The sequence below is a fragment of the Archocentrus centrarchus genome, chromosome 23 (assembly GCF_007364275.1).
Source record: "Archocentrus centrarchus isolate MPI-CPG fArcCen1 chromosome 23, fArcCen1, whole genome shotgun sequence".
Lineage (NCBI taxonomy): Eukaryota > Metazoa > Chordata > Actinopteri > Cichliformes > Cichlidae > Archocentrus > Archocentrus centrarchus.
Window position 1 is genome coordinate 19930824 of NC_044368.1, and position 71954 is coordinate 20002777.

Here is a 71954-nt window from a genome sequence, read left to right on the forward strand (position 1 = left end):
TTCCTATTTGTTCCGAGAGAGCTTGGAGGACGTCCCCCTTGCTGCGTTTTAAGTAAGGCTGACTCACCAGAAGGAGTTGGTTTTCTCCAGCAGTTACCGCTCTGCTCTCTGGGCTCAAACTAACCTCTGGGCCGTGGGAGGGGCAGGTCTGCTCGGGCTGGAAAGACGGGTTTTCCCCAGCGGTCTGCTCGGGCTGGGAAGACAGGTTTTCCCCAGCAGTTACCGCTGTGTCCTCGTGTTTCAAATTAATTTCTGGGCCGGGGAAGCACAGGTCTGCTCGGGCTGGGAAGACGGTACCGTAGGTGCTCTCTCGCTGTAAAAAGAGGGTTAAAATAGGTGCCATAAATACGCTTACGTGTGTGTGGATGTGAGTGACTCAAGAGAGTGAAAGCCGCCATTGAAGTGGAAGCAGCAGCACAAAGAACCTTGTGGTCTTGTGGTCTGTTGAAGTACACAGTGAAGGGTGGATTTGGCATTAGGTCCCAATAAGGGGAATAAAATGGGAAGCACGGATATTAAAGAGAGTAAGCCTACCCTAGAAGGGGATTTAAAATATATGGAGAGATACTCTCCGGGCAACACAACATTTTGTGATAAATGGAAGCAAAAGTATGGGTTTAGTGGAAAGCTAGAGTTAAAAGTATGTGAAGATTTGGTGGAAAAATTAAAAATAAGTGTGGCAACAAAGAAAGGGAAGAGGAAAGTTGAAAAAGAAAGACTAGAGGTAGAAAGAAGGGGGCTTAGGAGCCAAGATAAAAGTAAGCAGACAGGGAATGTGATTGCCCTGGTACAAGGAGGATATCCAGACTTAGATCCCCTTCTATGTAAATTTGGTCTAAAGCACCGCCCGGGGACTGGGAGTTGTGATTGTTGTGTGGGACCCCTAGACTCTCTACGGCCGCCAGTGAACACATTTCCTATGGTGGAAGTAGCTAATCCACATAGGGGTGTTGGCGGTGATAATGCACCAACAATTTTAGTTTTTAGACTATGGACAAATGCAGAAATGCTAGAAGCAGTTAAAGGTCTGACATCTCACAAAGTCAATGTAGACCTGTGGGCAACAGAGGTTGCAGGGTTACAAGCCTCATTCAATTTAAATGGGGATGAAATGGTTTCAGTATTTAGAAACCATTTTAAACATGACTGGGGAAGAGTGAGAGGAGATTTCACTGGGAAAGATGCGGGGGGAGCAACACTGCCTCATGATTCAGCTGATTTAAGGCAGGGAGTTGAGGGAGTGGTGCTGCAGACAAGACAAACACTAATTCCACCCCCAAACTATGACAAAATCCATCAGTATAAACAGAAAGATGGAGAGGGTGTTTTTGAATTCAGGGAAAGACTAGAGGAAGTGTTTAAAGCACAGAGTGGCATACCAGAGGACCCGGACCCAAATGGCCCTTATCAAAGGCAGCTTAAACAAGCTTTGACTACAGAAATAATTCTGCCTTTACCAGATTATTTTAAATTTACTTACAGGATAAATCCCTGTAAATTAAGCATAGACGGCCGTAAAAGAAAGCGTTACCATTCTTTTTTGGCATGCCTCGGTGATGGCATATTTGTAATCACTGACTGACAGTAACAAGCTTATGTATTACAAGTTGAAGGCCTTGTAATTGATGAAAGACTTAAAAACAATGACTTGCTTGTTTGATAGACTGATGGCTGTTTTTTTTTAGATAAAATTGAACATAACCAATATTTCAGGCGATCTTTTCATGGTATACGTTGGCAGAAAATAAAAATTGTAACAAAAGTGTTGTGTGAATAAATAGAGACTAATAAATTGGCATGAAATTGTTAGTAAAAGTTGCAACTAAAAGTGTGAATGAGGAGGCCTCTGTGTGTGTGTGTGTATATGTGTGTTTGTGTGTGTGTATCTGTGTGTGGGGGAACAAGTGGGCTGATACTGCAATGGGAAAAAAAAGGGATGAAATCCTAAAAAAACAGGTAAAACAAAATTAAGGATGAATAAAGTCCAGAGGACAAATATCAAGGTTGTGGTAAATATAAACAATAAAGAGGGAGACATCCCTCGCTCAGTTATTAGATAAAGCAAAAGCTTGGTTAAATTCTTTGTTTTAAATTATGCACCTGAAAAAAAAAAGGTCAGGAATCTGGGAAACTCTAAAGCTGAATCACATAGGAAAAGGAAACATGTCTCTGTTACTATCTGTGTGTGTGTATCTGAGTCAGTGTGTGTGTGTATGTGTGGCTCAGAGACAGACAGAGAGAAAGAGAAAAAGGAAAAATGGTTGTAATGTTTAGCAACTGGAGTGTGTGTGTGCGTCTCTCTGAGCAGTGCGGTATGTGTGCAGTATGTGTGTGTCACTTACAGCGTTGCTGTGTGTGTGTGCGTGTGAATCTAAGCGAGTGTCAGAGAGACACAGAGCTTGTTTGCGTGTGAGTGGGAGACAAATGAGTTACGAGTGCTATAAGGTGTTTTGTTCTTTTCCCTTTTTTGTTTTTGGTATGGATGGTACAGTTAGGGAGTGGGGGTCAAGAGCACTCAGGGATAAGGTTTACCCCTGATACAAAGTGAGTATTGCCTACCACTGGAGGACATAAAAGTGCAAAAGTCTTTAAAAAAAAAGGGGGGGGGGCAGTCAGCAATTCAGTTTTGTTCAAGAATATCATATACTTGGTCTAGGACTTTGCTTAGTTCTTTTGTTCCCCTGGGGAGCAAAATATTTTTATTTCACCCCCATTCTTTTTATTTATTTTTTGCACATTCTTAACAGAGTGGTTTGATAAATAATCCTGAATATCTTGGGGAAAATTTGGGGGTGGGAATATACAGTGTATAACAAAAGTGAGTACACCACTCACATTTCTGCAGATATTTAAGTATATCTTTCCATGGGACAACACTGACAAAATGACACTTTGACACAATGAAAAGTAGTCTGTGTGCAGCTTATATAACAGTGTAAATTTATTCTTCCCTCAAAATAACTCAATATACAGCCATTACTGTCTAAACCAGCGGCAACAAAAGTGAGTACACCCCTAAGAGACTACACCCGTAAATGTCCAAACTGAGCACTGCTTGTTATTTCCCCTCCAAAATGGCATGTGACTCGTTAGTGTTACTAGGTGTCAGGTGTGCATAGGGAGCAGGTGTGTTCAATTTTGTAGTACAGCTCTCACACTCTCTCATACTGGTCACTTAAAGTTCCAACATGGCACCTCATGGCAAAGAACTCTCTGAGGATCTTAAAAGACGAATTGTTGCACTACATGAAGACTGTTGTGTTATATAACTACTTCCACATACTTTCAGCTACAGACATCACTCCAACTTTAAAACAAAGTAAAGACATTAAACTATTAATCTTGTATTTATCTTTTCAATATCTTTTATAGTTCCAGTTTAAGTTTGATGCACTTTTACAACCTTTGCAAAAATTTATAATGGGTATGTATTCCATTGGCTAGACTGGGAGCCTAATTAGTAGAGCGGGAGACTTCAAATTTTTCATCTGACATTTTTCTCCTTAAACTGCCGCTGTGTCCACAGTTTGCTACACAGTCATCATTCATCATTTTATCATCAAAATGTAGAGCCACTCCTCTACTTTTAAATCATGTGTAATCTACAACCCTGACAGATGTAAACTTTTGAAACTGTGGGGATTCAAGTACAGGGAGTTCCTTCCAACTCCTCCATTAAACTCCATAGTAATTTTAGGAAGATTTTCTCAAAACCTGAAAAGAGCCCCCTTTTAAGACCAAATTTTTGACCCCAGGGGAAAAAAAAAAACAACAAAACTTTGGATTTGGAAGAGAGAGACACCCTACACACTTTTGAAATAAGGCCTCAACCTTCTCTTTTCCCCTTGGATGCTTATTCGAGTTGTTGTCAAATATTGCCTTTATGTGGGAAAGAATTAAAGATAGGATCATGTGAACTTGAATCTGGATCATTTGAGCCTCATGCTGTTGTGTGACTTCCCTTGATATATGGAGCACTTCTGCTTTTCACTCGCTCCTCATTTGTGATTTGTCCCATTTGCTGTCCTAAACCCTCCTAAACCCTTCAACCAGTTGAGGGAGTTGGCTGGCCCTCCCTGAGCCTGGTTTTGCTGAACATCTTCTCCTCTTTTAAGGGTCTTCCTCCAGCAGCACCAACTCCTTGCTTGGCGTTGGCAGGGAGATAATATTGTATGGCCTTTACCTTACAATATGAAGCACTTTGAGACAGCTGTTGTTGTGAATTGGCACTTTATAAATGAAATAATTATACAATCTATGCAAAAGACCTTGGTGTTTATCAATCTACAAAAACACAAATTGACTAAATTCAGGACTACTCATTCTAAAGAATGACTGTTCTCCAAAGATCATAAGTACAATGTGTAATTCAAAAAGAGGGGAAAAGAACCCAAAGACAACAGGAAAAAAACATCCTCTACAACTTGCTAGAATGTGTGTTTATGTACAGTACCTACTACAACAAAAACACTGAAACAAAAACAGAATGTTTGAAAAATAAGAATCAAAACATCCCAATAATATGTTAACCAAAGCAGTTTTGTAGAGAGGAATGTTCCAGAATTCTTATGTAGCTACAGGAAACATGGAGGTGTTTGTTGTAAAAAGGTAAAAAGTCAGAGGTTTTTTTTTTATATGTTGACACATTTTAAAATCACATTTTATGAGTAATCAATTCAAAAATCCTGGCATTTACAAAGGCTTATACTCTTTTTAGCTGTACTAACTGTACTAGTTCAGCAGGTCATGTGCCAAAACACCAAAAATTATGTTTGGTAAAGGTAAGGAGTAAAGAAAGTACAGAAAAATGAAACAACTAAGAAAAATGTTGCATGAAGATTTTGGATGTTTTTAAATTGATTCCTACAAACCTTAAAAAGACAAATCCAAACACGGCCAAAAATGGCATCTCCTGAAATTCCTCTCCTATTTTATCTATGTAATATAGTCAAAGGCCTTCGACTTTCTTTCCATCCACAGTCTAAGCTTCGGGGGGAAGGGGGGGTTACAGTATGTACAAAAACACACTCTGATGCATTTTTATTTTTTACAGTTTCTCTTAGAGACAAACACGCAAACACAGTTACTTAGTCACAAATTGAAGGACTGCACTGTACAAAAAATGTGTATTGTGCTGGTCAAGAACCTTTATATTTATAATGCACACCTTTTCCTCATGTATACAGAGACAAACACAGTCACAAATGCACACCCACGGGCTCTCACAGGCCAGTGGCTCTGTCCCAGTGAACGTAATATTCCAGTCGGGGCCTTGTGCAGTGCAGCAAGTCACCAACTGTTGTGATTCCAACCCACCACCCAGCACCCAGCACCCAGCTCCATCCAGTTCAAATGAAACCCTGGGAACAGGTTTTGGTAGGATCTGTTCAGATGTGGTCTGATGTCAGCAGACATTGTTCAGATTGGACTGAAGTAAACTTCAGCTCAGACCAGCTTTTCTCTTCTTTGATTCTACAGCTCAATTCTCTCTTCAGCACTCTGAAAACACAAGATCAAATTCAACTTGGGATGGAACAACAGTGTTTTCTTTACACGAGTATTTTTCGCTTGAATGTGTATTTTTTCCCCCTCATCTAGTAGAATGATCAGTAGGAACACTAAAGTTGTCAAATTTGTCATAGGCTTTAGACAAAATAATGCATTGATGCTCACACACATCTTGATGTGTGTGGCAAAGTGTGTGCTAGAAATTTGAAAATCTTAACTTCAAACTATGAAGACTAGGACAGAACAACCCTTTGGTGCAATGTTAGCATTTAAAGAAGTCTAATAGAGTTTTCTGAGCATCCTTTGCCTATGTTTCTATCACCTCTCACTTTCCTCGTGTTGTCGCTCACCACTGGCCTTTAGCTGCACTGCTCCTCCTCTGCTGTGAGATGCTGTAGATCTCCTGAAGCTGTTTCTTCTGGTCGTCACTGAGAGCAGCAGTCAAACACTGGTACCAGGCTGGATCAGAACTCTGAACCCCTAACACACACAGGATGTTAGTGTGAGGGTGGTGTCATGCAGATTAGGTGACGCTAAAACCATTAGCTGGTCTACATTAAGTTTGGTTTGTTAGATTTTTTTTTTTTTTACAGTGGGAAATCTATTTGAAGAAAATTCTGTTTATTAGGCACTGATTTAGTAAACATTTTCTGTCTTATCCATCATATTGTGGATTAAGCTTACTGACTCAAGTGTGCTGTGCATTTCTACGATTGCCTGGATTGAATTATTAGGATACATTGCTTTATAAAAAATTAATGTATATATCAAATTTTCCTCAATATCATTGTTTTTATACTGTTTGTTTACTCCAGTGGGAAAAATTGCTTATAGACAGTGGGCCAATTTATTGATCACCATTAGACTGTTTATGTATGCAATATTAAATCATTTCAGTTTTGCTGAATCCAATCAAGTTTCTGAAGGTTAGAATAATGTCTTGTAATTGTCTTGTAAAAGTGAATGAAAAATGTTTATGTAAAGAATAAAATTAGATAAAAAGAAAGTGGTTGTCAAACTGTGGTGCGACCCCCTCTTGTGGGGCATAGTCACTGCAGGTAGTGTGGATGACCAGGGGAACAACAGTGAAACTAAACTGAGAAAAAGTGAATATTTTAAGAAAAATAAACACAGAACTCTCAAACTCCCATGGCAACAACATTCTTCAACAGCATCACAAAATCGGTGGTTCGAGAAAGAACCCACGCTGTTGCACCTGAACAAGCCTGACCCACAGAAGAACCATCCTGCTGCCAATTCCCCAGAAAAATACAATAAAGAGGTCCTGAGTCAATTTCTTACTAATATTTAAATGATAACCTACTGAGCAGGGCGGACGTGAAGAACTGATACTCGTCCTCTCCATTGTCATAGTCCAGAGGCGTGCTGTACTCCTCCAGAGGCGTTCCCTCAAAACCATCATCATCCCAGTAGTCATCTTCATCATCATCATCATCATCATCCTCGCCTCCTTGGCCTGCTGACATGCTGGACTGCTGCATGTTACCATTCTCGTTCATCTCATCTTCATCACTTGGAATTTCCTCTACCATAAACAAAATAATACAGCCATTTAGGATACAGTATTGGGATTTTTAAAGAAATATTTGCAGTTTGCAGTTTGTTTGGGTTTGAGGCAGTGGTTCTCAGCACAAGACCCTTTTGTAAGAGTGTAATGGGAAGGCATTTATTGTTGTTGAAATCTCTCGATAAGTTGACAACTATAAAATAGATGTTTTTTTGTGTGTGTTTCCCTACAATCATGATTTTTTTTTATTAGATCTTCAGCTTCACAGTGGTTAAAAAAATCTAAATGGAAAAATTATTACTATTGGGTAGAATATTACAGTGGAGAATATTTATGACCTTTATTAGATGATAGAAAATAAAGGAAGGCAATAACAGAAGTCATTGACCAGATTTATCCCATAGACATTGGCATACATGATCAGCATTTTAAACTCCATTATATGATTATGTAAAGAGGGGAAAATAAGCAGATGCCCTCACAAAAATATTGATTCAGTTGTGATGGCTGTTGAAGATCAGAAAATGTTGAACTTGAATGCTGAATTGTTGTTTTCTATCCCTCCCTCTACCCCTCTGCACATCCAGCTTTTCACCTGTAGAAAAATGTAAACTTTTCTATTAAGAGTAAATATTTTCTCAAACTAACACTGAAATTAATATATTCAACTACCAGAGTCCCAGGATACAGCCTTAATCACAACTATAATTTATGAGTAAGCCCCACAAAAGTAGCCATGGTTTAAGGCTCTAATTCCTTAATGTATAACTGAAGCAAATTAGAGCAAGTGAGAAAGAAAATGTGGTGCAGCTAAGTTAAACTCAGCACTGGTGAGTAGTAGCTAATTTGATGCAGACAAAAAAGGCAAAATCTCAGACTCTTTGCTTTCTTTCTATCTACATTCATTCTGCTTTAGTTTCTCTGCTTCTATAGCTCACCCTAACCACCACTCCCTGCTCTCTGGTCTCACCGTTCTGGTCTTCATCCTGAGCCTCTGCACAGGTAAGCAGCTCTGGTTTGTTGATTAGGCGGGAAGCATTAAGGTGTTTGAGGCCCAGGAAAAGGAGTAGAATGGAGGGGACAATCTGGGCAGCAACTGCATCCAGCACAGCTGGCCGGTTAGGAAGCTCAATTAGAACACTCAGTCCAATGATGCACATCTTACGGTCATGAAGTCTGTAGAGTGGATCAGACAGAGGAAGGACAGTTTCTGACAATGAAGGCTTTTTTTTAGAGCAAAAAAAAAAAAAAAAAATGTATTCACACAAATTAGATAGCAATCTATACTTTAAAAGGAGTAAAAAGAGATTACTGATACATAAATTGGGCTAAACTGAACAAAGCTAATAAGTAATCAAAAGTAAACAATGAATTCGGGGGGGGGGGGGGGGGGGGTCAGAAAAACAACGACAAACATCTCTAAAGTTTCCTGATTAACACTGTTGCATCTCATTTTTTAAATTTGTGGGCAAAATGGAAAAAAACTTTTTGCTATAGGGCTGACCTAAACATAAATGGCTCCTTTGTCTAACTGCTCATTACTTCTGTACACAGTAGGTAAAAATTGTCATAGAGCACAGAGTTTGGGAAGGTTCTCTGCACAGGTGTGAAAGTCTAATTGGACCTTTTTGTTATATGCGTAAAGAGCTTTATCACACACATATACAAGCACAAATGGGTGCATGGGACAATTTGGGCTACCTTATCTTGTCCAACAGTACTTTGACATGCTAAATGGAGGAGCCAGGAATTGATTCACTGATGTTCAGATTTTAACCAAAACATCCAGAGCCACAGCCAGCCCCTGACTAATGAGAAGCCTATCTTCCATACTGTACTTATACAACAGTTTGTCCTATTGGAAAAATTCAAATGCTTTCTGAAAGCTGAGAAACTGTGCTTCACAACCAACACAGTAATCGTTGTTGGAAGTCCACAAACAGACATTTGAAATACATTGTGTTGGAGACACTATCGGTGTTAAAGGGTTAAAAACAAAAAAATTTACAAAATGGCTAAAGTTGCTACATTCATCTTTTATTTACAGTCAGCGTGTTGGCAAGGGTAGTGAGTATGCAGGGTTCTAGCGAGTGGATTATTGCCCACTGCACCACGCTGAGGTCGTCTTGTGCTAGGCTGAGAATTTCACACGGGTTTGCTATCGTAACTGTTCTATCATTGCAATTAACAAGCAGTTGAACACTCTGCACACGTCGCTGATACCAAACTGATTTTTCTTTCCTCTGGCTGGATCCCAGCACTATAGTATTATTTCACCGCAATTTACAATCTACCACTGGGCACAGCCAGTTTAGTTCACAATCTCACAAAAGTCCTGTTTACGCTTCATTTTGCAGGGCAAAACAGCGACCAGTGTGAAACCGAGGGGGAAGCAGAGAAAAAGGGGAGCTCAAAGGACAATTCTGGGCTTCCTATTAAACATAAAATCCCAGGAGCTTGTCTTGTTTCTTGTCTTCATAGACTCACAACGATAACACACTGATGTGTTGCTTAAGGAAAGTTTATTAATAACAGCTGCAGATAAACATGCATCTTATTTTCAGAGCATTGTAAAACAAACTAAAGGGATCCACACTCCCCATCGGCATCAAGTCACATGATCAAATCAGATTCAGGTGCCTTTAATGACCCGCAGGATCAACCATTATTCCTTTCCCTTCAAAAGGCTTCCCCTTTTGCCAGGCCACAGTTGTAAATAAGAATTTGTTCTTAATCTGTTTGCCTGGTTAAACAACGGTTTAAAATAAAAAAAATTAATTAATTAAAAAAACATTATCACAGGGCAGCACGGTGGCGCAGTGGTTAGCACTGTTGCCTCACAGATAGGATACCATCTGGAAGACCTGGGTTCGATTCCACCTTGGCCCAGGCCTCTCCCTCTCTCTGTGTGGAGTTTGCATGTTCTCCCCGTGCTTGCGTGGGTTTCCTCCGGGTACTCCGGTTTCCTCCCACATTCCAAAAGACATGCACTTACTGGGGTTAGGTTAATTGGCTAATCTAAATTGCCCATAGGTGTGAATGTGAGTGTGAAAGGTTGTTCGTCTCTCTGTGTTGGCCCTGTGACAGGCTGGCGACCTGTTCAGGGTGTACCCTGCCTCTCGCCCTATGACAGCTGGGATAGGCTCCAGCCCCCCCGCGACCCTGACCAGGATAAGCGGAAGTGAATGGATGGATGGACATTATCACAGAATATTACATACATATTATCCAACTGTTCACCATCACTGATTTAGCAAGCTGGCACGGCACTTAGTGTTTAGCATTAGCAACCTAATTAGCAATCTAATGCTAATTAGCCTCATCACCCCAACACATGGTCTAGTTCTTATATAGCGCTTTTCTACTCAATCAGAGCACTCAAAGCGCTTATACAACCTGTTTGCATTCACCCATGCACTCCCATTCATACAAGCACTTCCATCATTAATTAAGCTAAGTGCTTTTTTAATTAACTAGCATTCACACGCATTCATACTCCGACAGAACGGTCGGAGAGCAACTTAGGGTTAAGTATCTTGCCCAAGGATACATTGGCATGTAGCCTGGAGTAGCCAGGATTCGAACCGCTGACCTTCCGATCAGTAGGTGACCTGCTCTACTTACTGAGCTACAGCCACCCAACATATGCACAGGGCTGAAATTTTTGTCTTGCTAGAACCCTGGTATATACCTCTAAAATCTGAAAATAGCATTTTTACCATTAATTTTCTGTACACATTAAACAAATGAGCTAATACTTGTTAATCAGTAGTAATGAAAAGTGTGGTTTTGAACTGTGGAAACAGCTGGGTTTCCCTCTGTTTCTGGTTTTTATGTAAAGCTAAACACTAGCTGTAATTAACAAGCAGATACATAAATTATCATAAGTAAAAGATCTATTTGTCAAATATAGCTCATCATTTTTAATCTTGTAGAGCTGTTCTAAGCAGCTCATATAAGTTTGCTGCTCAGTAAAATAGAAATCCCCCCCCCCCCCCATACAGGTCACAATTATACATAAAATCCATAAAAACATGGAATCAAAAAATTTTTTTTGGCAATATTCACTTATTTAAGAACATGTATCCAGAATTTCCCCACCCTACCTAGACCTAGGTATAAGCAATAAACAACCTTCACTTACCCCAGGAAGAACTCTGTGTCGTTCATCCACTGGTTGATGAAGTGTGTGGTTATGGGCTGCAGGTTGTGTGGAAAGTGCATGTTGTCCATAGTGTGGATGAGCAGAGCTGGGTTATAGTACAGAGCAGCAATGGCAACCTGGAGACACATTGTCCTTAGCTCACTGGATTTCACCCCCCGCATCAAACGCTCCAGCACTGCCTCCACAAACAGATGGATGCACTGCAGAAAGAAAACAGCAGCAAGAATTTCACTGTTTATTCAAAATGTAAACATGAACATACTCAAACCTACTCCCAGACATTACCCTGGCTTTCCAGCTTCAGGCATAATTACACTAACATCTAACATCATAACCGTATAGACAGTGGGGGAAAATAAGCATTTGATACTCTGCCAATTTTGCAGGTTTTCCCACCTACAAAGAATGGAGAGGTTTGTAATTTTTAATTGTAGCTACACTTCAAATGTGAGAGACAGAATCTAAAAAAAAATTCAGTAAATCACATTGTATGACTTTTAAATAATCAATTTGCATTTTATTGCATGAAATAAATATTTGAGAAAGGTCAGGAATCAGCCCAGAACTACAAAGATGACCGTTAGTAACACACTATGCCGTCACAGATTACAATCCTGCAGGGCATGCAGAAAATGTCCAGGCCTGTTTGAAGTTCACCAATGACTACCTGGATGACCCACAGAAGGCATGGGAGGAGGTTATGTGGTCAGATGAGACCAAAACAGATACTTTTGGTATCAACTCTACTTGCCGTGTTTGGAGGAAGAAGGATGAGTACAACCCCAAGAACCCTGTCCCAGTCATGAAGCATGGGGTTGAAACATCACACTTTGGGGGTACTTTTTTGCAAATGGAACAGGACGACTGCACCGTATTGAAGGGAGGATGGATGGGGTTATGTAGCGCGAGATTATGGCCAACAACCTCCTTCCCTCAGTAAGAGCATTGAAGATGGGTCGTGGCAGGGTCTTCCAGCATGACAATGACCAGAAACACAGCCAGGACAACTGAGTGGCTCTGTAAGAAGCATTTCAAGGTCCTGGAGTGGCCTAACCAGGCTCCAGGCCTGAACCCAAAAGAAAATCTTTGGAGGGAGCTGAAACTCAGCGACAGCCCCGAAACCTGAAAGATCTGGAGAAGATCTGTATGGAGGAGTGGGCCAAAATCCTGCTGCAGTGTGTGCAAACTTGGTCAAGGACTACAAGAAACATCTGACCTCTGTAACTGCAAACAAAGGTTTCTGTACCAAATATTAAGTTCTGTTTTCTATTGTATCAAATACTTGCTTCATGCAATAAAATGCAAATTAATTATTTAAAAATCATACAATTTGATTTCCTGGATCTTTTTTTTAGATTCTGTCTCTCACAGTTGAAGTGTACCTACGATAAAAATTACAGACCTCTCCATTCTTTGTGGGTGGGAAAACTTGCAACATTGGCAACAGTGTATACTCATTTGCTCAAAAGAAATAAAGAACGCTTCTTAATCAGACTATAGTATCAAGTCAATTAAACCTCTGGGATATTGATCTGATCAGTTAAGTAGAAGAGGGAGTTGTTAATCAGTTTCAGCTGCTTTGGTGTTAATGAAATTAAGGACAGATGCACTAGAGGGGCAACAATGAGACAACCCCCAAAACAGAAATTATTTCACAGGTGGAGGACACTTTACATTTTTTTCCCTCCTCATCTTTTCTGTTTTTTTTTTTTTTTTTAATCTTAATCTCTATGTCACTACTGGTAGCACGAATCAATACCTGGACCCTACAGAGGTTGCACAGGTAGTCCAACTCCTCCAGGATGGCACATCAATACGTGTCAATGCCAGAAGGGCTGTCTCTCCCTGCACAGTCTCAAGAGCAGTTACTCTAGTGGCCCTTTCCAACTGACATAGTGCTGGTGCCAGGGCCAAGTTCTTGAACCGTTGAGCACTTTTTCCACTGCAAACTCACTCGATTCTCGGCCAACAAAGCGGTTCTGTTCCGACACCATAAACTAGCTGGTCTAGAACCAAGGAACGTGTCACATGTTCCTTTGTTCTAGACCAGATAGTTTATGGTCTGCAAGGAGCAGAAGGGCATGGCTCTGCTATATTTGCACTCTTTGGCTTCCTTTTTTGAACGAGGGACTGCCCACAGCCACATACGTAAAAAAGATCAGCTCAAAAGCAGTGGAAACGTAGGTCTGTTCTTAAAGGGTTCGCCGGTTCCTGGAAACCAGCACCAGTGCTGGCATGAGCGCTGACACCTTGTCAGTGGAAATGTGACACAGGAGAGCTAGACAGTAAAAGGTCCTTAACCCAGGAGAAGGAGCTTTACCTGCTCCTTCATGCAAGGGGGAACGGCATGAGTGCTGCCATAACCCTACAAAATTACCTTGAGTAGGCCACTGTGAATGTCTCTGACCAAACAATCAGAAACAGACTTCCTGAGGGTGGCCTGAGAGTCCAATGTCCTCTACTGACCAGCACTCTGGTGCCCGTTTGGCATTAGTTATTGAATACCAGAATTGGCAACCCCAATACTGGCTCCCTGTACTTTTCACAGATGAGAACAGGCTCACCCTTAGCTCATGTGACAGACGTGCCAGTGTCTGGACAAACTGCAGAAAATGTTATGCTGCCTGTAACATCCTTCAGCATGACTGGTTTGGTTTTGGGTCACTGCCAGAAAGGCTAGGGAGGCGTATCCATGGAGGGAAACAGACCTCTACAGGCTAGGCAACAGCACTCTGACTGCCAACAGGTATCGGGATGAAATCCTCTGAGCCACTGTCAGACCCTATGCTGGTGCAGTGGGTCCTGGGTTCCTCCTGGTGCATGACAAAGCCTGGCCTTTGTGGTAAGAGTATGCAGGCATTTCCTGGAGGATGAAGGAATTGATATCATTGACTGGCCCTCACACTTAGCTGCCTTAAATCCAATAGGAACACTGTGTTTCGGTCCATTTGGTACACCTAGGTTACACCTCAGACTGTCCAGGAGCTCAGTGTTGCCCTGGTCCAGGGACACCCCCGGACACCATCTGTTGTCTCATTAGGAGCATAACCCGACATTGTCAGGCATGCATACAAGCAGGTGGGGGCCATATAAACTACTGAGTACCATTTTGAGTTGCTGGAATGAAATTTTGGCAAAATAGACTACCATGCCATGTCATTTTTTCACTTTGATTTTCAGGGTGTCTGAATTCAGCCTTCTGTAGGTTGATAATTTTCATTTCCATCAAACAATGTGGCATCCTTTCATTCCTAACACATTATCCAGTCCAGGTCAGTACAGAAATCCAGTGTGATTTTTCCCCATTGAGATCTGACATGTTCTCAAATTGTTCCTTTAATTTTTTTGAGCAGTATGGCAAGAAAAAAACCCACAAAAGACATGCATCTCCTTTAAAACCAATCAAGTCAGATACACACAATTAGAAACACTTTAATATTATGGCTGCAGAATGTTTAAAACAACGATTGTGACTTTATGATAAGCAGATTGCAGGAAAATAAAGTTCTGTACAGAGCAGCACCTGACCTGGTCGATACCTCTGCCTTTGCACTGGAGGATGATAACCTCTAACAGTTTGGCTGCATGACATTCAGCATCTTCACCTGAATCCATGGTCAATACCTACAACAAAACAGTTTACTAGTCAAAATGCAGCAACAATACTTGGATAACTGGAGGTTTGGAGCCATACCTTTTTGCACATGCTGTAGATGACCTCTAAGTGCTTTGGATTGGATAGAAGCATGTCCGTATCCACAGTAATGTAGTTGTGCAAAAGAGGCATCATATCTGTGACACAAACATAATTAATATCACCAGCAGTGTTCTAGTATAAGCTTTATCCAACAATAATCAAGGATTTTATCATCCATTTTTTAAGCTAGTATTTCTATTTAATAGTGTCAGAATTATATGATACAACCCCTATGTAGTCACAGAAAAGCTTAATCTATCACTTCAGTCACAAATTGACAGCAGCTGTGAAGCTACGTCTACAACCTTCACCTTTAATATGGTGCATATTCTGTCACTTATCAATCACTGCTTCTCACAGACTAGAAAACAATTTACCATATACATTGTATATAAAGATTGACAACATGAAAAGTCCCAGAAAACAAGAAAATCATGTGCCACCAGAACCTCAACAGTAAATGGCCAAGGCTTGGAGACATATCTAAGAGCTGGGCAGGAGATGTGACCTTGATACCAAGGTAAGAGAACAAACCAGTCTTTGGGAAAAATTAGTTTATGTAGCTAGCTAGATATCTAGAAGTTTATAAAGATCTTCTTTTTTTTTTTTTTTTTTAAAGGGGTGTGCTCTTTCTTTGCTTACAAGTGGGCTGGGCAGGAGGTGCAACCTCAGTATCCTGTCTCCACCCTACCTGGCAACTAGTATGCAGATTCTGATGTATATTTAGGTTTTTACTATATTGGTAAGAAGACACTACCAAAATATTAAGGAAAAACTGTCACCAATCAGGTATCCCTACATATAGTAGTGCTATTTAATTTATTCGATTTTGGTTGAATAGGCTGAAAAATGAAACAACAAAAGAGCCGGAAACTGCAGATCTTCTAATGCCTACTTAAGCCTGGCTCCAAAAACCTGTTCTAGATGATCTAAGACCTAACTTTCAGCAAACTCAAAACGTATTTAGGGGTAGGGCTATGCAATTAATCGAATTCTGATCTCAATTTCAGCTCCAAATGATCACAAAACAGTGTAATCAACAACAACAAAAAAAAAATTTTTATTAAAATGATTTCATCACATTACGCTCCGTATACTCTTAGCCCTGATTTATTCTGCCGTGCAGAGTCTTTGCGGCCAGCAATGCTGCCAGCAGTTATGCTTGTGCTGGTGCACGATGTGTTATTTATCGTTAATTTTCAAGTGGGTAATCTATACCGTAACCTGCCCTGCACCTCCCTTGAAATATCAAATAGCGTCCGTTATGTCCCTACCAATCATTGGGCATGATTAGCAAGGGACGCTAAGGAGATGCCCCTACCAATATTTGCTCCCCGAGTGTAATTAGCACAGCACACCGATTTGTCGCCAAAACCCTGGAAACCAATTCGACTCACATCCCTGCCAAACCCTTCGAATACATGTACAGGATTTGTCAGTATGTTGTGGCACTAAAAGGCGGAATTAAAAATAATTCAGCCTTAGTAAAAATAATTACAGCGGAATTGAAACTAATTACGGCAGAATTAAAAATAATTCAGTCATAGTAAAAATAATTACGGTGTAATTAAAAATAATTACGGCAGATCATGCAAGAGAGATTATCTCTCTCGACTAGCCATGTAATGCCTTGGTGTTCCCTGGCATTAGTTGGAGGAGATGGCTGGGGAGAGGGAAGCCTGGGCTTCTCTGCTTAGGGAGTTGCCCATGCGACCTGGCCCCAAATAACTGGAAGAAAATGGATGGAAAGATGGTAAATGGACTGGTTTTTACATAGCTCTTTTCTACTCTACTATGAGCACTCACAGCACTTTATACAACCACCAACCTTCTGATTAGTAGGTGACCTGCTCTACCTCCTGAGCTCCAGCTACCAAGAGTGGGCAGATGGATATGTAGATCTGTGATGCAGGTGGCCGGGGTTTGCATCCAACCCATGGCCCTTTGCTGCATTTCTTCCCCTATTTCTCCCAATTTCCTGTCTATCTTCACTGCTCACTATCTAATAAAGGCCAAAAGGCAAAAAAAAAAAAATTATTTAAAAAGAAAATTTAGGATGTTACACAAAGATGCTGGAAGTTAAATATGGATAAAACCATGCAAATGCAAATTATTTGCAGCCTTGCTCTGATCTAGCAGGAAAGTGCTAGATACTGTCAAGAGTTGGTGGAGACCAAACCAGATCTGAGTGTAGGACATACCAGTGAAGTAATCAAAGCAGTCATGCTGGAAGACTTCATAAAGGACACCCAAAAGCTGCCACATCTGGGAGGAGATGGTCTGACAGGTAAGGCCAAATGCCAGTGACAGGATCTCTTCGTAGAATTCTGCAGTAGTTAAAGAATGATAATGATACTCACCCACCTCATTGATATACAAGGAAAAGACAAGCCAACACTGCTAATGGAAAGGTGAAAAGCCAAACAGTGCCAGTTTAAGCACCACTTGGAATTAACATGCAAACTTTACACATAATTACAACATGAAATAAAGCTAAATGTAGCTGCAATAGCTAGCAGATGTACCCTCCCAAAAAGTTACACCTGTCTATGGCATTACTTTCCTTTGACCAGGGATATACCATAGAGTACTGGCACCTATAGTGAGGAAAACAAGTATTTGATACACTGCCGATTTTGTAAGTTTTCCCACCTACAGAGTGGAGTTGTCTGTAATTTTTATCATAGGTACACTTCAACTGTGAGAGAATCTAAAAAAAAAATCCAGAAAATCACATGGTATGATTTTTAAATAAATATTTTGCATTTTATTGCATGAAATAAGAATTTGATCACCTACCAATCGGGAAGAATTCTGGCTCTCACAGACCTGTTAAGTTTTTCTTTAAGAAGTCTTCCTATTCTGGACTAGTTACTTGTATTAATTGCACCTGCTTGAACTCGTTACTTGTACAAAAGACAATCAATCCCACTCCAACCTCTCCACCATGCCCATAACCAAAGAGCTGTCTAAAGACACCAGGGACAAAATTGCAGATCTGTACAAGGCTGGGATGGGCTACAGGATAACAGGGAAGCAGCTTGGTGAGAAGGCAACAACTGCTGGCGAAATGTATAGAAAATGGAAGAAATACAAGATGACTGTCAATCTTCCTCGGTCTGGGGCTCCATGCAATATCTCACCTTGTGGGGTAATGATTCTGAGAAAAGTCAGGAATCAGCCCAGAACAACACGGGGGGGACCTGGTCAATGACCTGAAGAGAGCTGGGACCACAGTCTCAAAGATGACCGTTAGCAACACACTTGGATTACAATCCTGCAGGGCACCCAAGGACCCCCTACTCATGCCAGCAAATGTTCAGGCCTGTCTGAAGTTCACTAGTGCCCATCTGGATGACCCAGACGAGGCATGGGAGAAGGTCATGTGGTCAAATAAGACCAAAATAGAGCTTTTTGGTATCAACTCCACTCACCATGTTTGGAGGGAGAAGAAGTGAAGAAGAGTACAACCCCAAGAGCCCCATCCCAACTGTGAAGCATGGGGGTGGAAACATCATACTTTGGGAGTGCCTTTTTGCAAAAGGGACAGGACGACTGCACTGTATTGAAGGGAGGATGGATGGGGTCATGTATCGTGAGGTTATGGCCAACAACCTCCTTCCCTCAGTAAGAGCATTGAAGATGGATCGTGGCAGGGTCTTCCAGCATGGCAATGACCCGAAACACAGCCAGGACAACTAAGGTGTGGCTCTGTAAGAAGCACTTCAAGGTCCTGGAGTGGCCTAACCAGGCTCCAGACCTGAACCCAACAGAAAATCTTTGGAGGGAGCTGAAACTCAGCGACATCCCCAAAACCTGAAAGATCTGGAGAAGATCTGTATGTAGGGGTGGGTCAAAATCCTGCTGAAGTGTGTGCAAACTTGGTCAAGGACTACAGGAAACATCTGACCTCTGTAACTGCAAACAAAGGTTTCTGTACTAAATATTAAGTCCTGTTTTTCTATTTGTGTCAAATACTTATTTCATGCAATAAAATGCAAATTCATTATTTAAAAATCATACAATGTAATTTTCTGTTAGACTACAACTGCTTTAGCTGCCTGCTGTACCAAGACTATTGTTTTGCACACACTCATAGTGTTCTGCAATACTCACAGATCTGATGTGGATTTTTTTTGACTCTTGCAAAAGCAGTAACCTCAGAACTCCAGTTTTAAAACTGTCCCTGTAAACTCCTTTGGATAATGATAAAATCTAGCAGAAAATTTAAGCAGTTTTCCTTTGATACCAGCGTTATGGATCATAAGAGCTATAGAAATAGAAAATGTGTATGTGTTTCACAAAAGCTAAAAACCTCATCCAAAAAACAGCTAGTGGACTGCCTGTGCACACACACCTGCCATACCTATGATGGGTTTCTGCAAGACCAGTCCAATCACCTGCAAGCAGATCCCCTCCAGCTGTTGAGTGATCTGAGAGATGAAAAGAAATGACAGCAAATATCACATGCACCACTGTTACAAGTTCAGAATCAATTTGTTCCAGACACCCATCCAAGGACAAACAAATCAAACAAACAGGGGAGAGAAGTGTCTGCGACCTTGCAGCCATCAAAGGCACTGCCATTTCAGTTTAAATACTCAGTGACTGCTGTGCATAATGTGTGTATGTTAGACCTCCTTGTGGTCCTCCATGACAGTGAGGATGGTGTCAATTGTGCTGAGGATGCCAAGAGCCATAACAGTCTTATCTTCATTCTCCTCATACTCCTCACTTTGAAGAACTCTGGTGAAGATCTCTGCCTGCCAAACACAGACATGTTTCCATCACTTCCAAGGACATTTGACTGACTTTCATTCATTTTGTGGACACTTACCTTAGCCTTATCCTACACCTAAACCCTTACTTTAACCTTAAGTTTGCCTTTAACATTAAACCTAATGTTCAATCTTTACTCAAATCATAACCCACAGCTACACTTAATATAAACCTAACATAATCTAAGGATAGCCTTACCCTTACCTTAAACCAAGTCTTCTAAATGAGAACAAATGTACAAGCAAGCTTCTTAGATTAGAACAACATTCATAAAGCAGGGGAAACAGGACAAGACTCAGTCAAAAGACATACACAGGGCATCTGTAAGATGTATGTTTCCTTGACACATGATGAAACTGTAAAATAAGTCTGTGTTATCTTCCTACCAGATTCTGTGTCATATCCACCGCAATGATGGCTACTTCCTGGTTGTACTCGCAGATCATTTTCTGAATTACATTTGTCAGGTCATCGTTCTCTGTCTCTCTGACCACATGCAGAAGCTCCTGCATGACTGGCCGAATGTAAGGCCTGATGTACAGCTTGGCTTCATGAAGAAAAAAAAAGAGTAAGGTCTAAGTGAAACTTGCTGAGGACTGAGTCAAAAGATACAGTACAGAAATAGTACAGGTAGTACAGTGGGGGAAATAGTTATCTGATCCCCTGTTGAATTTGTAAGTCTGGTCACTTCCAAAAAAATGAACAGTCTCTAATTTTCATGTCAGTTTCATTTTAATGGAGAGAAAAGGCTTGTCTAACATTTGATGGTACATTTGGGCTGATCCACCATCTTTGCCATGATAATCCTCACTACATGAGGCAAGGCTTTGCATGGAGTGGCTATAGCTCATGAGGTAGAGCAGGTATTAATCTGAAGGCTGGTTCTATCCCTTGCTGCTCCAGTCCGCATGCCAAAATTCTTGGGCACGGATACTGAACTCCAAGTTGCTCTGCAATGCATCCATTGGAGTGTGAATATGTGTTAGATATAAAGCCCTTAGTAGAAAAAAGGGCCTGTATGAATGTGTGTGAATGGGTGAATATGGCATGTTGTATAAAGTGCTCAAAGTAGAGTAGGAAAGTGCTATATAAGAACCAGTTCATTTACCATGTAGGTCCAGACTAAGGGCGACTAATGGTCATTTTATGTGTCTTCCATTTCTGAATAATCACACCAACAGTTGTCACCTTTTCACCAAGCTTCTTGCAAATGATCTTGTAGCCCATTCCAGCCTTGTGCAGGCCTACAATCTTTGACATCATCTGAGAGCACTTTGGTCTTACCCATGGTGCTGGAGAGGTTGGAACGGGAGAAATTTATTGTGTGGACAGGTGTGCTTTATACACATAACAAGCTGAAATCTGGAGTATCTGTAATTGACTGATTGAAATTGATGTGCCACATGTGCACACAGCCATAGACTGGCTGTGTGGGCTGTGGGAGCCAGTATTCTGGCTAGGTTTTAGAAGATTAAATACTATACTCAGTGACATGCAAAACAATTTATAACTTCCATATAATGTGTTTTTACATTTATATCTTAATTAAAATAACAATAATGAGGCTGTTTTGTCAGGGGATCAAATAATTATTTCTCCCACTGTGCAACTAAATCACTGCATGGAAGATGATCATATTTGCACTTATAATTTACATTACTGTTCACTTTCAGACAATATCTGCAAATCCTTCTAGTGGAACAATAATAAATAGTCTCTAATTCCAAATTATAAGAATACCCATTTTCCTTTCTTTGGCATTATTTGTTATTATTTATGAATGTAATATTTGGTGAAATTCTATGAGGGTCTGTCAGGGCCACTGATGGTAAAGAATTGTTATTATTAAATAACTATTTCCTCATAATCTGGTCAAAGATATTTTTTCCTGTACATTTGCAAATTTTTCTTCACAAATTAGCTACTTTTTACTCATAAATGTATGCATTTAGTCTAGGATTTTTTCTTTTGTTTGTTTTCTTCAAGGAATTTTACCCCTTTTTTGACTTCCCCCCCCCCATCCCCCCAAACATCCCCCCCAAAAATCATGTTCAGTTTCACAACACTGATGGGCATAATTTAAAAAAAAAGAGCAATCAGCATTAAAGAAACTTTTAGTGTCAACTTTTGCCAGCTCAGCTGAAATAATAATAGTACCTGGTACAGATTTCAGTTTTAAAACATAGTAATGGACCAGTTGTCCTCCACAGACCTTGTTCTTGGTTGCTGACCAGTGTCTGTAAAGCAATGGCAGCCTCCACCTTGACAGGCATCTCTTTGTCATCTATCAGATCCTGTTTGACCAACTCCACAGCATTCCTCAGTACCAGCTCATCATGGAAATGCAATGGGCTGAAGCAGTGCAGTACCCAGCATGACTACCAGAACAGAAGAGAGAATCACAGGGTTGTGCAGCACGTACATATTTTTCACTCTAGTGAAATATGTGAAGTCACCACTACAATTGTCTACTACTGCAGTCACTGTTTACCCTCACCAGATGTGTCAATGTGGACTGCAGTATACCTGCTGTGCTGAGGAAACTAAATACATTAACTAAATGGATCACCCTGGTAGCTGACCACATGCAGTGTGGGGTGGCTGTGGCTCAGGGGGTTAGAGCAGGTCATCTACTAACTGGAAGTTTTGCAGTTCAACTCCTAGCTGTTCCAGTCACTCACTACCTTCCTCCCTCCCTCCTCTTTCACTTATCAAATTCAGGGTCACGTGGTCAAAATGTAGCCAGCCTGGGTTTGAGTCTTACTTGTGGCCCTTTAATGCGTGTCTCAATTTCCCTGTTTTCCTGTCTATCGTCACTGTACTGCTATCCATTAAAGGCAAAAATGCCCAAAAATATCTTAAAATGTAAGACGAGACATGAACTTAAAGTTGTTGAACTGAAAGCACTGAAAGGTAAAAAATTTGAAGTGTCTGCATGACCCACCCAGCTGCAATAGCAACTGGGTTGCAACAGGTCCCAAAATATATAAACTTTTCTTAAGTTCTTATTAGCCATAATAATTGCTTACTCTCAAAATGCTTTACATAGAAAGGCTGGAAGGTTCACTCACCCTGGCACGCAGATAACCCAAGGGAGAATTAAGCAAGGGGAAGATGTAGTTTTGAAGCATTAACTCCATTTGTTCCCTGTACATCCGTTTCTGTAGGATGATATATATATATATATATATAAATGCATCAAATCTTGAAGCTGATAACATGATCAAAATACTTCTAGAGTTCCATCCAGAGATGTGCCTCTCTGTACCTTCAGTAAGAGCTCAGCTAGAGCTCCAATGCAGTGCAGCGCTCCATCCATCCTGCATGGATCAGCAGAGGGGTCCATCAGGATCTGATGACAGAACTCCATCATCTGAGGTAGAACCTATTAAAAGCACATGCTACAGGTTACATGTGTGAAACTTTTGGGTAGAAACTGAAGATTATGGCTTACAGACAAAGCTGAATGCCTCCAAAACACAAGATACATAACATACTCCTTGTGCAGTGGTGTATAAAATGAAAGCAGCTTTGGATGAAATTTAGACAACAGGATTCTTTTTCCATGTGGTGGAATAAACTATAATGTATTATCATATTAATATGTTTGAGCAATGGGCTAGTACCTACTGCATATAAGCACTGTAGTTCCTGTGGAAGTGTGCTATAATGACCCTCCTCACCTCTTTCCTCTTGCGTGCTGCTTTACACAGGAGGCTCTGGGCAGCAGTGACTGGGAGGGCGTGGTCATCGTAGAGGTCTGCACACAAAGACACATACTCACAAAAATAGCATATCCAAAAACATAGCAGGTATCTATTCTCCACCACTCAATACAGTAGCACTGCTGGTCAATATTAAACGTCTATTCACTTTCTGTCAGTGTTCCTTACACTCTAAGAAAAAGTTGTAATACAGCGTGTGACTGTCTTACAATTTATTATTTTAATAAACTATAATGCTATCAATTTTTCCTGCCAGCTGTAGACAAAATCCAAAATCTGGCTGAGTTAGCTGGGTAACTTCAGAGATGTCCAGCTCGATATGTTAAAATTCCAAGATATTTAACACTTACTGAACTTCATGCGAATATACTCATATGGGTCTTCTTGCCACAGCTTCTCATCCTCATCTTTGTAGCACATAAGAGGGAAGATGACCTCCTGGCAAATACTCTGTAAGACACAAAGGTCTTCATAATGTTAGAATAAGAAGGATTAAAGGAAAAAAAATTACACTGGTTTTAATTTTTAAAAGAATGAGTAGAGTGGAACACATGGAGTAGAAATTTCTAACCTTGTGTGATTGATTAAATTATGAAATCACTGAAAGGACTACTTTCAGTCAGCTTCCAGTTATTACTTTTTATTAAAGTTAATCCTGTTCTGAGTGAGATGGACTCCTCTGTAAAATTCTTGGTATTTTTGGTTGAAAAGTACATTTAGTATTTGCTGGAACAATATGCAGATAACCCTGAACTGAATAAGAGGGGGATCAGGATCTGGTCCCATCAGGAATAGGTCAGTATCAAATTGCTTCATGCCTGTCCTACCTGCATGTGCGGCTTCATCTGTTTCCAGGTCAGTGAGTGTGACAGACCCTGGTTGAGGTAGTTGAGACACTGCTGTAGAACCCGAGGAGTAACGTACTGTTTCTGCCGGTACTGGTCCACTACCTTTAGTAAGACCTAGGGGACAACACACCACACAAAGCAGATACTTTGTCAGTCCTAGGCTGGGTATTCTTTACAGATGTGAAAAGCCTGTGGCTCAGGAGGTAGAGCAGGTCATCTACTAATTGGAAGGTTGGTGGTTCGATCCCTAGCTGTTCCATTCTACATGCCAAAGTATCCTTGGGGCAAAATACTGAACCCCGAGTTGCTCCGAATGTATTCATTGAAGTGTGAATGTGTGTGCAAATGTTAGATAGAAAGCACTTAGATGTACAAAGTATCTCATAAACAAACCAAGGTTATAGTTTTTCTTTTTTTTAGGATTTTACATTATAGCTTTATTTTGTTGTAACTTTTTTTTCTAATTCAGTTAGTTTTAGTATTTTCATACATTGTCAGGTGCAAGATTAAAGGTGCAAGAGTAACTATTGTGTAATAAGAGCTCAATAAAACTCATTTAAAAACTCTTGAGAACCAACTGTTCACAAGATAGCAGCATTATGTGCATTATGTGAACATCATGAGACATTAACAAGGAGAAACAAAGAAAAACAAACTCCCAAACCCAATAAACTCAAGCTTCAGTGCAGTAGATTAATACCTCGCATGTGGTGTATAACATCAGAACGCAGCAAATGTTTGACAAACACAAACTGAACTCAGTGAAGGAATCAACACTCAAATACAACTTTTCAAGATTGCATGTTTGTATTTGTTTGGGGTCACACAGAAGTGTAGACATCCCAATTTCAATACACAATTTTTTCAGTGCATCCTCCTTGCAGTGTATTAATGAGCCCACAGTTATTTTTTCAGTGAAAACAGTGCATTTTAGTTGTCACCTGGCTGCGATGCTGGTTCTCTGTCGGAGCTGCTCAGAGAGCTAGCTTGGTTAGATACTCACTAATTAGACTTCTGTGCTGGGTCTTTGCATGGCCTATGTATTAAAGTCATCTTGTCCCAGAAATGCACAAGAGGACATGAATGTGCTGAACAGGCCAGTTACAACTAAAACTAGTTACTAACTAAAACCCAGCTAAAACTGCTAGAACAGAACCAAAATGATTTCATATCAATCCACAAGGCTTTTAAATAAACTGACAAACATGAAAACAATGGACATTTTATCTCTAATTTTAGTTTGTTTTCATTAGTTTTGTAAATGCACAATACAAATTTAGTTAGTTATTGTTTTTTCATTTTCTTTACTGTTTTTATTTCAGTTATCAAAAATGTTTTTTCAATTTCACTTTCGTTATTTCATGAATCAAACTGAGTCAAACATCATCTCCACATCACACGGCATGGCATCCAGCAGCATGCGATACAAAAAAAAGTTTCTTCATCGTCTGCTTCAACTTCTGAATTGTGATGTGCTTTCTCAGATTTAACAGGTACTGGTCAGTGTGAAAAGGGCTGTTGCGTTTGGTCAGAATTTACAAATGATAACTTAATAAATGCTGTTTTTTTTAGAAAGAAAAACATTTAGCATTTAGTTTATTTAAATATTTATTTTGACAACTGAAAATAAAACCTAAATGAATACTTCTCATGGGCAGGCATCTTAGGCTCACCCACAATGATGCAGCAGGGTCACATCCTCTATGGTGAGCAATTCTCAAGTATTGTGCACATGGCATCACATGAAAAAGCTCAATACAAACCCTATTTTCTGTCAGGCCACCTTCAAAACCTCTTAATTCATGATAAAGCTGGTGAACTTGGCCACTATGGATTGTAGGGGCCTCTGTCGATGGCTTTGAGGCCAAAGTTTGAAGAGCTCTTTTTATCCTCAAATAAGTTGTCTGAGGCACTTCCAATTGCTTTATTCCACAAATGCAAACATGTTTCAGAAGTTACCTTCTGACCCTACTGTAATATCATGGATGTTATTCAGTCATTCTCTCCTGGTCAGTTAGTCAAGCCTCCAGAAATTCACTCTTTGGCTTGGTCCACTCTGCTGTTTGTTTTTTCATTTTGTCTTTAATTGCATGTAATTCTATCCATTTTCTCTAAAAGGTTCTGAAGGATTGTGTGCAAGCTAGCCATGCTGTTGGATACCTGCTGCCCATCAACTTCTGAATGGCTGTCATTATCAGTCAGACTCTCCGCCTGTTGTGGGTCATTTAGATCTGCAAGACTTTCTTTGGTCTTTCTTTAGGCTTAGTGTCAAATGCCTTACGAATATCACGTAATGATGAGTTAAAATACACCTAAATACTTAACAAAATTTTCCATTAGGGATCAAACAGCTCTTGAATTAACTAGTCATACTTGCAGAAGGAAACCCGATACAAAAATACATGTAAAACAACTAGGCTGCACTGTCATTGCACATGTGCCACAATGAATGTATTAAAAAGGGGGTAAAGATGCATACTGAAACCATAAATGTGCCATATGCAACTGGTGCTAAATAACATATTGTAACTACAGACGGGATGAAAGTAAGAGTGTTATTTAATTGAAATACTCTTTATCTCAACAGAACAAACTCAGTGACAAATAATTACCTGCTGTATGCCCAATGCATATGTCTTCAGGAAAAAATCTGCAAACTCGTAGTATTCTTTTGTCACATTGCCAGGGCTTCCATACCTATGATTCATATTAGAAAAGTAAATAATGCTGAAAAGGTCTTTCTGCTAACCAAAAAAAATTTGCTCAGTCGTGGATCTGAAAGCATGGACTCACCGCTCAAACAGTCGGGTGATGATGCGCAGTGCCCACTTTTTACACTTCCACCATGCCAGCTCAGGACGGTCATCCTCATCAACCTCCAATGTTTCCTAACAAAACACAGTTTATGGTCAGCCCTAGGTGCTTGTGAAGAACAAATCAACTAGAATTTGTTATAAAAACATTAAGAAATTGATATTTTTTAGGTATCATTATGATTTTAAAATGAATTTCCATGTTATTTTCTGTAATTGTTTTTTGTCTTCCTCATAATCCATGTGTCTAGGCTTAGTGTAGAACAGGGGTCGGCAATCCACGGCTCTTTCAGTTTTATGCTGCGGCTTTATAAGTATCCAAATGAAGTGCATTTTATTTTTGTCAGTTTTTTGTTGTAGTTCTAAATTGGAACATTATTGTGATCTTGAAATATTAAAATAAAATCATTTTATTTATTTATTTATTTTCGTTTCTCAATATATGTGTCAAAGTGCATTTCCTTAATCAACAGACATTTTATTTAACAGGTTTTTGTTTCTGTCAGAGATAAATTAAAAAAAAAAAAAACTGATGATGCTGCGTTGTGCTATTCAGGTCTCACAGTAACTGAATGCCTCACCTGAAGTCAGCTTCTAACAGTTCAGACTCAAATGTGTGACTGTAAATCTGTGTCATTCGAAACCAAATTAATGCAGTTTGTTGGGAATTAGAAAAACATCACTGATAAGCATGTTTTTAAATATACTGTGTCTGCTGGCTCATACAAAGATTTTTATTCTCAATGAAACTTTTCAGCCAGATAGGTTTTCATGTTCTCCCTGTGTCTGTCTGGGTTTCTGATTTCATTCCACAATCAAAAAACATGCATGCTAGGTTAATTGGTAATTCTAAATTGGCCATGGATGTGAGCCAGATAAAGTGCTTAAAATGTATGATAACTCACTATCAATTGTACGAGTACAATTACATTATACACTGCTCAAAAAAAATAAAGGGAACACTTAAACAACACAATATAACTCCAAGTAAATCAAACTTCTGTGAAATCAAACTGTCCACTTAGGAAGCAACACTGATTGACAATCAATTTCACATGCTCTTGTGCAAATGGAATAGACAACAGGTGGAAATTATTGGCAATTAGCAAGACACACTCAATAAAGGAGTGGTTCTGCAGGTGGGAACCACAGACCACTTTGATGTTTTGGTCACTTTTGAATGTTGGTGGTGCTTTCACACTTGTGGTAGCATAAGACGGAATCTACAACCCACACAAGTGGCTCAGGTAGTGCAACTCATCCAGGATGGCACATCAATGCGAGCTGTGGCAAGAAGGTTTGCTGTAGTGATGGCAAAACGAGGCTTTCTGAAGCTCTGAACCTTTTTGAACCATTGTGTCAAAAATTGGTTCGCTACTCGAAGGTTCATTCAGTACTCCTGGGTGACATCTGCTGACCACAATGGTTGTTGCAAAGCCAAATGAAGCCCTGCAGATGTGACGCAGCTTTCATGTGTATAATAACACTTCTTAACGTGTGTTGGGACAATTCTTCAAATGACCTGTTTTATGTATTTGTTCTTTGTATCCCATATGTAAAAATCATCTGCCTGAGTAATTCCATCTATGAAATGATAATAAATAAATAAATATATGTGGAAAATGGTTTGGTTTGTCGTTCATTCTAAATTTCATACTGGACAGGGAAGATGTTCAATAATAATGAGTCAGTAGGTGAGATTGATCCGTTTCCCCCTTTTTTTTTTTCTTTTTTTTTTGGTGTACAGTTATTTCCTTTGTTATTGTGCTTGGTGTGCAGGAAATGTGTGCTTTTGCATCTCGGTTTTTTATTATTATTCAGGAATAATGTTTCCACAGTAGATGGACTTCACTGGTTTTTCTTTTTAGGGACAGCTTCCCAGCCTTTGAGACCATCCTTTCACACGGAACAGAAGAAGCTGGTGTGACCAGGAAGTAAGAAAGGGAGAAAGAAAAGCACCTCTTGAATGATGTGGCACTATGAGTATTATATTTGAATAAACACTGAATAGGTATGTTGTGATCGCTGCATCTTCGGCCAGTGACGTTGTTCGAGCTCACCTCTTTGCTTTTCGACACGTTGAACGTCGCTGGCCGCTAATCGCACATTTGGGCACCAATTTAAAGGTGGATGCATGATTTTATGTTTTAAATTAAATCTCACTTAGTGTCATCATGTTTTGTTGATCATAAAGTAGTTTATTAATACCTGGAATGCTCCGATGTCAACGCCGGATTGCCTGGCGACTGAGATCGGAGAGATTAATTGGCTGTAACCTCATATTTTTTGGGCTATTGATGTGGTTTAAGCATCAACATTTTTCTTTTTCCATGCTTGTCCTACCTGCACAAGTTTCCTATATAATTGGAAAGAAATGGATGGATGGACATGCTGAAATTATTTTACCTTATTCGGTGGCACCAAATCAAAATATTCCCATACTTAGGGAAAATGAGATGGCTCTCTTATTGAAAGTTTGAAATTCACACAAACCAGCCGTCACTGACGCACAGCGGGTTTGGTACAAGGCGTGAAACGGCGTTTCAGTCGTCTTAAATACTCTGAGTATCGCGCCAAAGTTTCAAAACTCCGCCTGTGAAATCAAACCAGTCAGCTGATTCAGTCTGAATGAAGCAGTGAAGTGGTTCGAACGTCATCAGTGACGTCAACTGAAGCACGCTCCGGCCCACTGCTTCACCATAACTACCCTGGCGAGTTTGAAGCGTGCTTCGAAGCCTCGGTGTTGGAGGTAACATCACTAGTTTTCTGTGTCTGTCAGCGTAGTGTCCAGAGGCTGGAGGCGCTACCAGGAGACAGGCCAGTACACCAGGAGAAGTGGAGGAGGCAACCCAGCAACAGGACCGCTACCTCCGCCTTTGTGCAAGGAGGAAGAGGAGGAGCACTGCCAGAGCCCTGCAAAATGACCTCCAGCAGGCCACAAATGTGCATGTGTCTGCACAAACAGTTAGAAACCAACTCCATGAGGATGGTATGAGGGCCCGACGTCCACAGATGGGGGTTGTGCTCACAGCTCAACACCGTGCAGGATGCTTGGCATTTGCCAGAGAACACCAGGATTGGCAAATTCGCCACTAGTGCCCTGTGCTCTTCACAGATGAAAGCAGGTTCACACTGAGCACATGTGACAGACGTGACAGAGTCTGGAGACGCCATGGAGAACGATCGTCTGCCTGCAACATCCTTCAGCATGACCGGTTTGGCAGTGGGTCAGTAATAGTGTGGGGTGGCATTTCTTTGGAGGGCCGCACAGCCCTCCATGTGCTCGCCAGAAGTAGCATGACTGCCATTAGGTACCAAGATGAGATCCTCTGACCCCTTGTGAGACCATATGCTGGTGCGGTGGGCCCTGGGTTCCTACTAATGCAGGACAATGCTAGACCTCATGTGGCTGGAGTGTGTCAGCAGTTCCTGATATTGAAGGTATTGAAGCTATGGACTGGTCCGCCTGTTCCCCAGACCTGAATGAGCACATCTGGGACATCATGTCTCGCTCCATCCACCAACAGACTGCACCACAGACTGTCCAGGAGATGGCAGATGCTTTAGTCCAGGTCTGGGAGGAGATCCCTCAGGAGACCATCCGCCACCTCATCAGGAGCATGCCCAGGTGTTGTAGGGAGGTCATACAGGCACGTGGAGGCCACACATAATACTGAGCCTCATTTTGACTTGTTTTAAGGACATTACATCAAAGTTGGATCAGCCTGTAGTGTGTTTTTCCACTTTAATTTTGTGTGTGACTCCATTCCATTGATGATTTTTTGTGTGATTTTGTTGTCAGCACATTAAACTTTGTACAGAACAAAGTATTCAATGGGAACATTTCATTCATTCAAATCTAGGATGTTATTTGAGTGTTCCCTATATTTTTTTTTGAGCAGTGTATTACCGTTACCTTTGAAAATAAAATCCTGAATCTTAACTGGATTTGGGGTGGCTGTAGCTCAGTAGGTAGAGCAGGTCACCTACTGATCGGAAGGTCAGCGGTTCGAATCCTGGCTACTCCAGGCTACATGCCAATGTATCCTTGGGCAAGATACTTAACCCCAAGTTGCTCTCCGACCGTTCTGTCGGAGTATGAATGTGTGTGAATGTTAGGTAATTAAAAGCACTTAGCTTCATAAAAATGGAAGTGCTTGTATGAATGGGAGTGCATGGGTGAATGCAAACAGGTTGTATAAGCGCTTTGAGTGCTCTGACTGAGTAGAAAAAGCGCTATATAAGAACTAGTCCATTTACCATTTACAATGTAAAATACAGATTGCAAATGGTATAACGAATGAATTTGTTGAATCCCATGTTTGTAGTGTATGAGTGAGTATCTTACAGCTGGGATGTCTCTGTCCATTATGGCTCTGAAAATTTCCATCCACTGAGTCATCACTGTATTGTTGATCAACTGGAGAGGAAGCGAATACTGCAGGAAATAAGGTCTATAATAAGTAGTATTCTCAAAATCAGAATCAATTTATTGTCATTATATAAAACACGTAACAAAAAGAAGTTCTCACTCTTTTCCTTAATCTTAATCATCAATATCCAGTTATAATCCCTTCATCACTGAGTCATGTAAGTCACTGTCAGAAAAACTCTTTAATTATGAAATAATCAGTCCCACTCAACCTCCTCACGTAGTAAGAGTTTAACTACTGCAAGAAAGAGGAGCCCTCACTATCAGCTCAGGTGTCAGCGAATGCACCCAGATGGATCTGCATGTTTAAGGTGGCACAGTGTTTATGCCAGATGCCAGATGTATTCCTTGGGAGCAAACCAAAGAATACACTAACTGGGTTTGTCCCTCCTCCCAGTCTTGAACCTGCTATATGTGACAATACCCCTAGGTAATTTATGTACTTGTAGCAATTAAACAGAATTCCCAAACACAAAGGGCATGCCTAAATAATCTCAAGATCCAATCAGAGGACTACTGAGATTAATCTAACTAATGAGCAACTTGCTGGTATGCATTCCAGTAATGTAATAGAGTTAACAGACAGATGAAGCCAGCAATTTTGTGTATTCCATGGCTTAATTCGGTTATATCAAAGGTACATTTAAAACTGTGTAATTGGGAGTAAAAAGGTGTGAGACTGTGCTGTGCTGCACAGTCTATTACACTTCTAACCGTTAAGATTACTCTCCTTCACCCTTAATATTAAATCTAGTTACTACCACATTCTGTAACCTCAGTATTAGTCAACTGAAGAAAATGTATCAATGCAAAGCTGTACGTGCCAACAACAGTAACTTGATGTTTTCACATGGGACATGTTGCATAAATGTTTTAGAAACAGGATTCTGAATACTACTGTCATAGTTCCTGGCTTTTATCATATGTTGACACAGAAGCATACAGACACACATACAAACAAACCTGTACGAGAGCATGGAAGATCTTGAGGATCTGTTTCTGAATGAGGACTGAAAAGATGGTGCCATCGGCCAGAAGCTGGCTGATGATTTGTTGAATCCTTGGCAGGAAAATCTGCATGGCTGCAAGCAACGGCTCTCTCTCATCTGCTTTCCTGTACCTGAAGCATACACACATACACAATATTTACTAAATGATCTCAGTTCAAATCAGAACATACTTTGGGTTGTAGACACTCATTTCCTTCCTCATTTTAGTTTTTGTTTTTAAATTTTGCACAAAGTCAGCCTTAAAGAAGATAATATTAATTAAAGCTGCAAGCAATGAGAGGGCCCTCGCACCTCGGTGCATGTTGAACCGCAGTGCAGTCAAACTGCACTACAGTTCATTGTTGCTGTGAATGTTTTTAGCCCAGTAGGCTACTTAGATGTTGTGTCATCTCCTACGCCCACTAGGTAGAGTTGGCAAGTGCCCACTAATTACATGTCATGCTGCTGTATATAATGGCTGCACCCAAAAATGAAACTTCCCTGCTCACGGGATGATGATTATCAGCCTACTGGTGATTTCCTGTTCACACTAGGTGGCATTATGAGTGTGACCCAGTGTTAGTACATAGATGTGTCCAGACTCACGCTCTCATCATCAAGAATGTGAAGTTTGGGACATATTGGACAATGTACATTAGAGATTTGACAATTTGGTGTCCTGCAGCAAATGACCAAAATTCGGTGAGCCACCACAAACACACCCTTTGAATAAAATTCAAAATCTTTGCAATTTAACATCATCAACCTCTCTAGGTTGAATTCACCAAATATGATGTTGATCTGATGAAATCTTTAAGAGGAGTTAGTTTAAGTATAAGACCTGAAAATGGAGATACATGCCCTACTGAAACAAAACCCAAAATCAGACCATTGCTACAGCAGCAATTCAATTCAGACAGGGCAAAAGACACACTGTGGAAGAGAGCCAGAGATTAATAATAACTAATTAGTAAATGTTGAGTGTTGTATAAATAGATTAAAAAGAGGTGAATAAAAAAGAAATACTCAGTACATCACGGGAACCCCCCAGCAGCCTAGGTCTATGGCAGCATAACTAAGGGATGGTTCAGGGTGACCTGATTCAGCTACTTGGGAGCACCCGTGCCCGGTAGCGCCGGCAAAACAGCTGCACGTCCTCAGACACCTGTCCCCCGTTTGTTTTTGTTATTTGTATTTCTCTTGGATGGGTGTTCTGGAATGCAAATTCCGTTATATGTTTACATATAATGACAAAGTCTTCTTGAATCTTGAATCTTCTTGAATCTTGAAACTAATAAAATACATACATTTTCACCAGACTAGACATGTGTCCAAAATTTCATAAGTTTTGAGAATGTTTAGGCCCCCCAAAAAGGTGATTAATTTGTCAGTGCTTGGGCCCTAATTAAAGCTGCCTCTGTGCCTTAGCCTCTCCTCTCTTTAATGCATTCATGGTCAGAAAAATTCTTTAAATCACATTTGTGTGTTGCACTTCTTGCTAAAAAAAAATTAAACTGTAACCCCAAAAGAGCTAATGGTTAACTTGCACATTTTTACTAATGTAAATTACATACATTTTTTTTATCATATTATAATTTAATTTTTTAAATATTATATAAAACACCTTGAATCAGTTAGCTAATGCCTGCCTGCTAACATGGAAAAATTGCTAGCTCATTTGACAAAATACTGTTTTCAGTGGATAGTGTCAGCTAATTCATCCAAATGCTCAGGGCTGGAATGACCTGACTGATAAATTTGCCATTCACAATTTATTAGCTAAAATAACAGCCAAAAAAAGTATTGTAGCTCATAAAGTACTGAACAATTTATTGAATAAATTATTCTATAATTCTGCATGATTTATAAAACCATATGAATACATGCCTTTCTGGCTGCCAGTACATGTTGCCCTACAGTTTTTGCCAACTGCTTTGCCTTAGTCCAACTCATTCAATTCAATTCAATTTTCATATTATATGTATATATATATATATATATATATATATATATATATATATATATATATATATATATATATATATATATATATTATGGAATGCCGTTTAGGAAATATTATATATATATTAAAATGAGAGTCTGAATATATTGAATGAAAGTCTGAATATATTGAATGAACTCTGAATATATTCAATTAAAGTCTGAATATGTTGAATGAACTCTGAATATATAGAATGAACTCTGAATATATTGAATGAAAGTCTGAATATATTGAATGAAAGTCTGAATATATAGAATGACCTCTGAATATATAGAATGAACTCTGAATATATTGAATGAAAGTCTGAATATATTGAATGAAAGTCTGAATATATTGAATGAAAGCTGAGGTCACGGAAGCGCCATCTAGTGTTTTCGTTACGTAAAGCGCATAATATCGCTACAAGAAGCGGCACTATGAGTCAATCTGAAGTTCATCTTCACTGTTTCATCGTGGAAGACCAAATGCAGCGAACCTCTCAGGTCAGACAGCTCCTGCATGCAAGCTAACATTACGCAGAACATGCACAGGCACCCTCCACAACAACAGGCCCGGTCTAGAATCTGAGATGTGGATGTGGAAGGCATGTTCTGCTTATTGTTAGCTTGATACGCAGGAGCTGTCTGACCTGAGAGATTCACTGAATAAAACTCTTCATCAGTAGCATGATTAGGAACACTGCTGCTAGCATTATGTTGGCCAGTTCATGCATTTGCCAGGGTGTTAATTAGCTACTCATTATTTTTGTTTTTCCTTTCCACTGTCGCCAAGTGCTTGCTCATAGGGGGTCGTTTTGACTGTTGGGTTTTCTCTGTATTATTGTAGGGTCTTTACCCACAATACAAAGCGCCTTGAGGCGACAGTTTGTTGTGATTTGGCGCTATATAAATAAAATTGAATTGAATTGAATTGAATTTGGAATTTCTGCCACTAAATTCCCTGCAGATTGACTCACAGTGTCATTTCTTGTAGCGACATAATGTGCTTTACGTAACGAAAACACTAGATGGCGGAAGAGCTTCCGTGACGTCGGTTTTCATTCAATATATTCAGACTTTCATTCAATATATTCAGATTTTCATTCAATATATTCAGAGTTCATTGTATATATTCAGAGTTCATTCCATATATTCAAGTTTCGTTATATATATTCAGACTTTCATTCAGTATATTCAGAGTTCATTGTATATATTCAGACTTTTATTCAATATATTCAAGTTTCATTCAATATATTCAAGTTTCGTTCCATATATTCAGATTTTCATTCAATATATTCAGAGTTCATTCCATATATTCAAGTTTCATTCTATATATTCAGATTCTCATTTTAATATATATATATATATATATATATATATATATATATATATATATATATATATATATATATATATATATATATATATATATCAATCACTAAATCACAACAATCACCTCAAGGTGATTTATCTTCTAAGATTAGGACCATTAAGAAAAACTCCCTTTTAACAGGAAGAAACCTCCAGCAGAACCAGGCTCTGAGAGAGGTAGTCATGCACTGCAAAAATTGACTACTATCTAAGTAAGTCTCACAATCTTATATTCAGCCAAAAATGTGTTTTTTTAATTTTGTTTTGAGAGTGATATACTGACCAAGAGGTGAATGTGTAAGATTATTAAACTTGTTTTGTCTAAAAACTAGATATTTACACTTGATTATAGTCTGAAAAGTAAATTAAATAATCTGCTAGTGCAGTAAGATAATTACTGCACTGCACTCTCAGAAATGTGTGAAATTTGGTTGAAGCATTCTGGACGTCACACTGATCAAAAAAGTCAATCACACCCCTGTCACAGTTTGCACACCGTGGCCATAGACCACACCCCAAATTCTCCTAGGGAAAATCACACAGTTGTCTTTCTGTGTATACTTTCTGTGTCATACACCATTAATTCACTTCTTTTGAGCTGTACATTGTTCACAGTCATTTCCACTAAAGCCCTTGATTATGTTACATCACAGAAGGGCGTGGCCCTGTTGCCATGCCAGATTTGATCTTTCGCTGTGACATTTAAATTGCCTCTCATTCTCATATACATTATCCCATTGCCCTCAAACTTCACAAGTATGATAAGGACCCACCCCAAAGACATCCACATGACATTATTGAATGACAGTCACATGGCAACCTAGTGGGTACAGGAAATGTCAGTTTATATATTCAGAGGTTCAGCTTCAACATGCTGTAGTTGAGACATCTCACATTTGGTCAGCAAACCTGTAAGGCATTCAGGTTACTTCCTTTTTAAAACTGCGTTTCTATAAAAGGGCAAATTTCCATGTCTCGTCATGAGGCACAAAAAAATGGCTGTAACTCAGAGGCACATTGTTCACTGTTCTGCACCAAATTTCACTGCTTTGATCAGAATTCCACCCTGAAAACACAGATATGCATATTGTTTATTACTGTTAGAGCGCCAATTATTGGCAACACAAAATCTCATGCGTTATACTTTAATGTGCTGCTGATTCCAATTTCACTGCATCCAGCTTAAAACAGGTCTGAATAAACTTAAGATGTTGATGAAACTTCACAGTGACAGCTGTGACTTCTCATTCAGCTGTGGTCCCTTATGGCATGCTGCTTATCCATGTAAGAGGAAGTGCTTGTAAAAGGCCTGGAAAAGTTCAGAAACTCGTGAATTTTGCCACACATGTCCATTGTGATGATGGCTTTCGGGTTTTATGGATCTGTTCATAGAATATGGCAAAATGGCTCCACAGTGCCACCTACAACAACATTCCCATCATTGCCAAGATTTGCATTTTTTGCCAGCAGGGATTAAATTTGGCTGGAGCAGCTGTTCACAGCTGGCAAGGGCCTTTTATCGATGCTTGTGGCTTTAATCTTAATTTGTGATCATGTATAATGTGTTGTTCTATTATGTGGTTGTATCAATTTTTCTTTTATACACAGGTGAAAATGAGAGCCTGATCTCAATGAGACTACCTGTTTAACTAAAGGATTTAATAATATTGTCTTTTCTGTTACCCAGAAGAGATTGGTGATGTGGTGTGGTGTGGTGAAATACACACAACATGAACAGGTGACTCACTCATATGTTTTGACCAGCTGGTAGAGAGCCAGCAGGGCTCCATACCAGCTGCCACTGTTTGGAGACTGCAGGTACAGGTTGATCTTGTCCACTATGGCAGTCCAGCGGCCAGGGAAGTCATGTTTGATGATGGCTCGCAAACACATGGTCAGCTGTGCACTACAACAAGGAGAAAAAAATATATGGAGTTGCTCATTGCATCATTTAAGGGGGACTCTTTCAAAGGCTTTAAATGGATGCAGGTTAAGATCTCATTTTTTAGGGAATGGGAAAAAAGTTGTCCTTTAGTGACATTAGGTGTATGCACATATGCATGTACCGTATGGACTCTGGACAGCGAATGATTCCCTCCAAGATTTGGTCTCTGATCTGCTGTCGATCATTCTCATGGATGTTGAAGGGAAAAACAACTTCCCCCACAGAAGGCTCCCTATCCTGCCAGTACTGACTCACCATGTTCTTCAGATAGATGGCAGCTACAAACACATATACAGAAACAACTACAACATATTCTGACATCATCATCACACAGGTCACATAGCTAAAAATATTACACTATATTCATCCATTGGCTTTTATGAACCACAAAGACTGAATTTAAAGCACCAATTTATTGATTTAAAAACTACAAATGGGGTGGCTGTAGCTCAGTAGGTAGAGCAGGTCACCTACTGACTGGAAGGTCAGTGGTTCAATTCCTGGCTACTGCAGGCTGCGTGCCAATGTATCCTTGGGCAAGATACTTAACCCCAAGTTGCTCTCCGACTGTTCCGTTGGAGTATGAATGTGAGTGAATGTTAGACGATTAAAGCACTGAATCTTTAAAATTCCTGAATTTTGTATAAAAGCCTGACCCATTCTTACACCATCCTGCTGCAACAAATATTCATTAGAGAAGTGGTTCCCAGATGGTGGGAGGGTGTAACTAGTTTTAGACATATTCATACACCGTGTTTCTCAGGATTGCAGTTATCTCAGTATCAAAGTACTATGTTTGCAACTACTGAATGATGATGGAAACATAGTAACTAAAACTGGTTACCATCTTACCTGCCTGACGAACAGGAAACTCCACCTGCTCCGACACAATGATCTGAAGCAAGGTAGGGGCGAAATTAATGATCTTGTAGGACTGAAACACACAGACAAAAGAACAGCTTCAAAATTTAGTACAGATTTTTTTTTAAATAATTAAATTAAATGCAAGATACCACAGCTGCCCCCAGGTAGAGCAGGTTGTGACGAAGCTACTGCTCTCCAAAAATTCTCCTGATACATTCACTGGTGTGTGACTGTGTGACAGATAAAGCAAATAAAGTGCTTAGAATGTTGAAGAGGAATGTGTGTGTGAATGAGTGAAAAATCACTTTCAGTGCTCAATAATACAATTCTATCTGAAGACAGTTTCAGTCATGCAACCAATGCATGCATAGACAAGACAAAAAAACGGACAATATTTCTAATGAGGGTGAAAAGAAAAAAGTTCTTTTTATAATTTAAGAAATGCATTTGTTCTCCTTTTTTCACTAATGTGTCCTTTGTAGAGAAAATCCAGAGTGATCTGATAACAGAGTGAAATAATGTAATGCAATGACAACAATTCATTTTCATGTGGATTTGTATTCAAATTTCTCTTTATTTCATTAAAATGAAAAACATAAATGCAGGAAACAGATTTGAAGAATTAACAGCTTTTATTAAACAACAATTTGTACATTTAAAAGTCACTGTCAAGACACTCACACTTACTCATGCAAGCACGGTATAGAAGGATTGTTGGTTTGTGTAGCCATTCATTGTTTCTGTCTTGTTTTATTCCTTATAAATTTATTTTTCCAGGTATTGTTTGTTCTTTTTTGATTGCTGTTTGCTGGGGTATTCCCTTTTCCTATTTTCTCATTTTTCTTCTCTTTCTCTCTTCTCTCTCAGCCTGTTAACTCTGGCATCACAAGAACACCTGTATATGTACAAATAACACAAATATATAAAATAATAGGACAACATTAACAAGAGGAGCCTATAGAGAATCTATAGAGCTCATCTTATGTTTGACCCAACAGTGCATTCAGATCCCAATTCTGGTTGCAATATCTGCCAGAGGAGACAGGCTAAAAAAATAAATAATTATAAAAGTCACTGTCAAGTTACCTTATCAACCTGCTGACCTTACGCTTTGAGTGTCTGGGCATGTAATCGAAATACCAAAACTCTCATCTGGTCTTCCAGAAATGCAGAACTGTATGGATATTCCATTGTATTTTGCAGCTGATGCTCATGTGGTTGCACAAATCACACCTTTTCTTATTCATGCTGTACACAACAGCAGGTCTATGAACAATAGACTCAGTCATGTAGCTGTCCCGTGGCTCTATCCCACAGACACTGCAGGCTATCAGTACTGCCTTACTGTTCTGTTGCTTCATCACTGGATGTACCTTCTATCTGATTTTGTACTTTGACAGAGACAACAGACACCTGTCAAAGCCCAGGTGTGTTCTGCATGGAAGAGAACACTGGGCAATATAAAGACATTCTCTGCAATCACTGCAATCCAGTTCTCTGAGGCTGGTCAGTGAATGTATTCTGGCCATTGTAAACCTTCCAATTGAGCATGAAACCACTAGGGCTGCAACTAAGGACTATTTTGATAGTCGATTAGTCATCGACTATTGAAACGATTAGTCGACTAATCGAATTATGAATTACATATTATGAAATGGCACTTATTTAGCTATCAGCTTTTACATTTTGCATAAGGTTATTTAAAATGTGGTACTAAACACATACTTCATTCAAAACTTTTAGGTTTGCTGCTGATATAACTTTAAAGGTCTATTTTTCCAACCATAAAAAAAAAATATATAGTACTTTTTCGTCCCTGTAAAACAAAGTTGGCACAGTTTCACCAGTATCCCCTTCACTAAACATGCTGCTGAATGCTATCCGGTCTTTAAGTCTCACGTCATTTCTGGGTCCAAATGCTTCTAAATAAACAGCATATAACCAATGACTGTTCACTATTAAAGATTAAAGATGATTGTAACATACCTTATCAACTGCAGCCATTTCCGCTTCTCTTTCTCATTGGTAAAATCACAGCTGAGTGTGTTTTTTCGAGTTAAAACAACCAGGGACACAGCATTGCAGAAAATTGATCACGTGACAGTTTGGACCCGGAAATAGAATTGTACGTCATCACTTGACAACCGGAATGCTTATGTGTGAAGCTCGCCAGAGATAGATGGACAGGAAGATGTCTCACTACGTTAAAAAAACAAAAGATCACCAGTAATAATAAACGACTATTATCGACAATTAAATTCGTCGTCAACTATTTTTATTGTCGAATATTGTCGACAATGTCGACTAATCGTTGCAGCCCTAGAAACCACTGGCCATTCTCCACCTCCTCTTGTGCCAGCTCCCCCCTTTCCATGATTCTGAGTAAAATACCTTTTGAAGTATAGAACTTGATTAAAAATTACTAAGTTCTCAAGTCCACTACAAAACACAAAGAAAAATATGTGTTCTGAAAGGATTCAAATTACAGATCCACACATCCCTTTGTTCCCATCTTATCCCTGTCATTGTATTCTTCCAGGCAGATGTCAAAGTTGCGGTTGTTGTACTTCTAGCTGGCTTTTCAAAAAGCTCAACAAATGCCAACAGACACACAAACTGTTTATGTGCAGCTTGGATCTCAATCTATGTGTAGCTGTGTTTCCTAGAGAAAAAATATGTCTTCTACTTCATTCTCAGAGATGGAGAAAGATGTAAGAAAGACAGGACAGGAGAGGAGAGGAAGTTTTTTTTTTTTTCTCAAAAGATGAGGACTGCTCAGGAAGTGGCATTTGATAAACAGGAAATAAAGCTTAGATGTAAAGCTTTAAGTCACAGAGTGTGTGAATGCTCACAGTTCAAATCAGTTTAGGATGTATCCATTCATGTTTCAGACATTCTGCAACTACTGTAGTTAAGAGTTAAAATGACAAAAATGGGACAGAAGTATCAGACAGAATCATCCCAGTCAGCAAAGGCCTTACGAGACATTATGCCCGAACTTAATATTACGCTCACAGTTTTATCATTCACTGTTTGAAGGCTGGTTCTTTCTGAAGCCTATAATAATCATGTGGATTAATAAATCCACTGCAGCCCAGCTGTGTGTGCAGGACCAACAACATTAGTATCTGCTGTGTTCTTAAACTCCATTGTTGACATGTAAAGTTTGGGGACCCCCGGTTCTGACCGGCAGATCTGCCTCCTATTGTTCTCAGGCGCAGCTGCCAGTAACTGTTCGGGGACCTGCTAGTCAAACTCCTGATTTGGGGCCTGATAATTAAACCTCAACGTTAACCAGGCTGAACGTTCGCCAGGCAAAAGTCGAGCGCGATCACCAAAACACGGCCTGCTCTCCTCCACAAACACCAGCAGGCTTCCTCGGCTAGAACGAACCCTGGTGGTTAAATCCATCCATTTTCTTCCGCTTCTCTGAAAAAAAGAAAACTAGCTAGCTGGCCCACCTGGTTGAGTTCATTCTCTGCCGCTATCCTCAGGTTGGGGTCAATGGTTCCTTTCAGAGCCTGGATTATCCGATTAGGATCCATGTGCGTTTAATCCCACGGTTCCCTCTCTATTTTTATTCTCACATTCATGAAATTTAGCTATCGTTTCTGCCCCAAATCTGCGTTGGTTTTGCATCCAGTGTGGCCTAAGCATGAAAAGACTTCCGGGTGTAAAAATACAACGTCCGGTCAATACATTCAAAATAAAGGACTCATTAGCATAAACATGCTTACTACATTGTTTTAATCAGCGGAGCCAAGTTTATGTTAAAGACACAACCAGTTTTCTTTATGTTAAAGTGCTGCTACATTACAGCAGCCGTATCCGTTTTACCAGCAAAAAAACTGTGAATGGGTTTCCTTTTTTCTTTTAGGCAGCTGACATTCAACATTTTGGTGTGTTACCGACACCTGCTTGGCTGGAGTGTGGATAGGTGACTCCAATATTCAAATTTTCTGCAAGGAATTGGAAGTTCTTATCACTCATTTGTATTTATAAATACAGAAATACGTAAATAAATACATGAATAAATAACACAGAAAATTAAAGGCAAAAGAAAATAAATAGGTGAATTAATCAATTTATGTCATATTTCATAAACAATACATAAATACATTTTAATATTGTTTTGAGGTATGCCATATTATTTTCTTTATCAAGTTATTTATTTATTTGTTTGTTTAATAAATAATGAATAAGTTAATGAATAATAAATAATTATTGCAGGGTCTTTACCCACAATACAAAGCGCCTTGAGGCGACTGTTTGTTGTGATTTGGCGCTATATAAATAAAACTGAATTGAATTTTATCATGTTGAAATAGTTCTCTAGCAGATGAAGGCAGAGAAACACAAAACGTTATGAAAGCTACAGTTGTTCTGTAAGAGCAACTGTATTTGTGGCATCTTTGGATATACAACTCATGTAACTTCTGGGTAACCTCTGGCAACCAGGAAAGACTGGATGGCAACCAAGGAAGATTGGTGATGCTGGAAAGACAGATGGCCTCCAAAAAAGTCTGGCACGTGTGCATGAAGCTAGAAACCATATGCATGGCACTCACGAGAGGCCACCACAGCAAGCTACAGACTACAATATGGAACAATACCCCAGCGTCTCCTGGGGGGGCTGTACTGCGGCAGTGGTTTTGCCCCTGGACCACATAACAGACCACTCTGATGCTTCTGAACAACCCCAGTCAGCAAAAGAGAGGGTAAAATGGCCCAGAATGACCAGCGACAAGGAATGGCAACAACTAAATGAGGACCTGGACAGGATTCTGGAAGGTGCACAGGCAGGGACAGTGGAGGGGAAATTAACTCAATGACTGTGATTACATATAACTTGACAAGGGACTGGTTTGGCATAGAGGAGTGGAAGATCGACAGCCCAAAAGAGAAGCCACCAAATCAGAGGGAGAAGGCCATAGGAAACACAGTGGAGAGAGATAAAAAATCCTTATTAGCCAATTTAAGAATGCCTCAGGAGGGGAAAGAGGGGGGATTAAAGACCTTACCTCTGGGCTCAGAGACCAGCTTTGCAGGTTGAGGAAGACAGAGAGAGCACGGAAGCTGAGGAAGGAGATAGGGGCCAGAAAAGCCCAGTTTGTTAAGCAAGGCATTACTGGAGGCAGCTAGAACAGGAACATTGACCAGTTCTAAAGAGGAGATGGAACAATTTTTTAGGGTAGCACACTGTGATGCACACAGGGACCATGATCTAGGCATTCATCCCAAGATTGGCAGTGCAGTACCTCCTTCAGAAGAGCTGAACATCAGCCTCCAGAAAAGAGGTGGTAAAGAAGGTCAGGACAGCATCAGCCCCCAGGTCGTTATCAAGGCTGAGATGTTCTGTTTGCTGTCTGTGGCGATCTTTTCTGCGTCGAACTGTTGCTGCCCTGTGACACCACCTGTAGACCAAGTACTGTGTGATAACAGTAGTTTGTGTAATGTTTAAATTTAAAAACTATTTGACATTAATAGCAATGTGGTCCTGTGCGTCAAACAGAAGGGAGAAGAAAGCCTATAAATCCTTCTGCACGATCCATCACTGTGATAAAGGAATGACTTCACATTAAAGGAACACAAAAGTATGTAAAGCAATTAATTCACAACAGCGCCCAGGAGGCATCTTACTCAAAAGCCCGAACAACCTAAACTGGCTCCTTTCAGTGCGGAAAAGCAGGACTCTGAGTGGACTCTGAGTCCCTTCTGAATGATGGCACTCCTCACCCTCTCTTAAGGGAGAGGCCAGCCACCCTTTGGAGGAAGCTCATTTCTGCCACTTGTATCCGCAATCTTGTTCTTTCGATCACTACCCAAAATTGGTTGACTCCCAGATTGTTTTGACTACTCAACCGATGCAGAGTTGAGCCTCACCGTCAATCCTCCTAGCCTCGCCCAGCACCACCACCGCACCCTCACAAGATGGCTGCCGGGATGAGAAAAATGGCTGCCGGGATGACACGCAATGTGGCTGGCTCTGTGTGGATGCCTCAAAAATCCTTTAATAACATCGAAAGGAATCGGCTTTTGCCTTTAACTGGTCTTTTCTTTTCTTTTTTGTGTTTTTCTTTATCTGTATGTCATACTGGTCTGGAAAAAAGGGATAACCAAATCCTGTGCCCAGCACAGGCGAGTCAGCATGTCCTTTTCACAATATTATTGGATAATGGTCATGCCAGACTCACCTCACCCTCAGGTAAACATGGACAGTTGGATGATACTAAACTAGTTCATGTTTTAATAATACTTCTTTTGGCTGGAGACATTGAAGTAAATCCGGGGCCACAGCCAGCTGGCCCGCGGCCGCTGCTGTTTGGATTACCAACGTTGCTATTTGGGCTGCCATCGAAACTGCCTTGGTCTGTTCCTGTGCCTCGTCCGTTTCCTCTGCTGCTCCCTGGGCCTGTTGCTGGATTTCGGCCGCTGCTCCCCGGGCCTGTTCCTGGTCTTCCCTTGCTGCTCCCCGGGCCTGTTCCTGGTCTTTTGCCGCTGCTCCCCGGGCCTGTTTCGGGGCTGGCGCCGCTGCTCCCCGGGCCTGTTTCGGGGCTGGCGCCGCTGCTTCCCGGGCCTGCTTCTGGGTTTTCGCCGGTTTGCGCCGGGCCGGCTTCCGGTTTATCATCGCTGCTTCCCGGTCTGGTATCTGGGCTGACACCGCTGCTCCCCGGGTTTGCTCCTGAACTTTCACCGTTGCGACCTGTGCCAGCTCCTGGGTTGCCTTTGCTGCTCCCCGGGCTTGTTGACTGTTCTGATGATCTCCAGCAGGCCCATCCAAAAAGGTACAGGAATCCAGTTCTTAAACGGCATAGATCTACTAAAATATTCCGGACATTAAACCAGGCTAAGGTTGTCTGGGACCCGTTATCAAAAATAAAGGGATTATTTGGCGGGCACTTGAATATCCGCAGTATGAGGCCAAAACGTGAACAGCTGGAACACCTGCTCTGTAATTCCAACATTGACTTTTTAGGACTTTCAGAGACGTGGCTGTCCCACTCCTCCCCAGAGGCTGTAGTAAATATGCCCGGTTATAATGTATTTAGGAAGGACAGAGAAAGTGGGAAGGGTGGGGGAGTATTAATATATGTTAGAAATACTCTTAAGTGTACAATGATTGAATGGCCAAGTGAAATAGTTTTGGAATGTGTTGGTGTAGAGATATCACTTTCTGAAACAATGTCTTTTATAATAGTATGTATGTATAGAAAGCCCACAGCAAAAAATGATTTCTATGATCAACTTAGGATTCTTCTTGATCATTGTGATAAATTTAAAGAAATTATTTTACTGGGTGATTTTAATATTAATTGGAATGTAAAGAAAGAACGAAAAAATCTTAAACGAATTACTGATTATTTTAATTTAACACAAATAATAGAAAACCCAACTAGATTAACAAATCATTCTGAAACTCTCATAGATCTTTTATTTACAAATCATGCTGAGAGGGTTCTTAAAACATATAATCTCATTACAGGTCTTTCTGATCATAATATTGTACTTTTCTCCCGCAAATTAAGTAAAAAACGATTCAATACCGCTAATTTTAATAATCATCATAAATTTATTCCAAAACATTCACATTCAAATCTTGAAGATATTATAAACGAAGTAAATTGGCCCGAATTGTTTTTGGAAGATAATATTGAACTCAACTCTCAAATATTTAATTCAAAAATCACAGAACTTATGGAACCTTTTCTTAAAAGGGGAAAAGAAAATATAAGGAAAAAACAACTGCCATGGCTAAATAACTACTGTAAAAAACTTATGAAAGAAAGAGACATTTTGCTTAAAACCTCTTTGAAAACTGGGTTGACTGTTGATAGGCAAAGATTTACTTCCATGAGGAATAAAACTACTAATGCACTACGTAAAGCCAAAGCAAATTTCTTTCTGGATGTAATCAAAGGTGCTAATGGAAACGTCAAAATCATATGGCAAAACATAAATAAACTGATAGGTAAGGAACATAAAATGATCAATGATAGATTGGAAATAAAAGTTAATAACAAGTTGTTGATTAATCCAAAAGAATTAGCAACTGAGTTCAATAACTTTTTCATTAAGTCTATTGATGAAATAAGACATATGTTTAGTCAGTCAGAGACAGTTTGCAATTCTAATGACTCTGGACAGCCTCTTTTTAGATTAGATCAAATTACAGATATGGAAGTCGCTAGTATAATTCAATCAATGAGGGCTTCAAAAACTAAAGATGCATACGGGCTTGACACACACTTTTTAAAAACACACAAAGATGCACTGGTTTGTCCAATAACACATCTGATAAATTTATCCATCAGAATGGCAACAGTCCCAGCAAGTTGGAAGGCTGCCATAGTCTCACCAATTTTTAAATCAGGAGACAAATCAAATATTTCTAACTATCGTCCCATTAGCATCCTCCCTGTTGTTTCTAAGGTTGCAGAAAAATGGATTGCCAAGCTGCTGAACAAACATCTCAGCCACCATTCTCTTCTGCACCCCATGCAGTTCGGGTTTCGCCAGCATCATTCCACAGAGACGGCAAATTGTGTCCTTATAGAAACAGTGAAATCCCTGCTCGATAAAACCACCTGTGTTGGTGCAGTCTTTCTAGATTTAAAGAAGGCATTTGATACAGTGGACCATCAGGTCCTTCTGTCCAAACTGACTTATTTTAACTTTGCCGAAGATGCATTAGCTTGGTTTCAATCTTATTTATCCAACAGGAGACAGTCTGTGTCTGTCAGGGGCACAATGTCGTCATACCTTGACTGTCCAGCAGGGGTTCCCCAGGGCTCTATTTTGGGACCAGTCCTGTTTTCTTTGTATATAAATGATTTGCCAAATGTGTGTCAAAGTGTCCACTTCCAAATGTATGCTGATGATGCTGTTATTTTTACACCTGCAAAAAGTCCTCAGGAAGCATCTTCAATCCTCACATTAGCCTTGGAGAATATACAACACTGGCTCCTTCAGTCCTCCTTACTGCTGAATAAGAAAAAAACAGTTACAATGATGTTTACAAAAAAACCTATAAAACTGGAGCGGTCTAGTGTGTTCCTGGGGGGCGAAGAGCTTGATCTTGTGCAGGATTTCAGGTACCTTGGGGTCACACTGGATCCCACACTGTCTTTTAAAAAACATATAAAACTTACAGCAAGCATAATTAAATTTAATTTAAATAACTTCAAACAAATTAGACCATCAATGACAATTGTTTCAGCTAAGGTTTTTCTACATTCAATGATATTATCACATATAGATTATTGCATTACATCTTGGTCACTCACTGGAGATACGTTCTTAAAACCAATAGAAATATTATTTAAAAAGGCTATAAAAATCCTTGATCAAAAGCCCTTATCATATCATCAGTGTAATATTTTGGAAAAATACAATATGCTCAATTTTGAAAATTTTATTAAATTTAAAAATAGCTGCTTGATCTATAAAGTTCTTCATGGACTAGCTCCAGTTCCACTTTCAACATACATTAAATCAAGAACTGACCGAGGTTTTGGCACCAGAGCCTCTTCCAGAGGAGACCTTGAGATCCCCCGTAGAAAAACAACCTTTGGACAAACGGTTCTGTCAGTCAGAGGGGGTCATTTCTGGAATACTGTACCGACTAACATCAGAGAATGCTCCACTTACAGTACTTTTAAAAAGCACCTTAAGCATTTCATTAAAAGTTCCCAGACATGTTCGCACTTTCACTAATTTTTATTTTTATTTTATTTTATTTATTTTTTTTTCTCCTTTTTTCTTTTTCCATTTGTATATTGTTTTAATGTTTGTCAATGTGTTGTCTTTTACTACTATTGTATATTCATGATGTTTTCTGTTGTTTGTCCTTCTGCCTAGGGACTACAGATGCAAATTAGCAAATATGCTATAATCTGGCTCATTTACAATCTGTACTAAGTATTGATTGTTTTATTAATGTGCATTGTCCCAAATAAATAAAAGTTAAAATTAAAAGTTAAATTTGTCACAATAGGTGAGGGTAGGGACATAGATTGACCAGTAAACTGACAGCTTCGCTGTCATGCTCAGCTCCCTCCTCACAATGACAGACTGGTGCAGATAAAACCCTAATCCATCTGTCAATTTCCCGTTCCCTTCTCCTGTCACGTAACTCAATTAAATTTTATTTATATAGCACCAAATCATAAGGAAAAGTCGCCTCAAGGCCCTTTATATTGTAGGATAATTAGAGAGAAAACTCAACATTCAAAATGATCCCCTATGAGCAAGCACTTGGTGACATTGGGAAGGTAAAAACACTTTTTTAACAGGAAGAAACTTCCGGCAAAATCCAGGCTCAGTGAGCGGCAGCAATGCACTACCCGCACTATATACCGTGTGAGTTGCCTGATGGTTTGCAGGAATCCCATCGATGCGGTCCAAAAGTCTTTTTCCATGGCCTTGCCGACTCTTCTCATACCCAAGTTTTTGCTTTGGCTACCGCCTGAGCCACATTTCACTTGGCCTGCCGGTACCTATCAGCTGAGTCCAGAGGCCTGATAGGACTCCTTCTTCAGCTTGATGGCTCCTTTCACCTCTGCTGTCCACCATCTGTTTGGGGATTACCATCATGACCAGTAATGTCACTCTAATCTGACTACTTTTTAAGTAATCTAACGCATTACTATTTGCAATCCAGAAATCAGATTAATGTTACTTATCCAAGTCACTATGCGTTACTATTTTTTGTCATTTTGCTTAGTAAAAATCCAAGACAATTTATTCACAGAGCACTTTACAACAGCAAGCACTGACCAAAGTGATGAACATGGAAAAAAACAACAATAGACAAAGGTAAAAGTCAACACCCAAAAATAAGAGCATCAATAAAATATAAAAATAAAAGAGCAACAATAAAATATAAAAATAAAAAATAAAATACACAATCAAGAGTCTGGATAAAATTAGACTAAAATATAAATAAGAAATAAATACACAGCAATACAAACATCTCAAGCTTGGTTGAACACCAGGTGAAAAAGGTGGGTCTTGAGAGAAGATTTAAAAATGGCTAGTGAAGAGGCCTGTTTGATGTGCATAGGCAGAGAGTTCCACAACCTGGGAGCTGCCACAGCAAATGCTCTGTCCCCGTTGAGTCTCCACTTAGTCCTCGGTATGACCAATAGCAGGTAGTCAGCAGATCTGAGCGAGCGGGAAGGGGAGTGTAGGTGCAGCAACTCCGCGAGGTAGGGTGGTGCAAGGCCATTTAAGGACTTAAAAACAAATAAAAGAATTTTAAAATGAACTCTAAAATAAACAGGAAGCCAGTGCAGAGAAGATAAAACTGGAGTGATGTGTTCCTTCTTACGTGTTCCAGTCAATAGCCATGCAGCAGCATTTTGTTCCAGCTGAAGACGAGACAGTGAGGACTGGTTAACGCCAAAATACAAAGAATTACAGTAATCCATGCCTGGTTGTAACCAAGGCATGGATCACTGTATTAAAGTGATCTTTCGACAAAATATTTTTTATCTTGGCGAGCTGTCTCAGGTGAAAGAAACTAGATTTTACCACAGCATTAATCTGACCCTCCAACTTAAGGTTTTCATCCATTTTAACACCCAAATTTGTGACCGTGGGCTTAGCATACTGAGATAAAGAACCCAGATCCACAAGAGTCACCCTCCCCGTGATGCCCGGACCAAAATTGATGACCTCTGTCTTTTTATCATTAAAATTCAGAAAATTTGAAGCCATCCAAGCTTTGACGTCATTGAGACACTTCACTAAAGTATGGACGGCGTTAGCATCACTTTGTTTTAGGGGGCATGTAAATCTGGGTGTCATTTGCATAGCTGTGGAAAGCAATTTCATGCTTCCCAAGGATGGAACCAAGGGGGAGCAAATACAGAGAGAACAGTAGTGGTCCAAGTATTGACCTCTAGAGCACCCCACACGACAGAGGTGCACAGGATGATCTAAAATTGTTTAGGCCAACAGAAAATGTTCTCTGGGTCAAATATGACCGGAACCACTCCAGAGCTGTGCCCTGATTACCCACCCAACATTCTAGACAAGAAATTAAAATGTTATGGTTCACTGTGTCAAAAGCAGCCAATAGATCTAAAAGAAGTAACCCAGATAGCATACGGAAGTGGCCCACTTCAGGCAATAATCTGGCACTGTAGGCATTCTTCCGGCCTGCACAAAATAGATGTGAGCCTGAAGTGGCCCACATATGAAAAAACGCACATGGCCCACCTTTGCCAAAACACATTTGGGCCACTTTTGGCCAAAAGACGGCATGATAGGATCGACTAATCCGGATGTGAGCCTGAAGTGGCCCACATATGAAAAAACGCACATGGCCCACCTTTGCCAAAACACATTTGGGCCACTTTTGGCCAAAAGATGGCAAGTATCAACCCGTCAAGCTTTCTTGGCGATTGCTAAGGAAGCAATGAAAGGACAGAAGACTTGTAGGCTTTAACTGCCTCAATTGTGTTCTACACTATAGATGTGGGAGGTGAATTTTATCTAAGCTAATGTCTGTCATGAAAAATACATCCCCATGGCAAGCCTGTTTGATACAGATAAATTCTTCTTCCAAGAATTTATGCTGGTTTGAAGGCAAGGGTATAGCAACAACAAATATTTATTTGATTTTGATATTTCTTTTGTTGCTCACTTTGCTTTTTGTAAATTGATAAAATATAAACAATTTATATTTTTACAGCACACATTTACTGTGGCATTGTTGAGATAAGCTTCTGCGATCTCATAAGATTTATTTCCATCCAGTGTTGAATTCCTTTTTCACCAAGATCTTGCATTGATGATGGTAGAGTCTGACCACTGTGCAAAACCTTCCAGCACATCCCAAAGATTTTCATTGGGGTTAAGTTCTGGACTTTGTGGTGGCCAGCCCATGAGTGAAGATGCTCAATGAACCCCTATTTCAACATTTGAGCCCTATGAATCCTGGCATTGGAATATGCCCGTGCCATCAGGGAAGAGAAAATCCACTGATGGAATTACTTGGTGATTCAGTATGTTCAGGTAGTCAGCTGACCACATTTTTGAGCACATAATGTTACTGAACCCAGACCTGACCAACTCCAACAACCCCAGATCAGAGCACTTCCCCCACGGGCTTGTACAGTCAGTACCAGGCAAGATGGGTGCATCACATCACTTCAGGATGATGGGTCCCTACTTTCTTTCCAGTTTTTAATAATGTGTTGGACGGTTCTTAACCCAATTTTAGTTGTTTCTGCAATCTCGTTACATGTTTTCTCTGCCTGATGCATGACAATGATTTGACCCTTCTCAAACAGACTAACATCTTTTCCATGGCCACGTGATGTGTCTTTCCACATGGTTGTTTAAGACATGCAAATTGCACCAGTTGGGGTTTAATATATATATATATATATATATATATATATATATATATATATATATATATATATATATATATATATATATATATATAAATATATATATATATATATTAGGGGTGGGACTTTAACGCGTTAATTTCGATTAATTAATTACGGGGAAATTAACGCGTTAAAAATTTTAACGTATTTTAATCGCACTTTGCACCGTGGAACGTTTCTCAGTGCGCGAGTTCCCGGCATACAGATTATATCGACGCACAATGTCCAAATTAGGGGCCGGCCCACGTCTTTCGCAGCCCACGAACACCACAAAGGCCGGAAGTGAGCAGCTAGCCTTCATATCAGCTGCCGTCACCTCTGCGTAGCTCATGTCGCCTAGCAACCGTGAGTGCGAAGCACAGCTGTGTAAAGCAGCTGTTAAACGGAGAACGAACTTTTTCTCCTTTTTGTGGTTTAATTTTAAGTCTTTAATTCAAAATAAGCTGTTAAAACAAGCATAACACATTTCAACATCAAGGAATACAGCTGAGCGAATGATTAATTTCCAACTATAACAAGTGAGACATTAATGTTGAATAAAACTATCCAGTTATGATGCTTAACTTTAATTTCAGGAGTTTGCTTATCACAGGAGCACTTCCACCCTTCATTGGTCTGTGTAGTAGACTGGTGGGAAAATAAACAAAATTTTGAAGTTTAAGCTTATGTATATTGATTCATTCATCAACTAAACTTAAATTAATATTTCTCATGTCAAATATTGAAATGCGATTAAAATGCGATTAATTTCGATTAATTAATTACAAAGCTTGTAATTAATTCGATTAATTTTTTTAATCGAGTCCCACCCCTAATATATATATATATATATATATATAATTATTAATTAATTATACAATTATTAATTATATAATTATATGTTATTAATTATACAATTAAATCAATGCTGGTGTTTTGGTTGAATTCTAATGATTGAAATGCCAATGTTTAATTGATGTTGAATCTGTTTGCCCATCAGCCTAGCCTCCCCATTTCCACTCTACAATGAACTCTGGGTGAGCCCATTATATCATTGGGCGGGCGTTTAACAGGTTATAAATTAAGCACCATATGTTAAGGACAGTGGGTTGATTTTTTCCCCTGTACCTTTTCTTACTCATCTGTAATAATTTTATATACTGTTTGTGCGTAATATGTTATCATAGAAACATCTAAGTCATTACAGGGAGTGGAGCGGTCCACCTCCCGCCTATTTTCAGGAGTGGTATGTTCCAACAAGAACCGCTACCGTTTTTCGCTGATTTTGAAAGGAAACCCGCTCTGAGCAATTTTGCAGTAAGTATGGCGATTAATCTTAATTGTGTTTATTGAAAAAGAGATGAATGCACTTGGTGTTGGCTCTCACTGCGGTATTGTATCACTTCCTGTTCCTGTTTCGGAGCACAGTCGTGTTTTGCTGTCTGTTAGCTGTTTAACTCGATCTATCTGGATAACAACATATTTTAGTGTAATCTTCGCCTACTTTATCTAGAGCACATTCTTTGCTAAATCATCTTGTAGTCACATTATTCACTTTATTTCTTTTTAGAAATTCGCTAGCTTAGCGCAGCTATTAGCTTAGCTCTTAGCCTACTCATTAGCAGCATGGCTTCTTCTCCTGTCTCTCCCGCACTTTCCTGCTCTGGGTGTCACATGTTTAGTTACTCCTCGGCCTCCTTTAGCAGTAACGGTACTTGTAATAAATGTAGTCTGTTTGTAGCTCTGGAGGCCAGGCTTTCTGAATTGGAGACTCGGCTCCGCACCCTGGAAAATCCTGTATCTAGCCAGGCCCCTGTAGCGGGTGCGGACCATGGTAGCTTAGCCGCCGTTAGCTCCCCAGCAGATCCCGAGCAGCAGGGAAAACAGGCCGGCTGGGTGACTGTGAGGAGGAAGCGTAGTCCTAAGCAGAAGCCCCGGGTACACCACCAACCTGTTCACGTCTCTAACCATTTTTTTTTCTCCACTCGGCGACACACCCGCCGAGGAACAAACTCTGGTTATTGGCGACTCTGTTTTGAGAAACGTGAAGCTAGAGACACCGGCGACCATAGTCAAATGTCTTCCAGGGGCCAGAGCAGGCGACATTAATGGAAATTTGAAACTGCTGGCTAAGGCTAATCGTAGATTTGGTAAGATTGTTATTCACGTCGGCAGTAATGACACCCGGTTACGCCAATCGGAGGTCACTAAAATTAATATTGACTCTGTGTGTAACTTTGCAAAAACAATGTCGGACTCTGTAGTTTTCTCTGGGCCCCTCCCCAATCAGACCAGGAGCCACATGTTTAGCCGCATGTTCTCCCTGAATCGCTGGCTGTCTGAGTGGTGTCCAAGAAATGACGTGGGCTTCATAGATAATTGGCAAAGTTTCTGGGGAAAACCTGGTCTTGTTAGGAGAGACGGCATCCATCCCACTTTGGATGGAGCAGCTCTCATTTCTAAAAATCTGGCCAAATTTATTAACCCTCCTAAAACCTGACTACCCAGGGTTGAGACCAGGAAGCAGAGTTGCAGTTTTACACACCTCTCTGCAGCTTCTCTCCTCCTGCCATCCCCCCAAAACCCCATCCCCATAGAGTCGGTGCCTGCTCCCAGACCACCAAAAAACAAAGCTAAAATCAGCAAAAAACGATTTCAGCATAAAAATTCAAAAACAATAAATATCTGTTAGTATTTACATTCTGGCGAGTCCAACTTATTGTTTGATGCTAAATGACTTGGCAAACACACTCCTCAGGGCATTTGTTAAACATTTTGGGCAACTCTATGGCCAGGAATTTGTTGTATACAACATACATGGCTTGATTCATCTCAGTGAAGATGTAAGGGTACATGGGAACTTGGACCTAATATCTGGATTTCCTTTTGAGAACTATTTAAAAAACATTAAAGGTATGGTTAGAAAGCCTAGTTCACCACTGCAACAAGTTATACGTAGGATTTCAGAATTTGATGCAACAAGTTTACCAGAGGAAACTCAGAAAACTAGAAAACTGGAAAAATGCTAAAAATGCCGCATTCAGATGGACCTGGCCCAGAATGTTTTATGGGAACTGTCTCCCAGTTTAAAGAAGTAGAAATGGATGAATTTGTTATAAATTCATCAGAGAGGGACAGATGCATTAAAATCAATAGCCAGATACTTTTGGTCCAGAATATAGTTGTTTTTGAGTGTCAGGAATACCTGGTTTGCAAAGAATACAGAAAGATAACAAGTTTTTTTGACTATCCATTTGACTCTTCAAATTTGGGAATTTATTTTGTGTCAGATCTCTCTTCACACCTCATGTGCTTAAGGTTGGACACTATACAGAAGTGTGTTCGCTTACCTTTACAGGCAGGGTTTGTGGTTGTGCCTCTTCTGCATGTAGATTGATGATACCTTAGCCTCACACAGCATGTATTTTCATTTTCAGTTTGATTTATTATTTGTTATTTTTGTGCGCAGCTCAGCATCAAGTTACACTGAAGTCAACCTTCACCCATCTATGTGTAAGTGTGTATTACAGTAATTATTCAGCTGGGAATGTGCATAAATTTGTCTAGTATTTGTAAAACTAACTTTGTGTTGTTATACCATCTTCCTTTTCTAGAAAATGTTTTACATTGTAGAATTTTATAAAACCCACGAGGTTGAGGTGGTGCCAGCAGCATGGGTGGCTGATGACATTTGTCAGTGGCCCTCTTATTACAAGCGTGACGAACTTGTAAAGGCCATAAAAAATGAAGAGCAGCCGGGAATGATATGGGAAGAATTTAAAGTTAGAATTTTATATAAAGCAGGTATACACATCACCACATACCTGAATTCTGTCATTTAAAAACATACACTTTATTAATTATGACATCGGAATCTCTTTATTTACAGCAAAATACACAACTGCCCGCCTCAAACTTCCACAGGCAGAAACCAACACTGACCTGCAGACGGCAGAAGAAGGTGATGTCATACCTGTGAAATATGACTGATCCCACCTCCTCCAAAAATAAATAAATAAATAAATAAGATAATTGGGGGTGGCTGTAGCTCAGTAGGTAGAGCAGGTCACCTACTGACCGGAAGGTCAGCGGTTCGAATCCTGGCTACTCCAGGCTACATGCCAATGTATCCTTGGGCAAGATACTTAACCCCAAGTTGCTCTCCGACCGTCCTGTCGGAGTATGAATGTGTGTGAATGCTAGTTAATTAAAAGCACTTAGCTTAGTATAAACATGGAAGTGCTTGTATGAATGTGAGTGCATGGGGTAAATGTAAACATGTTGTGTAAGCGCTTTGAGTGCTCTGACTGAGTAGAAAAGCGCTATATAAGAGCTAGTCCATTTACCATTTGTCAGCTGGGATAGGCTCCAGCCCCCACCACCCCCACACAACCATGAAAACGATAGGGGGAATTGATTGATCAAAAGACATTTTATTTTTCATGAACTATAAAAGATAAGTTTGGTCAATTAGAACATACAATTTAGTTCTACTGGAAATGGAGTAGTGCTTACTTAACAGGCTGAGTAAAATAAACTGTTTCATTACTTAAAAAATTTAAGGCAACGAGTTACCTTGGTTTTTTAAGTAGATTCAACTTATCCGGGTTTACAGTGTAGATGGCTCTGGGTTGGTTTACCTACTCAGACCCGCCCTCTGTGATTGTAAACCCATTGTATACCGGTATACTTTAATAAACACAAAACTACAGCAAACTAAAGGAAACCAGGTTCTGGAGTCAGGTTGTTCTTCAACACCAATAATAATGTCATCATGAGTAAAAAGAGTAAAAAATGTTTGTTTTTTCTTGATCAGTTCATCAAAGCATGGTTAGTAGTGTTTGGACTCTGGTTTCTCATTAAACAATAAGTGCAAGGCAATTTGGGCTGCTCATCTCCTCAGCCCCCTAAACTTGACTGTGCACCCAAACCTCCCACATTTTCCATCGATTGTTTAGCACTGAGTATTCAGTCTTTGGCTGTAACCAAAACACTTTAGGTTGTACCTGAGACACAAATTCTGGGTCTTTTTGCAACATCTTGTCATGGTTGTGGGCCGGTGGCAGAGGGGGTTGAGTTCATTTGGTATAGTTTTGTTTTGTTATTTTTCCGGTTGTGTTTCTTTGTGTTTCTTATAGTTTAGTTTTCTCAGTTTGTTGTTTGGGTGTTCTGTGTTTAGTTTCCCTTCCTGTTGTTTCTTTGTGTAATGTTTGATTCCCTCTGTTAAGTTTTCTGTGTTAGGGCTGTGTGTGTGTGTTATGTTGGTCACTTCCTGTTTTATTTTGATAGTCTCTTGCTCCTTGTGTGTTGTGTTCAGTTTTGCTACCCCTTGTCTCATCTGTGTAATGGTATGTATGGTCTGTTAACCCACATGTTGTTACCCCCTCATTAGCCCTATTTATTGTCTGCTCTTGTCTTTGTTGGGTCCTAAGTCATTGTATACGTCCAGGAGGAAGTGCTCTATGTTTTGTATTTTGAGTTTTGAGTTTAAAAGCTGGAAACTTCAAGTTTCCAGTTTTCAAGTTTTTTGGGTTTTCAAGTTTTCATGTAGCTGTTTCCAGACCAGCCTTGTCTAAATTGTAAATAAAGGTTAAGTACAAATTCAGCTCTCGCCTTCTGTCCTGCTTTGAGGTCCTCCCTGCCTTGCCTGCCGCAGCAACTGTGACACATCATCACTCTGTGTGCTTCCTCATTTGAAAGTCTGCATACAGTTCATCAGTGGTGCACATGATTTTGCATCTGAAGAACAGAGGATGCCACTTCCCATGAGATTTATTGGAGTCTCAAATGAGTACAATAATTGTGAGACAATAGCTTTACCTGCCACCCTCATTTAGACAGAAGCAAAATGAAACAGGTGGTTGGGGGATGCCCATTGCTGTCTCTATTTATATCACCAATATACATTTTTGATTACACATGTGCTACACGTGCTGTTGTTCCACAGTCTGTGTAATATATTGATTGAATGTGTGCCACATGTTTCTTCTTTGTGATTGGTCATAAATGCATGGTGAAAATACACAAGTTTAAGCAAAAAGTACCGTGCCACAACAATAGAGGTCAGTGCTGCCTCACTCGTCACAAACCTCACCGCATGTCACTGGAGGCAGAGGAGTCAAGCTGCTGTATAGTAAGCAGAGTGATCAGTCTGCTGTATGGGATGCACAGCAGTCAAGCTGCTGTGTAGTAAGCTGTATAGGATGCAAAGAAGTAAAGCTGCTTTATAGGATGCAAAGCAGTAAGGCTGCTGTATTGGATGCAAAGCAGTCAAGCTGCTGTAAAGTAAGCATAGAAGTCAGGCAGCAGTATAAGATGCAAAGCAGTCAAGCTGCTGTATTGGATTCAGAGCAGTAAAGCTGCTGGATAGGACAAACAGCAGTCAATCCGCTCTAGAGGATGCACACTATTCAAGCTGCTGTTTAGTATGCAGACTAGTCAAGCTGCTGTATAGGATGCACAGCAGTCAAGTTGCTGTATAGGACTCACAGCAGTCAAGCTGCTAAATAGGATGCACCGCAGTCAGCTGCTATATAGGATACAGAGAAGTCAAGATACTGTATTGTAAGCAAGTCAAATGTGTATAGGATTCACAGCAGTCAAGCTGCTGTATAGTAAGCAGAGTAGTCTAGCTGCTGTAAACGACCCAAAGCAGTCAAGTTGTTGTATAGAATACACAGCAGTCAAACTGCTGTATAGGATGCACATCAGTCAAGCTCCTGTATAGCATGATCTGCAGTCAAGCTGCTGTATGGGATGCACAGCAGTCAAGCTGCCTTATAGGATGCACAGCAGTCAAGCTGCTGTATAGTAAGCAGAGCAGTCAAGCTGCTGTATAGAATCCACAGCAGTCAAGTTGCTGTATAGTAAGCAGAGCAGTCAAGCTGCTGTATAGTAAAGAGAGCAGTCAAGCTGCCGTACAAGATGCAGAACATTCATGCTGCTGTATAAGACTCACATCAGTCAAGCTGCCATCTAGGATGCACAACAGTCAAGCTGCTGTATAGGATGCACAGCTGTCAAGGTGCTGTATAGGATGCACAGCTGTCAAGGTGCTGTATAGGATGCAGAGCAGTCAAGCTGTTGTATGGGATGCACAGCCTTCAAGCTGCTGTATAGTAAGCAGAGTAGTCAAGCTGCTGTATAGTAAGCAGAGTAGTCAAGCTGCTGTATAGTAAAGAGAGCAGTCAAGCTGCCGTATATGTATGTATATATATGTAGTGTCAACAGAATCCCTTCACACCCTGGTCTCCTGGAAAAAGGGTGAATTGGATTTAATAACTTTGGGAAATAGTGTTACTCAAATCCCTTCACAAATCAGTGCACTCACATTGCCTATAATACAGCATGTAGCTGTCCTGCTTTAAGTGACTTCCTCTACAGTAGAGAAGAAGTGTGCAAAGTAAACTGATGAGTTAAAACAACCTCACTAATAAGACGTATGCCAAAGTCAAAATAAAATTATGCTTTAACACACTGCACTGGGCTTTGAGTAAGCACTTGTTTCAGTACTGTATTCTAAAATGGTTTAAATACTATTGTGAGCTCACAGGAAAAGTATCATTCTGTCCTTGGCATTCTTTTTGTTTATTTTTTTTATCAGGGTCAATGAATGAATTTTTTTTTAAATTACACTTTATTGTAATCAGTCCTTCTCAGTAAGATAAATAACTAAATCTAAGTGTGATGTACATTAAAGCTTGAATTAAAATATAAAGTGTAAAATGTCATATTTCCTGTGGGCAGCTCCACCTTAGGGCTCCTGGGCTGGAAGTAGTCTCCATCAGGCCCACACCCACGTGGCTCATTTCCTCCTATAGAATTACAGGGATCGCCCCTAGTATTTTTCCCCGGGAAGCTCCTGTTGGCTGTTTCCTGAGCTGCTCCCACTCCATGAATAAACAGCATACTTCTGTGTCTGCCCACAGACTCTCATGTCCCCTGACTGACACACAAACAGGCATCTACTTTCACAATACACTGGTGCACAGCAATCCTCTGTCTAAGAAGCTGTTGCCAACAAATACACACTCAATCATTTATACGCACATACAACACAACCTAGCCTCCTCCCTTTCCTTTTCCTCCTTTTCTAAAGTTTTACCCATATGTCTGTCCATCCCCACCCTACACCCATCCGTTTATTATACTTAAGACACCATAAATAAGACCAAACAGTCTTTTAAGAATGAAGAACCAAGTTCAAATTTTACTGTGGTTTATTTTCAAAAAGCTAAATATACAGGATGTTATTATTATTATGATTACACCTCAATATATAAAAGGACTAAAATACTGATGACTTCTAAAAATACATAGTTTGACTTGAGGATACTGGAATGCTATTACTTATCAAAATGTTAAAAAATAAAGGCAGATTTTGCTTTGATATTTAAATACACAAAAGATTTCATTCAACTGAACTGAACTGAATCCTGATGGTGATTCTAAAGGAAAGGCCACAATATCACCAAAACAGTAATTGTCTTGTATTGTGACTATCAACTGAAAATTTTAACCCTCACAGATCTCATCTCATCATTATAGGTACTAAACCAAATAGATTTATTTATTTATTTTTTAAGGGGGGGGGGGGGGGGGGGGGGGGGGGGGTAGTTATTGTAAGCAAAAATGACATTCTGATTGCCCAGACCTTGGACCTTAGAAGGTTAACAGAAAGCCAGATTAGAATGTTATTTTTGGCCTGATTGTGTCAGAATGTAGAACTCATCAAAACTACTAGCATTCTGTAGGTCATGAAGATGCACCAAACACTTCATAACGATCTGGGTTTTGAATTTTTGACTGAAACTAGCAATAGTCAGTGAACTCAGTTCGTTAATTTACAGGTTGTTATCACATGGATCAATGGCCATTCATACCAGTCACAGGGAGTTGGGGAATGGCTGCAATCACACCATTGTAAGATGGTGAAAGATGTTATCTGAGCTCCCTCCTTGGTTCAGAGATGGTTGTTCTCTTTTCATGTAAATGGCCTCCTTGACTCCCCATTCAAGCCAGCGTTACATTCTCATACTGACAGAGTGGTCACTGGCCTGCAGGTGTAAACAGAGTCCTGGCCTGACGAGGTTCCTCTTCTGTTTCGTGCCATCTGCTTAGCTAGTCACTGTTTGATTTCCCTGATGTATAATTCACAGTAATCCTCTTAACTGTGTACATTATATTACTCCGCTTGTGCCAGGAGACACAATCTTTGTCATGGAACAATTTTTGGTCTAGTGTGTTTTCGGGTTTGAAAGCTACAGAGATGTGGTGTTTTGAAAAAATGTGTCTCAACTGTTCCATTACTCCTGACACATAATGGATAACCTGAGATTTTTGCTTAGGCAGCAGTTGTCTCTCTCTCTCTTAGATTGCCTGGAGCATTCTTTAGGCACCATCCCAGCTGAACACTTGTCAAAGTTGGGATAACTTCATTTACTCAGAGCCATTTTGATATGATGTTCTTCTGCTTCCCTCCCATGTCTGTGGGGATGACTTTCACTCTGTGTTGTACCATCCTGATGCCACTCAAGTGGATGATGAGAGTCAATCCTTACATACTGATCCTTATCATAACCTTATCATCCTTAAGGTTGGTGGTTTAATTCCTGGCTGCTCCCATCTGCATGCCAAAGTATCCTTGGTCAAGATATTGAACCCCAAGTTGCTCCTGATGTTTTCATTGGAGTGCCAATGTTAGATAGAAAGCACTTAGATGTAGAAAATAGTGCTTGTATGAATGTGTGTGAAAGCAAATGTGTTGCATAACTGCTATGAGTGCTGAAGGAAATGAGTTTTTATGAAGTTTCATGAAGTTCATGGTATATGTTTGTCTTTACCAAATGTACACTTATTTCCCTGAAAAGTTTGTTTTTGACTGGAAGATAAACATAACTGATTAAAAATACAGAAGCTTAAAATGTTTCGTGTCATCATGAACTTTGTGTTCTGACTGTACAATGAACCACACTGATGGAGACTACACAATGATAGAAATGGAGAGGTCTAGGTCACCCTGTTGTTAGAATTCTCTGTTTTCCACATTTTGTTTTATATATGATGTAACCAAGATAGATAAGCTGTGACTATGTGAAACTGTAAGCTGAATTAGAAGGTCCCAGCACTTCATGTCATACTCAAACGAATGGCATGCAGTCTGACCCGGATTAATCTGTAAAACTGTTCGAGGCTGCGCCGAGGCTGATGATTTCACCGCTTCACTTTCGGAACTCTGCTGTCACTGCATTTAGCAAACAGGAGCCCGCCCCGTGGACTCCGGCTAGATCGCTGCTTGCACCAGTATTATTTCACTGCAATTTGCAATCTACCACAGAGCATTGAAAGTTCACAATGTGCACATTTGATCTCCTTATGGTCGTGTGCGTGCTTGATGGGCTACAGAAATCTAAATGACAACCAGCATGAACGCGAGGAGAAGTAAGAGGAAAAACGAAGATCAAATGAAAATTTCTGGCATGATTTAACATGAGTTTATCACAAGGGTGAAGGAAGGAGTTTACTATTGGGGGGGGGCACATATCGGAAACCTGACAGCCACTCTTGAACAGAGACAGCGTCAGAAGCGTCTCGCCTGGGCTAAAGACAAAAAGGACTGGATGGCTGCTGAGTGCTCCAAAGTTATGATCTCTAATGAAAGTAAATTTTGCATTTCCTATGGAAATCAAGGTCCTAGAGTCTGGAGGAAGAGAGGAGAGGCACAGAATCCATGTTGCTTGAGGTGCAGTGTCCATAGTCAGTGATGGTTTGGGGTGCCATGTCATCTGCTGGTGTTGGTCCACTGTGTTTTCTGAGGTCCATGGTAGCCCTGTTCTTAATTGGCCAGCAAACTCACCTGACCTTTAACAACATAGAAAATCTATGGGGTATTGTGAAGAGGAAGATGCGATACGCCAGACCCAACAATTCAGAAGAGCTGAAGCAATCTGGGCTCTCATAACACCTGAGCAGTGCCACAGACTGATCGACGCCACGCCGCATTGCTGCAGTAATCCAGGCAAAAGGAGCCCCAACTAAGTATTGAGTGCTGTACATGCTCATACTTTTCATGTTCATACTTCTCAGTTGGCCAATATTTCTAAAAATCCTTTTTTTTTTATTGGTCTAAAGTAATATTCAAATTTTCTGAGATACTGAATGTGGGGTTTTCATTAGTTGTAATTTATAATTAGGGATGCGCCGATCCGATATTAAGTATCGGTATCGGTCCGATCCTGGCCTAAATTACTGGATCGGATGTCGGAAATGAAATAAAAAACGCAATCCGATCCATTAAATAGCATTTCGACCACATTAGCTGCATTACAGTTCTCTGTCATCTTCTTCTTGTGGGTTTGCGCTTGACCAAACCAGTTTAGAGCTGCATTACCACCACCTACTGGAATGGAGTGGGACTCAGGAGTTAGAAAAAACCTCTCCTTAAATTCTAAAAAGTTCTCCATTGCTCTGATGGATTCCCTTTAACACTGAGTGGATCATCGCTGACACATTTTTCCACACCTCCACTGTTCTCTACAGTGTTTGTGTTGTGCTTGCTGTGGTGAAAACTTCCGCTGTTATTTTTTTCTGTTACTTCAGCTCCCGGACATACTGCTAGCGAGCGACACTATTAGCACTAGTGATCGTCTGGTACCGCTGATTAGTAACTAAATATAGACCTGCAGTAGAAATGTATTTAGGATCATGCTTGTGAATATAAAGCAATACATGATTACACTCATGCAGCCCCCAGTTTTTCAACATAAACACTGATAACACAGCAACAGCAGTCACCTGCTTTACGTGCAGTCTGTCTGCACGTAAAGCAGGTGACTGCTTTACGTGCAGACAGACTGCAAAGAGGCGGAGCGCAGACGCGGTGAGCTCAGACGGAGCGGAAGGAAATGTTTTTCTAGTTTCCAAATAAATCAGTAGAGGTAGTTCATAAGAGACTGTAAGATGACCCCATCCACAGCAACAGGACCACCTTCAACACCGACCAAGTGTGTCAGCTCTTAGAACTGTGTCTTGAGTCCACACATTTATCACAGTAGGGCCGGGCTACAGGTAGAAACATGTGGTTCCCATGGGTTACCCAGTTTATCTATGGTCGCTAACTTATATATGGAGTGGAAATGGTGGAAAATTGACTAGTTCTTATATAGCCTTTTCTACTCTAGCTGCTTACTGTCTAACATTCACACACATTCATGGTCCAACGGTTGCACTGGAGCGCAACTTGGGGTTCAGTAGCTTGCCCAAGGTAACTTTGGCATGTAGACTGGAGTAGTCAGGAATTGAACCACCAATCTTCCTGCTCTGCCTCCTAAGCCACAGCCACCCCATACGAAAACAGGGTTCTGTTATCATATCCTGGAACATCACCTAGTCATTGGTTCAGGTACACTATATTGCCAAATGTATTTGCTTATCTCCCTTCCCATGCATGAGAACTTAAGTGAATTTAAGTAACATCCTATTCTTAATCCTTAGGCTTTATTAGATTTTGTCCCACTCTTTGCCGCTATAACAGCTTCAACTCTTCTGGGAAGGCTTTCCACAAGATATAGGAGTGTGTTCATGGGAATTTTTGACCACTGTTCTAGAAACATATTTGTGAGGTCAGACATGTTGGACAAGAATGTCTGGCTCGCAGTCTCTACTCATACCAAAGGTTTTCTATCAGGTTGAAGTCAAGACTTTGTGCAGGCCAGTCAAGTTCTCCCACACCAATCTCACTCATCAATGTCTTTATGAACCTTGTTTTCTGCAATGTTACACAGTCATGTAAGAACTTTGCTTTAATACTTAGCTTTAATACGTTGTTATAATACCACTAACAGTTGACTCTGGACTTGTTGCACAGGTGGCATTCTACATTTAATACATCTACTACACTGACATTCACTGAACTTCTGAAAGTGACCCATTGTTTCACAAATGTTTGTAGAAGCAGTCTGTATGCCTAGGTGCTTGGTGTATACATCTGTGGCCATGGAAGTGACTGGAACACCTGATTTCAATAATTTGGATGGGTGAGTGAATACATTTGGCAATATAGTGTATGTGCATGTGCTTATACAACACGTTTACATTTACACCCATTCAAACAGCTAACTGACCATCTGTAGAAGAATGGTTTATTTGAAGAGTTTCAGAATTCATCACAGTACAGAAACAGCATTAATGAAGAATGATCTTCTTACAGCGTCTGACAGTGGACTCATCTCTGTTCTTATCCTGTTGGACCTCAGGGCGCTTTGAGTGCTCAGAGTAGAAAAGCGCTATATAAGAACTAGTCCATTTACCATTTTTGATGCTGCTGACCATAACATTTTATTACAGAGATCAGAACATGCCATAGGTATTAAAGGTACTGCACTGCAGTGGTTTGAATTATATTTATCTAATAGACTCCGATTTGTTCATGTAAATAGGGAGTCTTCTTCACACACTAAGGTTAATTATGGAGTTCCACAGGGTTCTGTGCTAGGACCAATTTTATTTACATTATACATGCTTTCCGTAGGTAGTATTATTAGAAAGCATTGCATCAATTTTCATTGTTATGCAGATGATACTCAGCTTTGACTATCGATGAAGCCAGATGACACACATCAATTAGTTAAACTGCAGGAATGTCTTACAGATATTAAGGCCTGGATGACCTCTAATTTCCTGCTTCTAAATTCAGATCAAACTGAAGTTCTTGTACTCTGCCCCACAAATCTTAGAAACATGATGTCAAATCAGATACTTACTCTGGATGGCATTACTTTGGCCTCCAGTAATGCTGTGAGAAATCTTAGAGTCATTTTTGACCAGGATATGTCCTTTAATGCACATATTTAACAAATATGTAGGAACACTTTTTTGCATTTGCACAATATTTCTAAAATTAGAAACATCCTGTCTCAGAATGATGCTGAAAAGCTAATCCATGCATTTATTACTTCTAGACTGGACTATTGTAATTCATTATTATCAGGCTGTCCTAAAAGCTCCCTGAAAAGCCTTCATCTGATTCAAAATGTTCCAGCTAGAATACTGACAGGGACTAGAAAGAGAGAGCAGATTTCTCCCATATTGGCTTCTCTTTATTGGCTCCCTGTTAAATCTTGAATAGATTTTAAAATCCTTCTACTCACATACAAGGTCTTGAATAATCAGGCCCCATCTTATCTCAAAGCCCTTATAGTACCATATCGCCTCAATAGAGCACTTCCCAACTTGGATTCGGGAGATGGACACCCTCTCTATTTTTAAGATTAGGCTTTAAACTTTCCTTTTTGATCAAGCCTATAGTTAGGGCTGGATCAGGTGACTCTGAACCAGCCCTTAGTTATGCTGCTATAGGCCGAGGCTGCTGGGGGATTCCCATAATGCACTGTTTCTTTTCATTCACCTTATTTACTTTGTTTATACTCCACTCTGCATTTAATCATTAATTATTATTAATCTGGCTCTCTTCCACAGCATGTCTTTTGTCCAGTCTCTCTCCCCTCAGCCCAACTGGTCACGGCAGATGGCTGCCCCTCCCTGAGCCTGGTTCTGCTGGAGGTTTCTTCCTGTTAAAAGGGAGTTTTTCCTTCCCACTGTTGCCAAATGCTTGCTCATAAGGGGTTGTTTTGACTGTTGGGTTTTCTCTGTATTATTGTAGGGTCTTTACCCACAATACAAAGCGCCTTGAGGCGACTGTTTGTTGTGATTTGGCGCTATATAAATAAAACTGAATTGAATTGAGTTGAATTGAATTGAATTGAATTATCTGCCTTACTGGAAGCAGAGTTTAGGTGGCTACTCTACACATGGCACTGAAGAGCATAATAATGAAGGAATTATCCTTAAAATTAGTTACAGCACCAACAGCAGTTCATCCAGTGCATTTGATTAGCAGCACCTGGCTACTCCTTTCCCTCTTAAGGTTGTACTTACATTTTTATAGGACTGCACAAAGTTCTGTGAAAACTTTTTTCACATGTGCAGGGCAGCATGGTATGTTCTCTCTTTGATTGTGTGAATTGTCTCTGGATGCACTGATTTTCTCCTGCAGTCCAAAGGTTGGTTGGTGATTCTAAATTGGTCTTAGGCATGAGTATGACTGATTGCCTAAAATGGACATGTGACCAGTCCAGGGTGTCCTGCTGATTGTTAGCTAGGATGTTAGATTCAACTCATTGTCACTGTGCACATGAGGCACACAATGAAATGATCGTTCCAGATCACTCATCTAGAGACAAGCATCTGCAGTCATGCAGCCAGAGACTGGTGCTACCGTTAGGCAATGTGTTTTAAGTGTCTTGCACAACACAGCGCAGGGAACCAGCAACCTTGTGGCTGCAAGGCAAGCACCTACCCACTGCGCCACTTCCACAGGACAGGATACGTCCCATTGTGACCCTTGCTGGATAAGCAGTTAAGGAAATGGAAAGGTGACATTAGATGTCACAGATTCAAAAAATTTTGTAACTTTTAAAGATTTGGATGAATGAATTGATCAGATTTTCATTTTTCGGAGCACTTTTGGGACTTTAGCAGAGCTTAAAACTTGATTGGTGTGTGATGCAGTAAAAAGGTCAAGAATAGGTAAGATTTGGCTGCTATTTCCAGAGTCAAGAAAGAACCTGTCAAGGTCAACATCTAGTCTACTGTAAAGTTCTTAGAATAACAGAACCTTTGTTTTTTTGACAGTTTAGCCAAAATTATCTTGGATTTGATGAATGTTCGGAAAGTAGGGAGAACTTGGGCATAGTTTTGTCAGAATCAGTTTTGGTGCCTTGTGTAAAGTAAAGGTTCTTGTGTTTATTCAGCAAGAATAATTTCCTTAAACAGACAACTCTTAAACATCTGAAAAGATGTGTCACAGACGTAACACAGTAAAAGAAAACTGTTGTCACTGTTGCTGATGTTTGGCAGTTAAAAGGGAAGATAGTTTGTAAAGATTGCATTTCTTAAAAATAACCTTTTTCACAAGAGAGCTTAATAGTGGTCACTCCATGTCTGTGGGTGGATCAGGTCAACAGTTTGTGGTGTCATTTGGACATGTGCTCCTATAGCAGCATCTACAGATAAGTTATATCTCTCATACACAGATAGAAGTATCTATTAACAAGCTTGGATCCTGCTGTCACTGTTTCCTCCAAGCTCCTCAGCCTGATAGCGTCCTCTCAGGCCTTGCATCTGGAGAATGTTCAACCAGGATAAACACACACACCATTCTCCATCCTTCCACTCCTTTTTAAGCTTTTAACTACATCAGCTCCTTCCTCACTTTAACCCTTGACCTCTTGTCCTGCCCAGCTATTCTGCAAAGCCAAGATGTTTGCTTGATGTGTGGCTTGAAGGACCAACATACCATTTTGCAGAGCACAGGAAAGATGCAGTTACCTGGAGCAGAACCCCCTGACACCAAATCTTTTCTAAAACCGCTTTTACGTACATGTGGTTAAAGTTACACATGCAGTTCCACTTGGTACCAGGCTTCTGATAACAAGATGTGAGGTGTTCTGCATCTCATCATTACTCTCATACCTCCTCCCACACAAGACATCCTGTGCAGAGCAAAGAAACAAACAATGGAGAACATTTTCCTGATGAAAGCATTGCAGTTCACACATCACCTTCACCCTAAAAAAGTTTCTCTCATCTGAAGGTGAAAATCAAGCAAATGTTAAAATGCTCACTTGGAGTCAAGACCTGCAGAAATTAAACAAATAAAATAATGGTGTTCAAACAATTTTTTACAGACTAGTACACTTTTATGAGGTTTGTTAAGTATCCCTTGAAATCCTTTAAAATGAGCCTGTCCGCTGTGTGATGGAGATATACATCAGTCAGGAAAGTATTCATCTCACTTAAATCCATGCAATGGTCAGATTAAGACAACAACAACAACAAACAAAAAAAACAAACAAAAAAAAGCCCAGGAGTTTTTGGTGACAAGGCCACCATAACCATTTTATAGGTTCTTCACCACCTCACCCACATTGATGCACATTGCAGCTCTATCAACATTTGATAATTAAAAACATCAAGTACTGACTGAACATTTTTGTACTTCAAAAGTGCAGTTAAACAGTTATTTACATAGAAAAACAATAGAAAATATTTAACATTTTCCTTAAAAATGAGTAACGTAAATTTGCTGATCTATAAACTCTTATCTCTGCTACTGCTGAAATGGGCCCAATCTAGAACTGGAATAGAGACACTAGGTGCTAAAGGACATCTTTAATAAAAGAAAACAACTGAAATCTGAGAAAGAAAAAAGAAAAAGTTAACTGAATCTAAAAAATAGTCAGTGACTTTTGGCTTGACATGGGATGCAGACCTGAGCCCTGTGGTTTTGTCCAAAATCTATCACAATCTTGTCCTTATGCAGACTTTGTTACTCTTTATAATAGTTTCCTGGCACATGGATAATGTTCCTTTAGAACACACATTCACCCACAACAATAGAACCCTGAAAATAAAATCTCAGCTGAGTAGACACTGACTTTTGACCTGACACGGGATGTAAACTTCCCCTTCCTGGTTTGGATCTGTGTTTGACCCAGTCATCCGACATAACCTGGCTGTAATGCCAGCTTTGTTACTTACTACTTTCTGACAGAAAGCCCTGAAGGCAAAAACACTGAAGAAGAGAATATAGGCTTGTGTATCGTCCATGTGAGCCAATGAGGCATTTCTCCATTTAGCATCTAGAGAATCTCCAGGAATCTCTAGATGCTGAAATACCAAATATGACATCCTTTTGTTTGTTTGTTAAACAGGAATATGCTCTTTTGAACAGGAAAATGCAGAAACAGGGAGCTCAGGGAGGCCACCATCTGCAGCAACATTTTGACATATGTGCTCTTTATAGTATCAACTATACTATTTGGACTATTTGGGATTGGTATAATTAAACCAAAATAATCTTATCATATGTGATACGTCTTACCACATGAACCACATGTGAACCACATGTGATACGTCTTACCACATGAACAAAAATCAACATGTTCTTAAATTTAGTTTTTTTTGGATCATGTTCTATTCATGTAAGAAGCCAAACAGTCCAAGGACACACAGGTACAGAGGTACTGTTTTTGCTCACTCACAAAGAAATAAATCTCTAATGTTAGTTTCATTTTAATGGAAAGAGACAGAATATCACCCCAAAATCCAGAAAAAACACTTTACAAAAAAAAGGTATAAATTGATTTGCTTGTTATTGAGTAAAATAAGTATTTGATCCCTTACAACCCAGACAGAATTCTAGCTCCCACAGATTTGCTGTGTGCCAGTGTGGCACACAGATTACAACCAACTAACCAACCAACCAATCAATCAATCACAGATACTCCTGATCTCAAATGGTCATATGTATAAAGCACACCTGTCCACAGAATCAGTTTCTTCCACTCCAACTTCTCCACCACCATGGGCAAGACCAAAGAGCTGTCAAAGGATGTCAGGGACAAGATTGTACACCTGCAGAAGGCTGGAATGAGATACAAGACCATCAGCAAGAAACTTAGTGAGGTGACATCTGTTGGTGCAATTTTTCAGAAATGAAGAAATGTAAAATCACCATCAATCGCCTGTCTTTCTGGAGCTCCATGCAAGATCTTCCCTCATGGGATGAGGATGATCATGAGGAAGGTGGTGAATCAGCCCAAAACTACACAGCAGGAGCTTATTAATGATCTGGAGGCAGCTGGGACCACAGTCACCAAGCACACTTATGCCATAATGGACTGAAATCTTGCAGCATCCACAAGGTCCCCCTGCTTGAGAAGTCAGAAGAAGAAGAGGAGAGAGACAAAATCCCACTTGAGATGTGTGCAAACCTGGTGACCAGCTACAAGAAATATCTTACCACCGTGTTTGCCCGCATGGGTTTCTCCATCAACTACCAAGTCATGTTTTGCTTGAATCAAACAAACAGTGTTGTACTATGTAAATCTAGCGAATGGTCTTAACTGAGGTTAGCTGGGAAACCTTAGACTTAGATTTTTGTTGAGTAGAGAGACAAGATGATCATTGCCAAATAGTTTTGTTAGTTGTGTGTCTGTGGACATGGCCATCCCAAACCACTAAAATGGAAGGGACAGGGTGATTTGCTATTCCCTGAGACCACTCCCTTTTGGATAGCAATGTTTCATCTTAAGACAGGAGTGATTAATCAAGTGAACCCAAACCATGTCATCAAAATGGTCCAAACTAAGTGTAGCAGGGCTTCTGGATCCCTCATTGTAGTAATCAGTGTTTTTTGTTTGTTTTTTGCTTCATATTCATATTTGATTTTATTATAAAACCATGGATGCAAAATTTTAAGTAAAACAATTATCGGGGGAAAAATGGCTGTGACAGTTGACCAGCATTTAAACTAGCCTGTGAAATTGTTGTATTGCATAATTGTTGTTTAATTAGGCAGTTCTGTGATTAATTTTTTTTTTCTCTTTTACTGAAGTTTCCTATGCAAAACTGCAGCTCCCACAAAGAAAAACAATAAGACACATGTCCAGCTATTACTCAGAGAGTATTTGTAAATCCTGAATGACAAATTAAAAGTTTGAATGTATGTCACAACTAGAAAGTAGAAACAATAAATCTGCTCAAAGGTGATACAAAGAATGCACTAAATTATGGGGAGGTTTAGCATCTTATCTCCCTGCGATTGGTACCATGTCTCAAAAGAATGTCAGAAAGCTACATGATAGCCCTGGAGAGGAGTAGGGAGCAGCACCAAGGTGGGAGGCTTAAGCCTGGTGAGGAAGGGGATTACGGGAGTGCTTGGGTACGGGTGTGTGTGTGTGTGTGTGTGGGGGGGGGGGGGGGGGTATGCAAGATACAGAGGAGTTTGTATGTCTATGTCTTTGTGTATGTGGGTGTGTGAGGGGAGTGGATGGCAGAGTGGGGGTGTGAATCAGACTGTGAGTGTT

At 40.1% G+C, this 71954-nt stretch overlaps 1 protein-coding gene and 1 long non-coding RNA gene across 5 annotated transcripts; one reads left to right on the forward strand and one right to left on the reverse strand.

The window, feature by feature from the left end:
- Positions 1 to 3142: 3142 nt before the first annotated feature.
- ipo8 (importin 8) lies at positions 3143 to 42312 on the reverse strand. 4 transcript variants are annotated; one of them, XM_030720056.1, is made up of 25 exons: positions 42106 to 42312; positions 38633 to 38714; positions 37902 to 38058; positions 37583 to 37741; positions 32459 to 32615; positions 31412 to 31501; positions 27044 to 27138; positions 26863 to 26947; positions 24230 to 24364; positions 23753 to 23852; positions 23361 to 23437; positions 22946 to 23062; positions 22749 to 22838; positions 21890 to 22055; positions 20064 to 20224; positions 19536 to 19661; positions 19265 to 19331; positions 17100 to 17225; positions 14896 to 14993; positions 14730 to 14825; positions 11181 to 11401; positions 8007 to 8212; positions 6833 to 7054; positions 5831 to 5988; positions 3143 to 5499 (listed from the first exon to the last, which is right to left on the reverse strand). In XM_030720056.1, the coding sequence occupies exons 1-24, from the start codon at positions 42187 to 42189 to the stop codon at positions 5855 to 5857; spliced, it is 3051 nt and encodes a 1016-aa protein (XP_030575916.1). In that variant the 5' UTR covers positions 42190 to 42312; the 3' UTR covers positions 3143 to 5499; positions 5831 to 5854. The 4 variants fall into 4 exon arrangements, with proteins under 4 accessions (XP_030575916.1, XP_030575915.1, XP_030575913.1 ...); XM_030720055.1 differs by having other exon boundaries at positions 5859 to 5988; positions 19256 to 19331; XM_030720053.1 differs by having other exon boundaries at positions 19256 to 19331.
- A 10965-nt stretch (positions 42313 to 53277) lies between these two features.
- Positions 53278 to 55763, forward strand: LOC115773219 (uncharacterized). The gene is made up of 3 exons (XR_004019091.1): positions 53278 to 53343; positions 55496 to 55539; positions 55641 to 55763. It is a non-coding gene; the product is annotated as an uncharacterized LOC115773219 (long non-coding RNA).
- Positions 55764 to 71954: the final 16191 nt, after the last annotated feature.

Excerpts from the sequence above, each read along its gene's own strand:
- ipo8 (XM_030720053.1), bottom strand. The coding sequence starts at position 42,189 with ATGGATCCTAATCGGATAATCCAGGCTCTGAAAGGAACCATTGACCCC. Across the intron at positions 23,063-23,360 it reads CAGCACGCAAGAGGAAAGAG|GTTCTACCTCAGATGATGGA; the intron begins GTGAGGAGGGTC and ends TGCTTTTAATAG. Across the intron at positions 19,662-20,063 it reads TGGATATGACACAGAATCTG|GCAGAGATCTTCACCAGAGT; the intron begins GTAGGAAGATAA and ends TGTGTTTGGCAG.